The 72,089-nt window shown below is 39.9% G+C and overlaps 2 pseudogenes; one reads left to right on the top strand and one right to left on the bottom strand.

Annotated features, from left to right (window-relative positions):
* Positions 1–21,249: 21,249 nt before the first annotated feature.
* LOC122747471 lies at positions 21,250–36,866 on the bottom strand (annotated as a pseudogene).
* Positions 36,867–47,590: 10,724 nt separating this feature from the next.
* On the top strand, positions 47,591–48,200 carry LOC122749125 (annotated as a pseudogene).
* Positions 48,201–72,089: the final 23,889 nt, after the last annotated feature.

Raw genomic sequence — 72,089 nt, 5'->3', positions numbered from 1 at the left:
CAATGTTGCTATTAGTGTATACTATTCTGGTTCTGTTCATTTCACAGTTGATATAAGTGTTTCCAGGTTTTTCTGAAATCTGTCTGCTCATTATTTCTTAAAGCACACTAGTATTCATACTATACATTCATACACCACAACTTGTTCAGCCATTCCCCAATTGATGGGCATCCTCTCAGTTTCCAATTCTTTGCCACTACAAAAAGAGCTGATATAAATATTTTTGTACATGTGGGTCCTTTCCCCTTTTTATGATCTCTTTGGGATACAGACCTACTAGTGGTATTTCTGGGTCAAAAGGTATGCAGTTTTATGTAACCCTTTGCGCATAGTTCCAAATTGTTTTCCAGAATGGTTGGATCAGCTCGCAATTTTTCTCACACCTTCTCCAACATTTACCTTTTCCTTTTTTGTCATATTAGCCATTCTGATAGGTATGAAGTGGTACCTCAGAGTTGGTTTAATTTGCATTTCTTTAATCAATAGTGATTTACAACATTTTTTTATATGACTATAGATAGCTTTAGTTTCTCCATCTGAAAACTGCCTGTTCATATCCTTTGACCATTTCTAAATTTGGGAATGGCTTATATTCTTATAAATTTGATACTGTTCTCTATATAGTTGAGAAATGAGGTCTTTATCTGAAATACTGACTATAAAAATTGTTTCCAAGTTTTCTGCTTTCCTTCTAGTACTGGCTGCACTGATTTTGCTTGTAAAAAACCATTTTAATCTAATTTAATCAAAATTATCCACTTTGCATTTCATAATATTCTCTCTTATTTAGTCATAAATTCTTCTCTTCTCCATAAATCTGACAGGTAAACTCTTCCTTCCTCTCCTAATTTGTCTTTATGTCTAAATCATGTACCCATTTTGACCTTATTTTGGTATATGGTATGAGATGTTGGTCTCTGCCTAATTTCTGCCATATTATTTTCCAGTTTTCTCAGTAGTTTTTGTCAAACAGTTAGCTCTTATGCCATAAGCTGGAGTCTCTGGGTTTATGAAACAGTAAATGACTATAGTCATTTACTACTGTGTCTTGTGTAAAAGGCATCATTTTTAAGATATATTGGAAACTAATTCAAATTTGTAAAAATAAGAGCCATTCCCTAATTGGCAGATGGTCAAAGAATGTGAATAGGCAATTTTCAGAGAAAGAAATCTAAGTCATATGATGAAATGCTCTAAATCATTAAGAGGAGAAATGTAAATTTTTTGAGAAATGCACATTTAAACAGCTATGATCAGGCTCAGATTGGCAAAGTTGGGGGAAAAGAAAAATGACAAATGCTGGAGGGGTTGTAGAAAAATAGGCACATTAATATGCTGTTGATAGACCTGTGAATTGGTCTAGCCAATATGGAAAGCAACTTAGAACTATGCTCCAGAAAGCCATTAAACTGTGCATACCATCTGATACAGTAATACCACTACCAAGTATATACCCCAAATAGATCAAAGAAAGAGGAAAAGAATCCACATGTACACAAATATTTATAGGAGCTCTTTTGTGATTACAAAGAACTAGAAATTGAGGGAGTTCCCATCAACTGGGGGGAATGGATGAACAAACTATGGTATATGGATGTGATGTAATACTACTCTGCTATAAGAAATGATGAAGGGGATGGTTTTAGGAAAACCTGGGAAGACTTTAGTGATAAAGAGTAAAGTGAGCAGGGCAAGAGAATAATGTATATACCAACAACAACTCTGTACAGGAAAATAACTTTGAAAGACTTAGGAAAACTGCTTAACACAATGACCAACCACCATTCCAGAGATCTCATGATGATACATTTGCCAGCTGGGGCAGGTAGGCATAGTGGATAGGATGAGAGGTCTCTGACTAGGCTTGGAATCAGAAAGACCTGAATCGAAATCCAGCCCCAGATACCAGCTATGTAAAACTAGACAAGTCATTTAATGTCTCTCTCCCTCAGTTCCCTTAACTTAAAAATGGGGCTAATAAAAGCACCCAGGTACTCTTGAGAGGATTAAATGAGATAATAATTGTAAAGCACTTTGTAGTGTAACATGTTTGTAATGGTATTTTTCTTTCTTTCTAAACATGAGGGAAGAGGAAAAGGTAAGAAGGCAAGAAGACAGATTTTAAGTTTTTGACACATTTTTTTAAATTGTAATAAACAAAATGGAGAGAAAAGAACAGAAGGAATGACAGACAAGTAGAACAGCTTTTAAAGCTACAGGCAGATATTATTATATGCTTATAAAGAAAAGCAAGCTGTACATAATAGAGACCTGCAGTTTCACATACAAAACTCTTTTTCCATTCTATTATGTCTATGCAAATACCCATTCTGTTCACTGTTAAGTTCAGAATAAAAATAAAATTAATTTCTAAAGTATATACAATATATACAATAAAAGACAGTCATCTTTTATTGAATTTGTTTCTTTAGTGTTAAAACTAGATTGCATGAAGGAGTAAAAAGCATCCTGGGCTTGAAGTCAAGAGAAATCTTAGTTTAAATCCTGGCCCTATGGTTTACTAGAGTTAGTTAGTTAGTAGGTTTATTAACTTTGGGTAAAGCACTTACCTTTCCAGGGTTCCAATGTCCTCATCACAGGCCCATAGGACCCCTTTTAGATCTAAAATCTGTGAATCTATGATAAAAAGAACATTCCACAGTGTCACAGGAGAAAGGTAGTGGTCCTTAGGTATTCCTCAATAAAGAATTAAACTCTCACATAGTCCACTTAGAATTCATTCTTTTTTTAAAAAAATTTGGCGCTAGGGTAGGTTACTGTGAGGAAAGTAGAAGACTTCTCAAGGGGAGGAGAGCTTAGAAATAGTCTGCTCAGAGAACAGGAAGGCAAAAGCTCTTATAGAGGATAGATAGGGTGTTCACCTGAAAGTGAAAAGTTCATTTTGGGGTGGGGTGGGGAAAGCCCGGATGCTTGTCATATTCCTGAGAGTCCAGGGGGACTTTTTTGAAATGATGGTCCTGACCTTTGGGGTTATCTCTGTCTCCTAGTCTCCTAGTCATGTAGCAGCTGCACCTAATTGACTTTCCTGCTATAGAATTTTATCTTCCCCTTCCTTCTTAGGTGTGTCCATCCTGATATCAAGTTCTTCAGTCTAAACTTTAATAGTCCCTTTATTCCTCAATATGTCTGTTCTGTTATCCGGTCATCTTTGGTTTTGCTTCTCACAGGAGAAAATTTTTCTAATTTATCCTATGTCCCACAGGCTTGGGGAAAGGGATGAATGAAGAGGGGAAGGAATAACTGTTTTTACTTACTCGTAAGATTTTTGAACTGGAACAGTTTATTGACTGTCTAGTTCAACTCCTTCGTTTTTTCATATGAGGAGCCCAGAGTGGTGAAATAACATGTTCAGTGTCACACATAAGTAATTTTGTTGTTGTTGTTGTTCAGTCTTTTTTCAGTCATTTCTGACTCTTCATGACTCCATTTGGGGTTGGGTTTGCCATTTCCTCCTCCAGCTCATTTTTACAAATGAAGAAACTAACACAAACAGGGTGAAGTGACTTGCCCAGGGTCACATGGCTAGTAAATGTCTGAGGCCAGATTTGAACTCAGGATGATGTCTTCCTGACTCCAAGCCTAGTACTCTATGCACTACATAACCTAGCTATCCTTATATATGTAATATATCTATCAAATCCAGGTCATCTGATTCCAGGTACCATCCTCTTTCAAACTTCATTGCCTCATGCTGCTAATATTCCAGCAGATTCAGTCCATTAATTCCTTCTAATGATAATATATATGAATGTATAAGGAAACCTTCAATTTACATTGTAACAAGGAGAGATGTCCTCTTATTCTCATTCATTCTTTCTCTCTGTGTCTCTCTGTCTCTGTCTCTCAGTCTCTCTCTTTCCTTCTCTCTGGCACTAGGAATCCCCAGCTCCTCCCTTTTCTTTGGGAGATTTTTTTTTTTTTAGTGAGGCAATTGGGGTTAAGTGACTTGCCCAGGGTCACACAGCTAGTAAGTGTTAAGTATCTGAGGCCGGATTTGAACTCAGGTTACTCCTGACTCCAAGGCTGGTGCTCTATCCACTGCACCACCTAGCCGCCCCTGGGAGATTTGATAGATGAAAGGAATGGAGGTAGCTTCACCAAACCCAAACAAGTTCAATACAAGTGCTGATACATGCAGGAGGAAGACCATCCAGGCATTCTGGGTTAAGGAAAAAGGATGCTCCACCAGAAGTCAAGCAGGAGTGTAAAACAGAGACCTTTATGAGTCATCTAATGGTGGTGTTCCCACAACCAAATAAAGAGACCCTTTTTTGTGGAGGGTGGAGTCTTGAGGTTCAGGTCTATACCAACAAAAGGTTGTGAAAGGGCAAGTACACTCTGGCTCAAGATAATGTGGAAAAAGTTTGTACTTTCAGTCCTCACTCCAAGGTAATTATTCCACAGGTGAGTTGCTAGAGAGCAACCAGCTAGTAGCATTTTCTGGAGGAGAGCTGCTCACTAAAGAAGGAATAAACCGTGGCCTTCCTTCTTGATGGCTCTCCTCCAGGAAGGAAATAACTGTTTACTATGGCCTTACTGTGTGCCAGGCACTCTATTAAATGCTTTTACAAATATTATCTCATTTGATCGACACCACTTTCCTGTGAGGTAGGTGTTATTATTATCCCCATCTTACAGTTGGGAAAGCTGAGGCCAATAGTGTGAAGTGATTTGCCCAGGGTCACACAGCTAATAAGTGTTTGTGTTTGAACTCTTGTCTTCCTGACTTCCACTCCAGGGCTATATCCACTACCCCTCCTATCTGCCCCTCCAGAACTATACAGATCCTTAAGGTAAATTGAACTCTCTTGACTGTTGTCTAATGATAGTCTTTTCTCAGTCATTTACTCAGTCATAACTAAAACTATTCTAAGTTTTGAAGCCTTGTAAGTCTAGGTGATTGCACAGGAAGCAGGTGGCTGTCCCTGGAGAATGAAGGCAAGATACTTGTTTTACCTGGATAAGGGTAACAAGTCAGATAGGTGAGAGAAACCCAATGTGCTCATAGGCCCCTCATGTCAGGAATGAACATCTAATACAAGAGTTTTAATCAGAACCCAGATAATTGTATTATTTTTCCCCCATAGTCTCTCAGTGCTAGAAGCGGCAGTAGAGATCATCTAAGAAACTAAGAGGTAATGCAGTTTGCTCAGAGCTCTGACAGAAATTTAATGGCACAATGAAGATTAGAGGCCAGGTCTGAAGCCAAGATTAGAGTTCTTTCAACGATTTTTCAGAAAATCCTCCAGAATCTCCCCCTCTACTTAGCTTTTAGGAAGAACGGGGGAAACATAAAGAAATAAAGTTGGTATTCAGAATTTGGTATTTTAAAAAACCCTCCCAGGATGTGTTTTAAGGTCATTACATATGAGGACGATTCTTCTACACTTTCTATAGTTTCTCTCATATCTTTGTACAACAGGAACTCCTGTTCAGTCATCACACCCTAGGCCCTGCAAGGTCTTCAATCATCAAAGATGCTATTGTGTTAACTTAACCACATTTGCTCATTTAGGAAAGTTGGCTACATTTTTCTTTAGGTTTATGAAAATTTCAACAAATACACTTAAAGATAACTGTTTTTATATAATCTTCTTCTCTTTCTCCTCTTCCATTCCCATATCAACATCAGCAAGATATGTTCTATACCATAGATATTGTGGCCCGTGCTCCAAAGTCAAGATTGTTCACATCTAATGTCTTTTTAAGCTGTTTCACTTTATTTGTATATTATTAACTGTATTGTTATTATTTTATTATTAATTATCATGTATTCCTTTTATTATTGTAGTCCCTATGTACATTGTTTTTCTGGTCTTACTTCACTCTATATCAGTGCATATTAAGTCTTCCCTAGTTTCTCCAGAGTCTTCATAGTCATAATCTCTTACAGAGCAAGAATAGGATGAGTCCATTACAGAAAGACTTCCAACAATTATGATTAAAACAAAAATAGGTTTTCTGCTTACCAAAATTCCATAAACCAGAATAGTCCATGGCATTTCACAAAATCATTGAAATAGGCTCAGGGAAGATTTTCTAAACTCATCTTCTCAGTCTGACCGGTCTGGACTGTTGCTCATAATGTATTTCTCCCTGGTTTCCACTATCCAGATTCTTTCATATGTCCAAAACAAAGATCTTGCCTCAAATGTCTATTCCTCCTTCTGACTTTGCTGTTTCTGGGAATGTCCCTATAATTTGCCCTGTCTACTATAGTATGTGCAGCTACTACCTTGGATTCTTCCTCATTCCTCATTTCTCATTCCCAATATGTTATCAAGTCCTGTTGATTCCATGGTTTCAATGTGTCCCACATCTGTCCCTTCCTCTGTATCCCACTCTCATCAACTTATTACGGCCTCCCTGGACTATTTCAATTACCTCCCAAAATCTCTTCCCTCCTATATTTTGCCTCCCCTATCTATACAAATTCCACACCATTGCCAGACTCAGTTTCTTCATGTATACATCTATTCACGTCATCATTCTGGTCAAAGTTTTAGCAGCTCCTAAAAAAAATTTTAAAGGGATCACTCTTTCTTGCATATAAGGAAAGTTGAAAACCCTTTTTCAATTACTTAAGGGCCTCAGCTTCACAGGATCTGCATACTTTCCTAATTTAATTTCATACTACTCTAGCATAGAGTCACCACTGCTGGGAGTACATGCTTCTCCCTGTTCTGTACCCAGACGTTGTACTAGTTTCATTGCTAGAGGAGCCTGACCTTGATTAAGAGAACTGGATTCCCCCAGTGGGTAAAGCACTGGCCCTAGATTCAGGGTGACCTGAGTTCAAATCTGGCCTCAGACACTTGACACTTACTAGCTGTGTGGTCCTGGGCAAGTCACTTAATCCTCACTGCCCCAGAGAGAGAGGAGAGAGAGAGAGATTTGGGTTCCTTAGCGTCATATTCAATGGCTCACTGAACCCCCACCCAAACACCAGAGGGACATTGTCTCTTTTTGGCTCAACTCCAGGACCTCTTCCCCTCCCCCCCAAAAAAGAAAAAATGGTATTCTATTTGCAATATAAATTGGGTAGGGGATAGTCAGTTTATTTTTATAAAAAAATGAATTCTAAAAATAGCATCACAGAGCACATTAACAAAATGGTTTAAACAGAATTCAGTAACTTAATTTACAATGACTGGTACAATTATGTAGGACACTGATCATAGATCCTCATCAGAACGTGGGCCCTCTTCTCTCCTCTATACTATACTATTTCACTTAGTGATCTCATCAGCTCTTATGGATTCAATTATCATCTCTATACTGATGATGCTCAAATCTACTTATCCAGCCCTGACCTCTCTGCTGACCCCCAGTCTCACATTTCTCTAACTGTCTATTGGACATCTTGAATTAGATGGTAGAATAAGATGTCCTGTAGACATCTTAAATTCAAAGTGGCCAAAACTGAACTCATTATCTTCCCCCCTCATTGCTTCCCTCTTCCTAATTTCCCTATTGATTTTAAGGGTAGCACCAACCTCCCAGTCACCCAGGTTCACAAAGTAGGTGTCATCTTGACTCCTCTCTCTTTCTCTCACCTACCCTCATGTCTAATCTGTTGCCAAGACCTGATTCATTTTACTTTTACAGCATCTCTTGAATGTGTCCCCTTCTCTCCTTCAATACTTGCCACCACATCATCACTTCACACATGGACTACTGAAATAGCCTGCTGGTTGTTTTGCCTGCCACAAGTCTCTTCCAGACTTCCTGGGCGGAGCCAAGATGGCAGAGGACAGGCAGTGACTCCTCAGAGCTCCCTCCCACCCCAAATCCTTCCAAATCCCTTCAAATAATGCCATAAGACAATACCTGGAGCAGCAGAACCCACAAAAGGATGGGGTGAGATTATTTTCCAGCCAAAAACAGCTTAAAAGGTCAGTAGGAGGGGTCCACTGTGCAGGGGTGGGAGTGGAACCCAACCCTGAGGTCAAGCCACCACAAATCCAGCCCCAGGCAGGCTGCACCAGAGAAAGTGACCTCCAGAACCTCTGAATCAGCTGCAGTGCTGACTTCTTCTGGAACTAAGCTCAAGGTCTGATGAGAGGGCTGAGCAGTTGGCCAGGGGGAGACTACAGGGGTCTCTGCTGGGGCTGAGGTAGAGCTCAGTTGTTTTATCCCTGCTGGGAACCAGGAAGCAGTCTTCAGTGGGGCGGCCCAGGTGGGAGAGGGGCACAGGCTCGCTGGAGTTATCAGCCCAGCAAAACAAAATTTCTGTTTTCTGGTTGAACAGCAAGTAGGCCTTGGATTATTTATAGACCAGAGCACAGGCCAGGTGAGTGAACAACGTGCCTTTCCTTAAATCATACCACCTTGGACCCCCTGAAGCTTGGGACAGTGCATCCTGGAAGCAATGCCCCACTTTCAGAAGGAGTTAAAGTCAAGAAGTAGGTGAGTGAGCAAGATGAGCAAGCAGAGAAAGATGGGGACCATAGAAAGTTTCTTTAGTGACAAGGAAGAGTGAGGTGCACCCTCAGAAGAGGATAGCAAAAGCTTCCAACAAGTCTCTTCCAATCTATCCTCTACTCAACTGTCAAAGTGATCTTACTAAAGCACAGGTAAACTCCAGTGTCTCACTATCTAGGATCAAATATAAAATCCTCTATTTGGCATTCAAAACCTTTTTATAACACACACACAAGTACACATACATGCAGACACACATACACACACCACCACCCCACATGCACTTCCATCTTTCCATTCTTCTTGCATCTTACACTCCCTATATACATATTCTGCAATACACTGACACTGGTCTACTTGTCTCTCCAATAAGACACTCCATCTCCTGATTCCATGGATTTTCTCTGGTTTCCCTTGTGCGTGGAATGTTCTCCCTCCTGGCTTCCATCAAGTCCTAGCTAAAATCCCACCTTCTACAAAAAGCCTTTCCCAGACCCCTTAAATTGAGTCCATTCCCTCTGTTATTTCTTTTTCATCCTGTCTATGTCTTGTTTGTACATAGTCATTTGCATGTTGTCTCCCCTGTTAGATTGGAAGCTCCTTGAAAGCAAGAATTGTCTTGCCTTTCTTTGCCTTAGAACAGCACCTGGCATGCAGTATCCATCTGATATTTATTAACTATTAACTATAAAGCAGTTTTGCTATATTTCTAATTAGCTATTTTATATTTTATTTCAGCTAGGCATCATCTGATCAACTCTGTTGATAAAATGGGCTGGGATTAGCCCTTTTGCTGGTGGTGGCTGAAATCTTGGATACAGAAACCTCATCTGCCATCTGCCACATTCTTCTAAACAACAGCGTATTGATGGATACTGATGCTGGGGCAGCCACAGACCCCCAGACCTTTCAAAAGTTAAAAGGCTACATGAACACTGACATCTCAGCAGGGTCATGTTGATAAATGTTCAACAACCAACTCTGAAAAATTATACAAAGAATATATTTTTAAGTTTAATCTGAATTATTTACATTTTTCATCCCTTTCTTAAATCAAGATAATCAAAATAACATCAATTCCCAATTTGTAAATGCTCCCACTGAAAATGTGACAATTGTCACGTCCCTTATCAGGGATACTTAGCCACCTAAAGTTAGAAAAGCATAAACGCAAAAGGACAGGGCAGACATGTTCCCATAGCTACATGGTGGGCGGGTGGGAGATAGAACAACCAACCCCCTACCTGACTCTTACTCTCAGGACCAGCTTGCAATAAACATGCTTCACAGCTAGAAAGAAAGAAAAGGTTGAAGAGCCCAGGAGCTGGCTTTTGTTTATCCCGTGAATCATCTGCTCTTCTGGCTCAGCAGCCAATTAGGGGACTATTCATCATCACATAGGGCAAGTTCTTCTGAGTCATGCATGGCTAGAAGCACGAACTCCCAGCCCCCACCCTCAGCCATGTTTCCACAAGGTCAACTGGGCAGGGAATATCTGCATATGCTCCAAGGGATGGCTCTCCTATATATAGGACAGTTTACCCAGGGTACACTATTCTCTTCCACTGACTCTAAGCTCCAGCCAAGCTGAATGTGTTGCCAAACATGCCCCTTGTTTTCCTGTCTCTACACCTTTCCTCATTCTGCCCCTTATGCTTGGCCCAGTCACATTCCTATATATTCTTTAAAGCCTAGTTCAAATTTTCCCTCCTCTGTAAAGTTGTTCCTGATCACTGAATCTCAAACTTGGAAGAAACTTCCAAGACAACCTAGCTCCTATCTGAAGAGGGGATACTTACAGCAAACAACTTCACTGGGCGGTCACTCAGTCAGTACTTGCAGACCTCCCAGGCAGGGGAACCCATTATCTCCCCAAGTATCTCCTTCCACTTTGGGAGAACTCTAATTGCTCTTCAAGGGAAGTGTTTCCTCAACATTAAGTGTAAATTTACCTTTTGGTTATTTCCACCTATGACCTTTAATTCTGTTCTCACGGACCAAGCAGAACCAGTCTAATTACTCTTCCTAATGAAAGCCTTTCAAATACTTCAAAAAAGCTATTCCATTACCCCTATGTTTTCTCTTCCCCAGAAAAAAAAAACAATTACCAGTTCTTTCAGTGCTATCATACAGTTTACATTTCTTTCATCATACTGGTCACCCTTCTCTAGACAAACTCATTTGTCAGTATTTTCTAAAATTCAGTGCTCATAATATTCAGTGCATAATATTCATTATCAGCCAGCTGGTCAATAAACATTTATTAAGCAACTACTTCGCGAAGTTCTAGAGATACAAATAAGAAAGAAAGACAATCCCTGTCCTCAAAGAACTTAAAATCTAATGGGAAAGACAGTACACAAAAGGAAATTGAAAATGGGAAACAAGGAGGAAGGAACCCAATACACAGGAGCATGATGGAGTACAAACCAAAGGAATGCATCTGGGTGAAAAATGAAGAGATGGTTGGTTTGAGAGCCCTCTTTAAATGGGTGCTATGGGGAGGAGTTCTTTGTTCCAGCTCTCCAATCGCAGGAGCAGATGGTCCTAAAGGTACTGATGAGCTGTCAGCACCAAGCCTGATATAATCTTGCAGGATGATGAAGTTCCTGAGGGGCATGATGGAGTCTAGTCCTAAGGTATGCAGCCACCAGGAAAATGAAGAGATGACTGGTGAGGGAGCCCTCTTTAAATGAGGGCTATATGTGATCAGACTGGGCAGTGACTTCATCATTGTAGGGAACTGCCTGCTTTGGAAACTCCTTTTACCCATGGAGAGCAGCAACTCATCTGTAATTTAGAGTCTTAGAGAGGTACCTTGAGGCTCTAAGAAGTGAAGTGATTTGCCTAAGTGTCAGAGGCAGGATTTGAATCTCGGTGTTCCTGACTTAAAGGCCATCCTATAAACCACGATACCCCTCCATATTGACTGTACAGTCTAAAACAACTCACCGACGTGGATGGTGGTTGTTGTTTTCCCCTTATAAATTTTATGAGGCAGCTAGGTGGAGTTGTGGCTGGAATGCTCGACTTGGGAGTCAGGAAGACCTGGGTTTGAATCCTGCCTAAGACACCAGTGGTGTGACTCTGAGTAAGTCATTTTCTCCTCTGTTTCAGTTTTCTCATCTATAAAATGGAGATAATATCTAAACTACCTCAACACATTTGTTGTAAGAGCCAAATGAAATCATGTATTAAAGCACTTTATAAACCTTAAAGTGTTATATAAATGTTAATTATTATTTTTGTTGATGACTTTTGTTTTTACATCAGTGATTTTTTTTTATATTCCACTCTCTTACTACTCCCCCCACTCAGATGGGCTCTCTCTTGTAAGAAAGAAAAACAGTTATGTAAAACCAATCAATGTAGTAACTGGAAATAAAAGTGTATATAACATTTAATGCCTGGAGTTCCTCCCAAGTTCCCCAACACAGAGGTGTTTCACATGAGCTGTTATTTAACCCTGCCTCTTCCATCCGAGATTTGTAAAGCTAATGTTAAAAAAAAAAGTGTGGGGGGGGGAAGCTAAGTGGTGCAGTGGATGAAGCACTGGCCCTGGATTCAGGAGAACCTGAGTTTAAATCCATCCTTTGACACTTACTAGTTGTGTGACCCTGGGCAAGTCACTTAACCCCTCACTGCCCTGCAAAAAAAAACAAACAAAAAAACCCCAGAATTCACGGGCAGCTAGGTGGTGCAGCAGATAAAGCACTGGCCTTGGATTCAGGAGGAGCTGAGTTCAAGTCCAGCCTCAGACACTTGACACTTACTAGCTGTGTGACCTTAGGCAAGTGACTTAACCCTCATTGCCCTGCCCCCCCCCAAAAAAAATACAAGCGTGGGACTTGATATTTATCCCTATTCAATTTCACCTTAGTAGATCCTTCCATCATTCTTGTCTGTCAAGATCTTTTCTTAACCTGACTTTCATCCAAAGGGATTTCTATGCCCCCTAGCTTTATCTGTAAATTTAATCAGCATGCCATTTATACCTTCTTTTAGGTCATTGGCTGAAAATCTTCAGTAGCAAGGTGCCAAGTATTAATATCTAGGGCTACTAGAAACCTTATTAATACAGATCCATAAATAACTACTCTTTGGGTTTGGTCACTTCATCCATTCCAAACTTTCTTTACTTAATTTACCTATCATCCAGCCTGGAGGTATCAAACATGCAACCAGATTAAAATGTAATCATGAAATTAAATATTTAACAAAATAAATAAAATATGATAGAATATAGATAAAATTAATATGTTTTCCAAGTCAATAGATGGTCTGCCTGGTTTAGACTCCTGAGGAACCTGTATGCAGGCCAACAAGTAACAATAAGAACCAAAAATGTAACAACTGATTGTTTTAAGATTATAATAGGAGAATGACAAGGCTTTATATTGTCACCTTATGTATTTAACTTATATTCAGAGTACATCATGTGAAATGTCAGGCTGGATGAATAAAAAGCTAGAATTAAGGATGCTAGGAGAAATAAAAATGATCTCAGATATTCAGATGATACCACTCTGATGGCAGAAAATGAAGAGGAATCCAGAAGCCTCTTTTCTTTGTTTCTTTCTTTCTTTTTTTGCAGGGCAACGAGGGTTAAATGACTTGCCCAGGATCACACAGCTAGTAAGTGTCAAGTGTCTGAAGTCAGATTTGAACTCAGGTCCTCCTGAATCCAGGGCCAATGCATTATCCACTGCACCACCTAGCTGCCCCACCCCCCAAGAAGCCTCTTGATGAGGGTGAAAGAGTGTAAAAGCTTGCTTGAAGCTGAACATAAAAAAAAACCCTAAGATCTTGGCAACTGGTCTCATTGCTTCCTGACAAACTGAGGGAGAAGAAATGGAAGCAGTGTCAGATTTTATATTCCTGGGCTCAAAGATCACTACAAATGGCAACTGCAGCCATGAAATTAAAAGACGTTTGCTCCTTGGAAGGAAAACTATGGCAAATCTGGACAGCATACTAAAAAGCAGATATCACTTTGCTAACAAAAGTCCATATACTCAAAGCTATGGCTGTGAGATTTAGAATCTAAGGAAAACTGAGTGGCATAGAATTGGCACTTTTGAATTGTGGTGCCTGAGAAGACTTTTGAGAATACCCTGCACAGCAAGGAGATCAAATCAGACAATACTTGAAGAAATTAATTCATTCTATTCACTGGAAGGTCAAATACTGAAGGTAAAGCTTAAATACTTCGGTCACATAATGAGAAGATGACACTCATTGGAAAAGACCCTGATGTTGGGAAAGATTGAAGGCAAAAAGAGAAGGAGATGGCAGAGGATGAGATGGATAGATAGGGTCATGGAAGCAATGAACATGAGTTTGAGTAGACTTTGGAAAATAGTGGGGAATAGAAGGGTCTGGTATGCTGTGGTCCATAGGGTCAGGAAGAGTCAGACATTGACTAAACCAGCTCTCTAAAACCAGAAATGCTTGCATGACACACTTTTAAGAAAAGCTGCATTATTAACATTTTCTCCATCACTTTCTTAAGCCTAGACAATCAACAAAACATTAAGTCGTATTTCTCAATTTTGGAGGTGTAAATGTTGACAATGAAAACTTAACATCTGACTCCACCCAGTTGAGCTGTCTCCTGAATACCCCATTTTTAAAGATAAGGAAACAGAAGCCCAGAGATGTTAAATAACTTGGCCACAGTCACACAGTTAATGAATGTCAGAGGTATAATTTGAACCCAGGCTTCTTCTAACTCCCAAGTTTGGTGATTTTTGCCACTAAACCATGCTATTTCTCAACATAATGCAGGATGTATAAAATCGTATAAAATTGCTATAATACAAGGTAGTAGATATAGTAAATTTATAGTAAGTACTACAAATGGGACAAACAGTGACATGCAATCCCTGTTAAAATGATTATCATATCTCAGTTAGAAGTGATGCCACAGTCTGTGTAGTTCAATTAATGGGCAAATACAAGAAGGATTTTTATCTGACTTCATACAGGTCACATATCCTCTTTGGGCTCCAGTTTTCTTGACTGTAAAGTGAGGGGGTTAATCCAGGTGACTTTAAAGGTCTCAGTTTCTTATGCTTCTACATAGTTGATTCAATTAACCTCAGTGTGGGGAAACTCCCTGTATGGGAATTACCTAGATGTAGTCGCATTAGAAAGTCATCCCCAACATGTAACTAAGTTACATAGGTCAACCAACCTCGCCTTTTCAGCCTGCTACTTGACTCATTCTCATATTTAATCTGATTATTCCAAACTCTAAGGTAATCTAGGGGCATATTTATTTACTTCTTAGTTAATAAAATTTCTCAATCAAATAAGCTCAGAGTCCCTACCATTTCATCAAGTATTATTTATTTAATAAATTGAAGCAACTCCTGTTTGTAATAGTTCTTCACCTCGATATGTTAAATCCCTTAATCTTCTAGGATTTAATTAATATTATGTTACTCAATAAGTAATTTATTAACAATGAAATCAATGACAAATAATAATCTAGACAGATAATCTAGAATACTTAGGTTGTTAGAATACTCACAACATTCTTGACTCATCTCAAATTCAATGAGTCACTGCAAACCTCCATTGTAAACTTCTCAAGACTTCTGAGAACATGCTTGAATACTATTTTATTCTCTTCAGTCCCTTTGAAAGATAAAAGGCTAAAGCAGTTCCATCACAAAGGTCACTCTATCTTCTTTTTCTCTGTCTTCTCTAACTTTTCTCCAACCATGATAAGGCAACTGTTTAGTTTCTCTCAAACCATCACCTTCAACATTATCACTAAAGTAACACTTAAAACCCTTATTTCCACAATATTCCATTTGTCTCTTAAAGCAAGTTACAATAATTATAGCCTCTATAAGAGAGACTTTTAAAACAGGTGTTACATAGATAAATTTTAGAAAGTTACTTAAGATACGAGTGAGTTGTGCAGAGTCACACTGCAAGCATGGGTCAGAGGTGGGATGTGACCCCATATCTTCTGGACTACATTATTACATTGCTGCCTCCATGGTCCAACCTATACCTAAGAAAAATCCTCTCTACAACATAACTGACAAGTGGCAATCCAGTCCATTTAAAAACTTCTACTAAGGAAGAATCTATTACTTTCAGAGGCAATCTATTTCATTTTTTGATAGGTCTTATCATTAAGAAATATTTCTGATAAACCCAAAGACTCTACCCTCCAGGATAAGAACTCACTATTTGACAAAAACTGCTGAGAAAACTGGAAAATTATATAACAGAAATTGGCAGAGACCAACATCTTATACCAAAGTAAAGTCAAAATGGGTACATGATCTAGACATAAAGGGTGATACCATAGGCAAATTAGAAAAGGAAGGAATAGTTTACTTGTCAGATCTATGTAGAGGGGAAGAATTTATGACAAAAGATGAGATAGAGAGCACTATGAAATGCAGAGTGGATCATTTTGACTGCATTAAATTAAAAGGGTTTTACACAAACAAAACCAATGCAAATGATTAGAAGGAAAGCAGAAAGCTGGGAAACAGTTTTTACAGCCAGTGTTTCTGATAAAGTTCATATCTAAATATATAGAGAACTGAATCAAATATATTAGAATACAAGTCATTCCCCAATTGAGAAATGGTCAAAGGATATGAATAGGTAGTTTTCAGGTGAAGAAATTAAAGCTATCTACAGCCATATGAAAAAATGTTCTCAATCAATACTGACTAGAAAAGTGCAAATTAAAACTACTCTGAGGTATCACCTTATACCTATCCAATTGGTTAATATGACAAAAAAGGAAAATGATAAATATTGGAGAAGATATGGGAAATTGCAACACTAATGCACTGTTGATGGAGCTGTGAATTGATCCAACCATTCTGGAACCATGACCAAAAAGCTATAAAACTGTGCATACCCATTGACCCAGCAATGCCACTACTAGGTCTATATCCCAAAGAAATCATACAAAAGGGAAAAGGACCTACATGTACAAAAATACTTATAACTGCTCTTTTTGTGGTGGCAAAGAATTGAAGATTGAGGGGATGCCTAAACAAGTTGTGGTATATGAATGTAATGGAATACTATTGTTCTGTAAAAAATGATAGGCAGGGGCAGCTAGATGGCACAGTGGATAGAGCACTGGCCCTAGAGTCAGGAGTACCTGAGTTCAAATCCGGCCTCAGACCCTTAACACTTACTAGCTGTGTGACCCTGGGCAAGTCACTTAACCCCAATTGCCTCACTAAAAAAAAAAAATGATAGGCAGATGGTTTTCAGAAAAACCTGGACTTACATGAATTGATGCTGAGTGAAATGAGCAGGACCAAGAGAACATTCTACATAGTATCAACATCATTGTGTGATGATCAACTGTGATAGATTTCACTCTCTTCAGCAATACAATAATCCAAGACAATGCCAAAAGACTTATGGTAGAAAATGGTCTCCACATTCTGAAAAAGAACTATGGAATCTGAATGCAGATTGAAGCTTACTATTTTCACTTTTGTTGTTGCTTTGTTGTTGTTTATTCTTTCTTGAGGTTTTTTTTTCTTTTGTTCTAATTCTTCTCTTACAACGTGACTAATGTGGAAATATGTTTAACATGATTATAATGTATAATCTATATCAGATTGCTTGCTGGCTTTGGGAGGGGGAAAGGAAGGGAGGGTAGGAGAAAAATTTGGAACTAAAAATATTTTTACATGTAATTGGAAAAAATCTTTTTAATTAAATTAGAATTCTAAAAATATATATTATGCAAATAAATTTGGATAAATTATAAATTTTATACAAAGCCTAAATTTTCCTTTTTACAATTTCTATCTATAGTTCCTAGTTCTGCCCTCTGGAGTATGTGAGAACAAATCTAATCTCTCTTCTGAAAAACCTCTCTTTAAATACTTGAAGAACATTAAACATTTCCAGTTTGTTCAACTGATCCTTCTAGGACACGATCTCAAGAGGTTTCACCACCCTTGTTGCCCTGCTCTCCAGCTTCATCGATATTCATCCTAAATGTGACACCCAGAACTGAACACAGTCTTCCAGATGTGACTTAATAAGGGCAGAGTGCAGTGAAACTTTAACCTCCTTAGGTCTTTATAAGTCTCAGAATGTAGTCTTACATAAGACCAGTGATCCCAGGATGTTAGTTCTCAAACCTCTATTACACTAAGATTTAAATTAACATCTTGGGACTTCTATCTCATACTATAAACTCATGTTGAGATTGCAGTCCACTAAAACCCCCAGATCTTTTTCAAATGAACTGCTATCTAGTCATGCCTCCTCCATCTTATAATTATGAATCTGATTTTTTTTAACCCAAGTGTAAAATTTTGTACTTGCCCAAACAGAATTTCAACTTATTAGATTTGGTCCAATGTTCTACCATGTCAATTTTTCTTTTGGAATCCTCACTCTGTCCTCCAAAGTGTTAGCAATCCCTCCTAGCTTTTTGTCCTCTGAAAATCAGATAAGCATGCCTTTACCCAAGGCATAAATAGAACTATTAAAAACTATAGTCAGGGCAGCTAGGTGACGCAACGGATAAAGCACCGGCCCTGGATTCAGGAGGACCTGAGTTCAAATCCAGCCTCAGACACTTGACACTTACTAGCTGTGTGACCCTGGGCAAGTCACTTAACCCTCACTGCCCCACAAAACAAACAAACAAACAAACAAAAAAACCCACAAAACTATAGAATCTAGTACAAATCTCCAGGACACACCACTAGAGATTGTCTTCTAAGTTAACAGTGTTTTGTTTTTAATCTAGCCATTCAACTAGTTCCAAATCTACCTAAAGGTACTTTAATCTAGCCCATAGCTCTCATTCTTATCCACAAGGCTAACAAGATGAACTTGGCCAAATGCCTTGCTAAAATCTAATTCAACTAAATCTATAATATTCATTTGATCTAATAATCTAGTCACCCTGTGGGAAAAAAAATAAAATGAGGTTAGACTGGCATGATCTGCTCTTGATGAAGTCATGTAGGCACTTGGTGACCAGTGCTTTTTTTTCTAAATTTCTGTAACCATCATCTTAATAACACTATCCAACAAAAAAGGAAGTTTTTTAATCACACTCCAAATAAGGTAGAATTAATATTTTGTCCTGATTTTAAATATTATTTCATATTTTACTTATAAGTCTCTATTTTATGGAATTACAATTTTCTATTATTTTACTAAACAAAATTTTCCTTTGTATTTATTCAACTCACCCAAAATGTGGCTATTGATGGCTTCTTGAATTGCACTTGTGAAATATATCCTTCCTTATAATCTAAAAGTAGGACTGTTCAACCAGCATCTTACATTATACTTGCCCTGGTATCACTTTTCCATTCTGGATTTTTCTTGATGGAAGTAGTTCTCATGTTCATCACTTGATAACACCTATGTTTTTCAGGAAGAAGTCTAAATGTGAATTCAAGAAATAGATCTTGAATGACATGATACATCCTATAACTTCATAGACATTGAAAAGATTAATGAATATTTCTGCATAATTTTCTAGCTTGCTGTTTCCCCAAAAGTGATTGGTCACTTTAAAAATTATTTCCATCTAAACACTTTAAATTAATTCAGCTATTCTTCAAGAATTTTTGTCTTTCATCATCTTGCTTTCTTGAGGACCCACAAACATCTCTTTGATTTTGGTTTTTTGCCTTACTGATTCTAAGAAATTTATTTTTCAGATAAAGAAAGTATGCACCATTTTGATCCATAACCTTGACAGAATTTTTCATTAAATCAAACTTAATGTGCAATGGTGGCAAGAAGATTTTCTCAGAAATAACCTAATAGTTAAACATACCACATTTTTCTTCTCCAAAGGAAGTTCTTTCCTTTGAAGCCAATGGGTTGTTGGTTTTTTGGTTTGGGGACTTTTTTTTTTTACAGTACATTGTGCTCCCATTGTCAAAAAAAGTAACAGTATTTGGTAAATACAACATAGAGTAAAACAGCAATCACTTTCAGATCTTTATAGATATGCCAAGAACTTTATACTTAAGCTTCTCAAGAGAAATTTCATTTTTTGAATGTATTTGGTATCTCCTTATAGGATAATCCATGTTTTTAGTCTAGAAGTTTAAAAAAGTCAGCTTGATTTGGGGATAAGTTAAGATGAACAAGGTAATTTAATTTCCTTGACTTATGAAATTTTAATTTAATGGAGGAAAGTTTGCTTCAAATGGGCATCACCACCTAACTTGTCTCCTACCTTGTCATTGTAATGTCTCATCATTACAATTTGAATAGTCAGGTTCATCTTCATCAAAATTCCAAATTTTTCATAGTCTGGGTACAGGTATGCACTCACTATGTTAAAAAAAAAGCCTTAGAGCTGATGGTAGATATGGAAGTTATCTCTAATATATTTGTTAAGCAAAAATAGTAAGCTCATGAATGATCTTTTTTATTCTCTCCAAATCATAAAAACTACAAATGGCATGTGATGAGATCCACTTAATCCAATCTAACACAAGTAATACAGCACAAATGAAGGAGCCCAAGTCTTAACTGATCACCTATTTTATGACCAAAATAGAGTTCATGTACTTTATTGACAAGAGGAGTAAAATTTCATCTCTGAAGTTTGAAAGATAACTTACTGCATGCATAGCAAAAACTATTCTGATGATTGACACATGCTGCATACTAAGAATTAAAGTAATACACACCAGCATATACAAAGTATAAAACAATTTGGAATACAGGATTAAATAACACTCAGACACGATTGTCTACTACATATTGAGTTTCACTGCATAATTGAACATTTATAAAGCCTCCCAGACTCCCCTGCCATAAAGCGCATAAGCATCACACAGCATGTAAGAATGAATCAACTAGTGACTTCTCACTACCTCACCACCACCTCTAACCAAACCAGACTTTATTACTGCTTTCCATTGCATAATTTTTACATCAAATTCATATTACTCTATTGTAGTGGGTGATACCATTTACATTTTTAATACAGTCTCAAAAATACATTTAAAACCCTAAAATATAGCCATGTGACAAAATGCGTGTTGAGCAGATTACATTCTAAAATTTTCCTGGGGATCAAAATTAAACTCACCGGCCTATAATTTGTAGACTCCATTCTCTTCCCTTTTTGGAAAACTGGGTCAATATCTGACCTCTAACCCATCAGCATTTCTCTTCCTTTCTCCACAATTTTTCATAGATCTCTGAGAAGGGCTCAGCAATCACACCTGCCAGTTGTTTGTGTGTTTTTAAGTCCTCTGGCCATCTATCTAGGCCTAGTGGCTTAAACTTAGTAAGGGCAGTGAGATCATATTTTACTATTGCCTTACTTATCTATGTTATCAACTCTCTAATGGTCATTTCTGTTCTGACCTTTCCAGTCCAAAGACTATTCTCCTTGACAGAGAAACAGACACAAAATAAAGAGCTGAGTCATTCTTCCTTCTCTCCAGTATTCCTTATAATACCCCAACCAGAATGAGCAAAAGTCCTTTCTAGGTTTTCCTTCCCCAAATATATGTTATTTGTTTGTTTGTTTTTTGGGGGTTTTTTTTTTGTTCTTAAAATTTTTCATGAATCTCAGCTCATTTTTAGCTTCAGAACTATCTTCCATTGTTGTTTTTCAGCCATTTTTCACTTTATGTCCAAATCTTTGTTATCCCATTTGGGGTTTTCTTGGCAAAGATACTGCGGTAGTTTGCCATTTCCTTCTCCAGCTCATTTTATGGACAAAAAAATTGAGGCAAACAAGAGTGTCACACAGCTGGTAAGTGTCTGAGGCTGGATTTAAAGATGAGTCTTCCTGAATCCAGATCTAGAACTCTATCCACTGAGCCATCTAGCTGCTCCATTACCAGCCCTTGTTTCCATTTTCTATCTATATCTTTTTAAAATTCAAGTTGGTTGATATATCCATACCATTCTCTTTAGACAACTCCATCTATTCTTTCCCACTGGAATTGTTTCCCTTCACAATTTCATTCTTGAGAGCTTCCTTTCTCTTGATTATAGAATCTTGGACTCTGGCATCTCCTTCCTCTACTCTCTTTTAAATCAGCTCCACTAACAACTAGGGTGTACCTGAGACTATGCCTGGTTTTCCCCTCCTTTATCATAATTTGTGAAAACGAAGTAGCCATTTCTTCCTAAGGTTCTGATCATTTTCACTCTAAAAAACCAGTTCTTCTTCAGTGCTGCAAATCAGACCCAGAAAGGAAGCTTCTTTTATTGATTCCTCCACTTTTTGATGGCTGAAAACCATTAAAGCCATGTGAAGAAAGCTACTCTGCTTTTAGCAAAAGGTAAGTTCAATTTAAATCCTCCATCACTATTATATCATGCCTCTATTCCAGCCTTGTGACCTGTTTCCTGAACTCATCTGTTTCCTCTTTCTGTCTCAGGGATTTGCAGTATTTGTGAATATGCAAAGATTCTCCCTTTCATGGGTTCTCCATTCCAGTCAAACTGGCCTGCTGGCTGTTGCCCACACAGAGCATTCTATTCCCTGACTCTGCCTTTCTACAAGCAGTCCTCCTTTCCTGTAATGCATGCCCTACTGATTTCTACCTCAAAGAACCCCTCATTTCCTTCCAAAAAGCAACTCAGCTATCATCTCCTACACAAGTCTTTTCCTGAGCTCCCAGCTTCCTGACCTTCCATCTTGAAATTACTTTTGCATAAAAAAAGAAAATTACTTTTGCATTTATTTTAGGATTTAGTATTTTATTTTTAGTACTTATTAATGTACCCATTGTAATCCCCTGCTCCCCAGTGAATGGAAGTTCCTTGAGGGTAGCAATGGTTTTGTTTTTGGCTCTGTATCCCTGACACACAAAAAGTACCTCATATACAACAGGCATATAATAAATGTTTGTTGAATTGAGATGAGATGAACTGAGTTGAAATGAGATGGATTCTTGGTGGGAGAACTCTGCTATGTTCTGTGGCATATTCTGATGAAAACAGCCCTTCTGTTTGGATTTTGGTTGATTTTTTATCAAATTCTCTTCACTGTATTTTCCCCCTGTGGTTCCTGGATTTCCTTATGAGTTTATATTCTTTTTTTTTTTCAATTAGGAAATTTATTTCAACAAGTGAATGTAACATAGACCTCCTCATCTTTGCACTTAGAAGAAGGTGTTGGGCCTCTTGGAAGGGAAGCGTGGCTTGTGCGGTGCCACAGGGCTCTGCGGGGCAGCAGGGACTTGATTTTGGAGTTGTGGAACTGCTGGCCTGCAGGTCGGCGGCACTTGCTGGCAGGAATTTCTTCCACTTTCATAATCTGGATGGAGTGGGCTCAGGCACAGTGATGGGTCCCCATATCTTGGTAGCACTGGGTGACAGCACCAGCAGTGTTCAGGTCCCTGTACTCTCTGTACATGTTGTGGGTCCCACTCCTGGAATCATAGTGCAGCCATAGTGATGCCAAAGTTTTTCACCCGAAGAGGGGTCTTTTCAAAGACGTGTCTGTAGTACACAATTTCTCTAGAAGACTTCTTCATCTCTTTGAGTTGAGAAACAAAGTACCAGAATCGAGACTTTGCTACAACATGATTAGGAGAAAAGATCCCCATTCGATAAAGAGGTGGCAGTGGACTCTTGGGAGTAAGCAAGCATCACCCAAGTACCTTATACTCTCTCAGGCTGCCTGAGGCCTTCACGATGTTGCCAACCTGCAAAAGGAAACAAACATGAGTTTATATTCTAATATAACATGCTCATCTATCCCACCTAAACTCTTTTAGCCTTGCTCCTTTAGAGTAAAGTATATGCTCTTCCAGAACTATAGAGGAACATAGCTATATTTAAGGAAGACATACATCTTCCCAAAGTCTCATTCCACCAGGTCTCAATGATAGTCATGAGGTCAATATTACCTTCTTCTGTTAGAATCACTGTCTTACCGTCCTTTTATCTATACTTTGTACACTTGTGTATAGGCATCTGAGACTTTGGTTCTTATTACTGACTCTTTTCTTAGATTTGTCTCCCATTAATTTCTGGGAATCTCTGCTGCTCTTCTTCTTTCCAGATCCTAAGTTCTCTTTATAAGTAATCTATCTTAGTAATAAAATGAAGACACTTTTCTTCCTTCCATTAGAATGAATGAATAAAAAGGTATTTATTAGGGGCAGCTAGGTGGCGCAGTGGATAGAGCACCGGCCCTGGAGTCAGGAGTACCTGAGTTCAAATCTGGCCTCAGACACTTAACGCTTACTAGCTGTGTGACCCTGGGCAAGTCACTTAACCCCAGTTGCCTCACTTTAAAAAAAAAGTATTTATTAAGTACTTACTATGTGTAAACAATACAGTTCTGAGAACAAAAATATTAATATTTATATAGCACTTTAAGGATAACAAACCACTTAACAAATATTGTCTCATTTTAACATAACAATGGGAGGTAGATATTATTACATATCTTCATTTTATAGATGAAGAAACTGAAGTACACAAAGGTCAAGTGACTTGCCCAGGGTCACACAGCTAGTAAGTGTCAAGGGTCTGAGGCCAGATTTGAACTCAGGTCTTCCTGAATCCAGAGCTGGTGCCTTATCCACTGCGCCACCTAGTCACCCCAAGAGCCTTACATTCTAATGTAAGAAATAACAGGCTTAGAAGAATGGTGGCCAAGGAGAGACACTTTGATCCAGAAATTACAGAGCTGGTGAAGAGGAGATCTACACCATGGATTCCATTCAGGAGTAGTAACAATTGAGTTGATCATGATTTATAATTTCATACCTAGAAGTGTGGAAGGTCAATAAGTTAGTAAGGCTGTGGTGGTAGTTGTAGAATATAGAAGTGTCTAGAGGAAATAGAGTGAAAAAGGCCAAAACTTTCCTGAAACTCTTCCAAGAGAGGCAGTCACCAATCAAGGAATGGAGATCCCAAGGCCTCCACTCCTCTAGGGAATGAATGGTAACTGGCATGGGTGGAAATAGAAATTGTTGCAGAAAGGGATATAGAAGATGTGGACCTTTTGCTTAGAAATGTATGACTCCAGGAATACATTTTTATTAGTTCTTAGTAGGGTTGCCCAGGAGCTTAGTATTCCTTTCCCTTCAATCACGGTCCAGCAATCCCAATCCCATTCTCAGACACCACCTTCTCAACCAGCTGTTCACTTCCTAAATCTGCCTTTCTTCAGAAGTCCTTGCTCTCAATCCATATCAGTGATGAAAATAGTACATATTACTAGTTTCTGTCCAAGACTTTGTTAACCTTTTGCAATGGTTCCTGTTGTTGTTTGTCCTTCATTCTCAAAGAGGACCATGACATTGGGGAGGTAATGTCATGACATGCAGTGAATTGGATTTAAGTGAGGAAGGTATGTGCAAAGTCACCAGTCTCATTTTCTCCTTCTGGAAGCATCATTGTTAACCACATGAATCACCAGAAATGAGTAACAGTCATCCAAGTGTGGAAAGGTTCTCATGTCACTCCTGAATACATACCACATTGGAAATACAGTAGACCTCTCTATTGTTATCAAAATTGTGACACAGAAGTGAACAGAACCAGGAGAATATTATACACAGTAACAGCAATGCTGTGTGATGATCAACTATAACTGACTTAGCTCTTCTTAGTAATACAATGAACCAAGACAATTCCAAAAGACTCATGATGCTCTCCACATCCAGAAGAAGAATTTATGGAGTCTGAATGTAGGTCGAAGCATACTATTTTCTATTTTTACGGCTTTTCTTCCTTTTGTTCTTTTTCTTCTTTTATAACATGACTAATGGGGGGGGTGGCTAGGTGGCACAGTGGATAAAGCACCGGCCCTGGATTCAGGAGTTCCTGAGTTCAAATCTGGCCTCGGACACTTGACACTTACTGGCTGTGTGACCCTGGGCAAGTCACTTAACCCCCATTGCCCCGCAAAAAAAATAAATAAATAACATGACTAATGGGGAAACAAGTTTTACATGTTTGCACATGTATAACCTATATCAGATTGCTTGTTGTCTTGGGGAGGAGAGAGGGGAAGGAGAGAGGAAAAAAGTGGAACTCAAAATCTTTCAAAAAAAGAATGTTGAAAATTGTCTTTACAGGTAATGGACAAAAAGAAGATACTATTAAATTAAATTTTTTTTCACATAGCTGCCTCAGCACCCCCAAGCAAGGATTCACTCCAACCAATCGCCCTTATTCTCTCTTTGCTTGACCTTTACCTAACAGACTATGGAACCACATTGTCCTTCCTCTCCTGCCTTAGAAATTTAGTCCCTTAAACTCAAAGCATACCCTCTGCCTCTGTAGATATTTTTCTTCTTTTTCACACTGAAGTCATTCTTCCATTTTAAAAAAAAAAAAAAAAGAACACTTCCTGATAACCATCTGGAAACTAGAGATGTGTTTACTGGGATTCCTTTACTTTCTCTTTTAGGAGGGAAAAAAGCCAGTCATTTGAGCATAGATAGTCATTTGGTCACATCAAAAATTCAAATAGCCGGCATCCTATGCAAAACCCTACAAAACTCCCTCCCCCAACACTTGATGCAAGTGAGACTTTCAATTCTTTGTCATTCTTGCTCTAAGTTCCCCTAGAAAATTATTACAATGAAGGAAAACTCCATAGATGAAATGGTATTTCAGTTGGGTTTTAAAGGAAAGACAAGGGACAGCTAAGTGGCACAGTGGATAGAGCACCAGCCCTGGAGTCAGGAGTACCTGGGTTCAAATCTGACCTCAAACACTTAACACTAACTAGCTGTGTGACCCTGGGCAAGTCACTTAACCCCAATTGCCTCACTAAAAACAAACAAAAAACAAACAAAAAACAACAAAAAAAAGGATAGACAATATTGGGGGGGGGATAAGCTGTCCAAAGTAATGGCATAGGCACAAATGTAGAGATGGGAAAATATTTTTTATATTCAGGAAAAGTTTTTTTAGTCCAGCTTAGTTGAAGACTAGGGTACTCAATGGGAAATAAGCCTGGAAAGGTAGGCTGGGGAGAGATTACTGAGTACCTTAAATGCCAACCTAAGGAGTTTGGACTTTGTTAAGCAATGATTTTCAAAATCAGTGTTATCATAATCTGACTGCGGTGTGGAAGTGGTAGGAAAGAAGAGCAAGGCTAAAAGCAGACTAATTGGGAGTCTTATATAATAGTTTGAGCAATGGGCATTTGAACTGGGGTGGTGGTAGCAAGGAATTCCACTTTATCAAACCACCCTGGGCAATACTCTCCTGCAACTATCTACTGGTAAAACTTCTCTTTCCTGAGTTTGATGGCAAGGTCTTTGAGGCAGAAATGATGTTATTTTTAGCTTTGTACATCCACTGCACCACCAGCACAGTGAGATGTATTTAATAAAGTCTGTCAAATTGGAGTGAACTAATTGAATAAAAGACATTTTGTCTCTGTCTTGACCTGTAATATATTATTAAATGGTTCTGTTCCACCAAAGATGCTTCCTAAGGAATAAGAGATCTCATCTAAAGAGTGTTGGCTTTGCAATCAGAGGATCTGGGTTCAAATTCTACCTTTGCTATTCTCTTGCTGCCTCTGTGACTTGGGCAAGTCGGTTTCCTCATCTCTAACTGCTGCCAGACCCCCAGAGGCTGGCATATAGCATTCTTGTTCTATGTCAGGCAGGTAATATGCTATTTCCTTCTCAACTAAGATAGACTGACATCTCTGTTGCATGTTGTTTTGTACCCAGGCATGGGATTTGGACTCAGTTCAGTCCTAATGAGTGTAACCTTTTAATAAGAGAGGAGCTAGACTTCCAATTCTTATATGCAACAGCTTAGTTTTTTAAAAAATCAACCCAACCCCCCCCCCAAAAAAAAAACTTGCTCTGATCCTGGGAATCATTTATTTATATAGATTAGAACCTTGAAAAAAGGGAGTGGGGGAATAGATTTTTTTTTTAAGTACTGAGTATATTGGGGGCAGCTAGGTGGCGCAGTGAATAAACACTGACCCTGGATTCAGGAGGACCTGAGTTCAAATCCAGCCTCAGACACTTGACACTTACTAGCTGTGTGACCAGGGGCAAGTCACTTAAACCTCATTGCCCTGCAAAAATAAAAAAATTAAAAATTATAAAAATTAAAGTACTATTAATACAGTATGCGATGAGGAATTTGTTCCTATACACAAAAAGCAGACTAAATAAAGAACACTCACAAGTTCATATTTGACAGAAAACTAATTTAAAAGAGGATTTAGAAACTTAAATTATAACTAAAGTTATAATTAGCCAAGAAGATAACATCATCAAAATATAAAGCACTTCTTTCTGCAGGACCACTAATCAAGCATTTTGCATTTTACTTTGGCTCAGCACCATCCAATCAAATGGCCCAAATTGGACCATTCTTCTTTCTGGTGACCACTCTCTCCAGTGTAGAAGCTTCTTCTGTCACCAGGGTGACTGCTGCTCAAAATAAAGTGACCACAACACAGCCATATGCATGGACCTCTTGACCTTTTGAACTCACAGGATTACCTATTTAGGAAAAGAAACAAGAAGCAGAAAAGGCAGGCAGGGGCCTAGGCACAACTCATCTGGCTAAATCTATGCTCCAGCTGGGATTGGTGAGGTGGAGAATAAGTGTCATTCATTCCCAGTCTGTCCCTCACCTCCCCAGAGACAGAGAACACAGGGGAAAGTAGCAGTCAAGACACTGAGCTGGAAGGTGTTTTCTTTTCTATTAACAGATATAGGATCACACCCCTATTAATGCTGTAATAGGTTGGGGAGAGACCAAGAGACCACTCAGGATTGGACAGATCATCTTCAAAAGCCAAGTGTTTTCAGCAATGGGCAATTAAATGACCAGAAGTATTCAGTAAATTCATAATCTCCAAAGGGCCCAAACAATGAGTCACCACCATGTCCTTGGAGTCCCCTGAAAGTTCCCAGGAGACTCCTAAGCACAGGCTGCCCAACATAGTCCCAAAAGGATCATTCAGCCTCACTACATTTATATGGCCCCTAAGGTACCTTCTGGCTCTAAATCTATGATTCCTTTTATTTTAAGAGGGGTGTCCCACAGCACTCAACTCCATATGGGAACCTCTAAGGAACTACCGAGGAACCATGTAGGAACAACCAAATAGGAAGCTCTATGTCCTGATAATATTTTATCAACAAGGAATCCCTCTGAGTTACAGAATCAATCCACCAAAAATGTAAACTAGCTGTAAACAAGACCTAGACACTCCTATTGAATCAATCTCTCAAAGGCACAACCAAGATTTAGACAAGTCCTTAAGCCATTTAAGGGGATTGAGGGGGAATCTTTAGATGAAATCAGAAATGTTATGGAATTGGTCAAAAGAATCAGACATACCTCTGGGCCTCTGCATTTCACAGAAGGAGTTCAAGCAAAACAAGGAAAGTGAGTTACAGAAGCAATGTTTTATACCAATTATTCTTATTATATTTTTGTAAATACCCCTTTCTACAAAGCTAATTAACTCTGACTAGCTAATTCATAATCAATGGGGAGTACATCAGATAGGAAGTTTCTGATTGATGATGCCAGACATACTACAACCCCTCAAGGTTTCCCCTAAAATCCAGAGGGAAGAAATTGCCACTCTCTGGGGACACATCCTATCAGTGTGAGGAGAGATTGAAAGAATAAAACTAGCGGGGGTGATATACAATGAACCTATAATCTCAAGTCAGAAAAAAAAGTGGGACATGGATATAGGCATAGTTATGCTGGAGCCAGCTCAAACCAGTTTACAAGAACTGATCATTAAATTTTTAATGTGGGGGGAAGCTAGGTGGCACAATGAATAGAGCACCAGCCCTGGATTCAGGAGAACCTGAGTTCAAATCTGGCCTCAGACACTTGACACTTACTAGCTGTGTGACCCTGGGCAAGTCGCTTAACCCTCACTGCCCCGCAAAAACAAAAACAAAAAAATTTAATATGAGCATTTATACCTCAGGAATTGGCCAATGCTACAAATCAGAGTTTGATTTACTGTTTTGCTGACTGTCTAAACTTTAAAAAGTGATGGATATGGTATTCATAATCCAAATTTAAAGTGTGTCTTGCATATTTGTTTCCAGAGAGCTGGTGGTCAAATATTTACCAGCATACAATGAGGTATAGGTCAAGGGACATCAGAAATATGCCACAGTCTGCAACAAGCCCAAACACAAAAGAATATGTGGGCTGGGGTAAGAGTAACAGGGTAGACTTTTCCAGCCCTGCTTTTATCTGGACTCTGATTTCTTCACTCTCATACCAGTGTACTCAACTTAAACTTTTATTTTTCAATGCTAAGAACCTGAGATGTGTGTATTATGAACCGGAATCATGAAGAAGAGAGTTCCTTGTGAACTCAGAGCCTCCCAACAGATGGGAAACTTAGTGTCTTATGCAATTCTCCATAGATTGAGTTGAATCACTATCCCTCGAGTTCACAAATGTTTGCAAATGGTAGCATTTTAGGGAAGAAGAACATCCCAATTTTCAAACAGCTGCTGTCCTCTCAGGTGACACAGAGCTGAATAACAGTAAAGCCACTGCCCAATGGAACAGTCTTCTGGGATTTTTGTTTTGTTTAATCTTGAGATAGAAAATACCTTAGATTCAGCATCTATGAGTGATTAAGCCAAAGAAAGTGAACCTCAAAGGAGCTCTTCTGTAATGAAAATGAAAGGCATAAGAAAGGAAGCAAAAAGAAAAAAAAAAAGAAAAGAAAATGAAGCATTTATTTCAAAGGTGACTTGGCTCATGGATAAAATGTGAGTTTTCCATGACTTCCTGTCAAGGAACATTTGTAAACATGGTCCTAATGGGGGGTTATCAGCAGACCCTTCCAGGATAATCTCCGCACCACTGAGGATACACTTTCCCCTTTAGTGAGTTCTAATTAGCTTATGCCAACAGCAGTGTGTGAGCAAGAAGGGAGAGAAAGATGCCTTATAGAAAAAGGGAAAGGACAACACATCTACCGAAAGTAAAATGTACCTCCTGAATTTCAACAACTAGCAATGTCGCCTAGGCAATTAACCCTCTGTTCAGCATCCCTTCACCTCAGAGACAGCTTAGAAAGCTGCTCACTGCAAGCCCACGCAGTGTGACTTTGGCATACATCATGGACAGAAAATAAAGGCTGAGACCCTGCTGCACAAACTGTTCCCTGGCCAAGGAAGAGGGAGTAAGCGGAAACCACAGGCTAACTTTGTTTTAAAACCGTGTATGTTGTGGTTTGCTCAAATGTGTCTTTAAAACACTTGGGGGCAGGGGCAGCGGGGAGGGATACCCCTTTTAAGAATTGCAAACGGATCTTCTGGAGGCCTGAAGCAGGCTGCACAATGCTGGGAATGCTGGGCTAGTTAAAGCATGATCTTTAGCTGGTCTGTGCCAAATAACTTTTATATCTAAGACCCAGAGATAAGCTGGGAACAAGGGACTGACTGAAATGACAGCCTGGCTGCCAAAATTGGAGCTTCTTGCCTAAGCAGGACATGCAGATTTGTGCAAGTGTCTTCCGAACATGTAGAGGTGCTGTGAGTGACTTCTGGGGTCTGTTCTGGCCAGGAAATGAAAGTAGAAGTGGAGTGAAGGGAAAAAATCAGCAGGAGCAGTGATGAGCAGTCCAGGAGTGGAGGAACCGGACATGTAAGGAAAGTCATGATCCATATATAAAACAGCAGTGCTATGGAGACATCCATTCTCTAGAAATGGGTTGGCAGGCTCCCCATCAAGCCTGTGAGAGCAGTTTGGGATTGACCTATGGTTTCCTGCAGATGGGCTGGGTGAGCATTTCCCAAACCATCTCCCAGAGAGCCCTGCAGTTCCAATATGAATGGAGTATATAGCATGAGAAATTGATGATTCTGCAGAGTTTTTCCTTTAAAATATTAAGCATTAAATTGTGCGTCAAAATTCTCCCTATACTTGTCAATTTTTCTACATGAAAATAGGCTTCATTTCTTCTATTTTTCTATAAAGTACTATCTTCTTTCTTTCTTTTTTTTTTTTTAGTCCATCCAGACTTGATTTCATTAGGGCAGGGCACTGGAGGTGAAAAAATCCCCGCTAAGGGATTAGTCTTAGCTAATTGCCCAGGGCACTAAGAGGTTAAGTGACTTAACCAGGGTCACATAGCCAGTACTGGAAGCATGCCTTGAACCCAGCTCTTCTTGACTCTAAGGCCAGACCCTCTATCCATTAGGCTACACTGCCTCTCATTATCATCCTCTCTTTTACCTTTAGAAAATCATTGATGAAAAAAAAAAAGAAAATCATTGATGGATTCTGTCAACATATTTGATTTTTTTTAAGTTTTACTGATAACTTAATTTTTTCACATCATTATAACCTCTCAAAACTCTCCTTTATTAAAATAGAATACTCCTTATGCCCAAAGACTCTTAAACAAAACAAACCAACTCATCTATCAATGTTCCTGAATGCTACCTCAATACCCATCCTTAAGCACCCCTTCTCTCAGAAGGAGGCATTGAGCTCAGTTGCTGAGAGTCAAATGAGTCAACTCCAGGTTGACTCTCAGCTCGGAAGCAATATAGAACCCAACTCTAAATCCATACATAGACAGCAAGAAACTGACACACTGGCTTTGATAGCCAGATGCAACACACAAGATGATACAGAAGGAAATGAGAAGGCATACTAGGCAACTGCAACTGAATTGCTGTCCCCTTCACATTTTATCTAGCCATTTGCTCCCATGTTCTCTCACATACTCCAGTCTGACATCTGTACACTAGCCCTATCCCCCAACCCTAACTCCCCCAAATTCTCTCCCTCTAACACAGGTCCTACAGGAAATGATCATTTTTCATCTCTCACATACAGCCTTCTTTTCAGTATCCATTGGTAATCTTCAACCCCAATAGTGTTCTGTGGCCAAGTTTAGTTTGGGAAGAACTGAACTACACTGAGAAATGGAGCAGGTGGCTAAATGGTTCAGTAGGGAGAAACCCTGGGGAAATTTGCAAGCAACAAAAATAAGGAAATTTCATAGCAGCAGCAAGGTGAGCATGGACACAGAGGTGACTCCAGAACAGCATTTGACAAGTCCAGGGTAATCTTGTGTAGTGTGAGCAGCCAAAACTTCTAGATTCTGGCTCCCCAAGAGAAGGGGCTTAAAAGGCAACTAAGAGGCCAGGTTTTGTAATGGAAAGAGAACTGGATTTGGAATCAAATAACCTGGTTTAAATTTTGGCTGTGCTACTAACTACCTGTGTGACTTTGGGAAGTCACTTATTAGGGACTTGGGTTTCTCATCTGTTAAATGAGAAGATTTGATTATATGTCAGATTCCTTTCAGCTCTGCATCTTGTGATTGGAGGAAGAACCCTGAAGGAATAGGAAAACTTGAAGAAAGGTATGCCCAGACACCAGAAGCAGAGACAAAATCCTAGATAGTGAAAGAGTAGGGAGAAAGAAAAATAGATTTGACTGACCCTAGGTAAGAACTGGGAAGTAGGCAAACCATATCCTGTGTACCCTTTCACTTCTCCTTTCAGCAGTTCTTGTCACTGTCAGGCAAAGAATATGGAGCAATTAGACCTTGGCATTATTACCACTGTTTCACTTTTTAAAATGAGAAGAATGAAATAATAATAATTCAAAAGGTGAAGCAAAAAGGCTATGGGCTAGCAGAAGTCAAAGCAACACAAAGAATGACACAAAGAATTTTACATTAATTGAAAACTTTACTATATCAGCTTGAGAAGTAAAGAAATTAGAGGAGAGAACCACCACCACCCTCCTCCACCTCAAAGAAAGAAGATGTGGAAAATTCCCATTCCTCTTTAATGGTACTAAGTCCAACACAACAGAAGCACAAGTTTCATCAAACAAGGAACAGAAAGCTTATATGCTGTTAATATAATGAATGACAGAACAATCATGTCAAAGCAGGTGACTAAAATAAATTTCTTTGCAAAACTAGAAAGTAAGGGGACCCGGTAAGATTCAAAATTATTGGCTCGGGTGGCTAGGTGGCGCAGTGAATAAAGCACCGGCTCTGGAGTCAGGAGTACCTGAGTTCAAATCCAGCCTCAGACACTTGACACTTAACTAGCTGTGTGACCCTGGGCAAGTCACTTAACCCCCATTGCCCCGCAAAAAACAAAAACAAAAAACAAACAAACAAACAAAATTATTGACTCAAATGCTTAAGAGTGGAGAATGACGTTTCTCACCTCTTTTGATATTTTAGCTCTTCCCTTACTTCAAGACTATGGAAGAGGAGGGACTGTCTTTCCCCAGAGTACTCACAGCCCCATTGGTTCTTGGACCAGAATACATTGATGATTTCTCTCCTGTCCTACTGACATGTATATCAGCTATAATCTAACTTCCTGCATAAATAGTACTATACCAGCAAAATACTTTACCAGTTTCTTCTGATTCCATTTTTCTTAATAGAAGGGATCACATATCTCTTACAAAAACCTGATTCCATCTATCTCTTACAAAAAGATAACACAAATGATCCCTCTAATGTTAGGTCAAGAAAATGTCTGTGGAATTTATACAAAGCATTCTCAGGTTATACCAAAAAGAAAAATTTATAAACATAAGAAAACAATATATTGACTGAGTAGCAAAAAGAATGTGCCAAAAAAAAAATCCCAGGGGTATAAAGATTAAGTTGTTATGGGGCAAGTAATTGTTGAACTCGTCTCTCAAAAGTGTACTTACAATGCCTTTAAAAATTATGGCAAAACCTTTGATACTGTTCCTCACTCATGGCTTGTTCATGTACTATCAATATATAAAACTGATCCAAGTTTAGTGAGATCACTAGAATATTTGTTGCCCACATAAAAAAGTATTCTTTATTTAAAGCGTGCCATCAACATGATATCAAGAAAAATATTATGAAATAAGATTTTTCATAGAGACAGTTTATGCCTGTCATGATTCTTCCTGTCCTTGAATCCATTACTGTTTCTGTTAAATGGAACTAAACATGGCTTCCAGTTTAAAGAGAAAGGCAAACCAAAACATTTTATTAGTCACTGGACATTTAGGGATGACATCATGCTTTATGGCTCCACCAAAATCATATTAAATAGCTCCATTATCACCTAAAGTCATTCTCTAATAATATCAAAATGTTAACTGGAATTGGTGAATGTAAAATTCTTAACAGACTCCAAGGAAAGATAGAGACTTTAGAATAGATAGAAAGAAAAGACAGAAAAGTTTGAGGTTAAACACAGAGGCTAAACTGAACCAATGGAATAAAGTGACATTTACAAACACCTTAGTCTACTCCAGGCAAGACACATTGAACTCTCAAGGAGAGAGATGGGACTGAAAATGTTAAGACACTGGCATCTTAAAATCAGAGTTTAATGAGAATGGAATATTTAAAACAATCAACTCTCATATAATACCATTTTCAATGTACACTTTGGTAATGGCAAAATGAACCATAAAAAGTTTGGAAAACATCCTAACCAAAGCCTGTACAATAATAATAAAACATGGGGCCTTAAATCAGGCATAGAAAGAATAATCCTTTCTCGCTAAAATGAAGGAAGAGAATGAGCATTCTCAGAGTATGTGGTGAACAAGTAAAAAATCTTATAGAAATATTTTGGGACAGGCAGATGTCACTTCATCAAGCAATAGTAAAGGCAAAATAATCAAACATCAAGTAAAGTAAAGTAATAGTAATGTAATGTAATGTAAGTGAAAATTGTTTACCTCCCTCTGAAGGCTAGGAAAAAAATAAGATTCAGGAGTGTAAACATTCACATGAGCTCAGATAAATATGTGTCAACAATGAAGCACCAAACACATGGCTAAATCATAAGTTTATAGAAACAGACGTTTATAGTGGCAATTCAGAACTGGATCATTGCCACCTGTAATTACAGATGTGTTATTTAAAACAAAAACAAACTTGGATTTGGTGATCAATAAAGATCGTGAAAGGAAATGGCAAAAAAACTTGGCAACATATCACCACAAGCTACAAAAATTTAGCACCTACTGTATCCTTAGCAAGCTATAACCAGGTAGCTAGATCTATACATGAGAAGTTCACTGTCTCATGGATGGACAGATGACATCCCCAAACTATAAATGGAAATCAACATATCCTGAAGAATTCAACCAATGAATTCCTCTTAAACCAAAGTATTCTTGTACATAGATGACAACTGGTGTAATCTAATACCAACCCACAAAAACTTAAGGGCAATACTTTAAAAGACATCAACATAACAAATAGCCATAATCTCCAAAATACATGGACCAAAATGTTTTGGAAATGTGGAGACTTGCAAAAATCATGTGGGAACAGAATATATCATCCTCATTCTGTCTGCTACTGGAATTCAACTGAAAATGTTTTCAGCAAGCTTACAGAGAATGAACCTATGTCCTAATAATACTTTTATTAAACTACACAAAGTAGTTATTATATCTACTTCTGCAATAGTCCATAAAACATTAAATAGAAAAGAATAATAGCAGGATAGCAACTTGTCCAGAGGCAGCTAGGTGGCTCAATGGATAGAGCACTGGGCCTGGAGTCAGAAAGACCTGAGTTCAAACAGCCTCAGTCACTCACTTAGCTGTGTGACCCTGTGCAAATCACTTAACTCTGTTTGCCTCAGATCTGTAGGATCTGTAAATGATCTGGAGAAGGAAATAGCAAACTACTACAGTATCTTTGCCAAAAAAAATGTGGACACAAAGAGTCAGACATGACTACAAATGACTGAACAGCAACAACAAAATATGTATACACTAGTTTTAGAGAAATATGAGTGTGAGGATACTTGTATAAATACAGGTAAATTGAACAGAGGCAAAAGACACAATGACCACAATAATGTAAAGCAAAACAACACAGAAACACATCAGAACTTTGATCAAAGCAGTGACTAACCTCAACCTCAGAAGACTAATGGTGAAATATGAAACATCCCTTCCTCCCTGTGGAATGAGGCATCCATTGTCAGACACAATCAACACGTGGGTTTGTTTTGCTGAATTATACTTCTTTATTACAATGCAGGGGGTGCTGTAGTCAGGGCAGGGATGTCAAAAGGGCAGGGAAGTAACAGAAATATTTTTTTTTATTTCAATTAAAATGGAAGGAAGGCACTGCCTGGCACATTGTAGGTGCTTACTAAATGCGATTTCTTTCATTTGCAAAGGAAGGAAGGAAGGAAACTTAGGGAGCAGCCAAGGAGAGAAAAGAAAGAATAAACCTAGGCTCCAAAAATATATGGCCATTGGTAATTAAAATAAATCAGCAACAATCTATAACAGCATTATTTTAAAAAACAGAACAGTTTAAGCATGAGGGACAAAGGGAGGTGATTTCCATCATAGTCAGCTGATGTCGTTATGGTCATCTCAGAGTGTCTTGGCTTTCCATTTTCTTTTGTGAGTTACCTGTGACTCTCCAAGGAGCCAGTCACTTTGATCAGGATCATGTTCCCTAGGGAAAGGGGACTCTAAAGTGTCACTGTCTCTTTTGACAGGCTTCAGGTGCAGACAATGCCAAGATTGGGCAGCTCAGTCACCCAGGACAGGCTAGTGATGAGACAGATGACTAGCCCTGAGGCTCAGCTACATTCCTGACACTTTGGTTGAAACCTTCCCTCTCCCACAAGGAAGTGGCTGCAACTGAAGCCCCACACCCATTGTCCCTCTGTCCTTCTCTCAGACAACCTGGTGTTCCTCTCACTCACCCCTAGCCCTCCTACCCCACCCCTTCCTGAGGTCTCACCATACTCTGAGTGATGCTGGACTCAGTATACACACCCAGTTAGCTTTAGCCTACTGCAGATCATAACTCCTAAGGTCAAGTGATCCATGAGCCTCAGTCTCCCTGGTAGTGAGGATTACAGGCATGTACCACTATTCTCAGCCTACCTGGTGCTTTAAAGCCATCTCCTCTCTCAAAATCTGCTTTCATATAAAAGTGTGTCCAAGTACTTATAGTCTAATAGGGGACAATAATTTAATCCAAAGGAGTGAAGCTCTAATAGTAGGATGATAGAAGAAAGAAGTAAGTATTTTTTAGGGGAAGTGATCCTGACACTCTCATCTAAGGTGACCACATTCAAAAGTCTGGCCCTGAGAAAGTATCACATAAACAGACAAGGGGTTGGGGGAGGGGAGCATATAATGCTAAAAATCTGGTTGGGTAGGTAGTGGGGCAGGAAGATGGGTCTTCAGCCCCAACCAATTGAAAATCATTTAAAAGCATGCAAATAAGCTTAAAGCAATATGGATAGAGTTTCTACTAGTAAATACTTTCAATTTCCAGGATGGGAAATGTGTTATATGCAATCCGACACAGCTATTGGCACAGTATGTCCTGTCCTTGAGAAGGAATAGACCAAGAGGAAGTTGCCTTATATAAGCAGTCAGAGAGAAAGTAGGTAGAAACTACCAAAATGGGTAGCAGGGAATTTGGTAGATGATATTCGAACCACAGCTAATCTAGAAACCTATTATCTAAGATAACCATATTCCAGGAGGAGTGGGAGAAATTAGTAATAGCTCACAGTCATATGACACTTCACAGCTTTAAAATAAAGTGCTTTCCTCACAACTCTGTAAGACAGGGTATACAACAAAGATTATTTACCCATTTAACAGATGGGAAAACTGAAGGTCAGAGAGACATTCACATAGATACTAAGTACAGGAGGCAGGAATTAAAACCAAGTCTTCCAATGTGGCATTCTTTCCATGAGACAATGTTGCTTCTCCAAGTTCATTTCTTCTTAGAAAGACCTGAAAAAATAAAAACACTTGGTGGGGTGCCAGCAAAAGCAATGTGGCATATGTACTTTTCTGTAGATCACGAGGTATCTTTTTATTTGGGCAGATGTTGTCCCAACCTTTATTCCTAGGGACAGATCTTTCAACCAAGTGGGTGTTAATCGAGTTAGGAGAGAGAACCATCAGGGAGGGATACACAAGAGGAATGTTTCCAATGGTGTTCACAGTGCACATTCAAAGTATCAAATAAACCTAAATCTGAATCTTTATCTAATGGTGGTTGAAGGTTGGAGTTGTTTGGTGTAGCAGGTTTAGCTCTTCCCTTCTTCCTCTTAGATAGTCCCCACATTTGTCTGGGTGGGGTCATTCTGTCCAAGAAGCCTTACCTTTAGGTGTTCCTGTCAGTACTCTCAATCAGTCCTCCAAGGTGGAGGGTCCTCTGAATATGCCAATAGATAAAACAATAAAGCGGGGAGGGGAAGAAATACCTTGAAGGGACATAGAGTGAAATCTTCTTACAAATCCTCCTACCCACAAATGCTACTGCTTAGTTCATCCTTTGCCCAGGGGAGTCCATAACAGTCCAGATTCACATGGTATTTTCTTAAAATAAGACAACAATGAAGGGCAGCTAGGTGGCACAGTGGATAAAACATTAGCCCTGGATTCAGGAGGACCTGAATTCAAATCCTGCCTCAGACACTTGACACTAACTAGCTGTGTGACCCTGGACAAGTCACTTAACCCCCATTGCCTCACTTAAAAAAAAAAAAAGGAAAAAAAATAAGACAACAATGAAATCTGCCACATTGATTGACTCTTCCTTTAACTTCAACACTTAGAGGCCATTGTAGGGTTATTAATTGGCCTGATTTCAATATTGTCTCATCTCAGGGAATATAGGGAAGCCTGAGGAAAGGGAGAGAGGGGGGAACAGTAGGTCATAGAACAGTCAGAGCATCAATATCAGAGCAAGGGGCAGCTAGGTGGCACAGTGGATAAAGCACGGGCCCTGGATTCAGGAGGGCCTGAGTCCAAATCTGGCTTCAGAAACTTGACACTTACTAGGTGTGTGACCCTGGGCAAGTCACTTAACCCTCATTGCCCCATCCCACCCTCAAAAAATCAGGGCAAATTCTCCACTAGTGAAAAGATGACAAGTTGCTGAAGATTCAGATAATGGTTACCATTTTTGCAACAATTTTTTAATTGAGGTAATATACTACAATGTAGTATACACATAACTTTTATATGCATTGGGAAACCAAAAAATTCATTTGATGCCCTTTATTGCAATATTTGCTTTTTTGTAGTGTTTTGGAACCCAATCTGCAATATCTCTGAGGTATGCCTGTACAAATACTGACTGATGAATGAATGCTCCAGATATTCACAAAGAGCCAGGTCATGCCAGGAGAAGCTTCTCCCAGGACATACAGAGAACAGAAGGCATTCCCAGGATACCATGGCCCCTTCTTACCATACCAACAGCCAATGTACTTACAGTATCAGAGAAAAGAAACACATGATCTTTCCAGACAGATAAACAGTGGGAGGCAGCTCATCCCCTTTCTGGCTTGCTATAAAGATCATCTAGTTCAAACCTCACACCTCACAGATGGGAAAACTGAGGCTCAGCAAGGTAAATAATTCACTTAAGGGGCAGCTAAGTGGTGCAGTGGATAGAGCATCAGCCCTGGAGTCAGGAGGACCTGAGTTCAAATCTGACCTCAGACACTTAACACTTACTAGCTATGTGACCCTGGGCAAGTCACTTAACCCCAATTGCCTCACCAAAAGAAAAAAAAATACACTTAAGGTCACACAAGGTATAATAGAGCCAGGATGTGAAGTGGGGTTCTGTGACTTCCAAACTCAATACTCTTCCCACTATAACTACAGCACAGATCCCACAAAACTCTAGAACTCTTTACTAACCTAGATTTACTGAGGAGTGTTTCTGCTCATCGTAATTATGCAATTATGGCCTAAGCCTCCATTGAGTACATTCTCTACCAACAGAGGAACAAAAAACAAATAAATAGAAATGCATTTGATTGAGACAGAACATCCAAGTAGGAACCAAGAAAACCAATTCTCAGAACATAGAGAAGTATAATCTGCTATAGCCTCTCCTATGATGGTGAGGAAGGAGGGAGGGGGAGGAAGAGAACACTCTCTAAACAATTCATGGTCTGAGAGAATGGTGTCATAGCTAGAATACCTCACAACTCTACCTCTCAACAACCTGCTATGCCTCATTACTTCTTTGGTCCATCTCTCACCCTTGGCATGGTCTAAGGATTTCTATTGCTGGTATTGATCCATTCAGCCTTGATAGCTATAGACACCTATAGGCAGCTAAAGCTCCACCCTCTCTCATTGCCTCTCATCCTCCTCCCCTCCCCCTTCCCCCTCCTCTTTCTTGCCCCTTCTCCTCCTTCTCCTTCTTCACTGGAATTACCTGCTGCTCCTCCAGAGGAAAGAGTGAGGTTGGTGACTTTGCACACCCTTCCCTTACTTAGATCAATTCATTGCAAGTGATGACATCACCCCATATCATGGACCTCTTCGAGATCTAACAAACAGGAACAACCTGGTGCTCTACCAAACACTCATGTACACACACTTGCTGCCCTTACTTTGTCTTCTGCTATGGCTAAATCCTCCTTTAGCTAAAAATGTCGCTCTTTTTTTAAGATTAGCTAGAGCCAGCACGTCCTAGAATCTCTAATCAACACTTCTCAGCTCTCTCCTTAAACCGGCTTCACCACAACTGGCTGACACATAAAATGGTTACTGAATTAGCTATAAAGAATTTCTCAGCTCTCATCCCTCAGATGGAAGTCTCTCAGCCCTCACTCTCAGCTGGGTTAAGATGAACGAATTTCATTTGATTTTCATCATTTCCTTGTCAACTTGAACCACATAAATTACCTTGAAACTTGTAGTAAGCCTCAAGGAAGCACTGAGTGATACCAGAGTGAAAGGAGTAGACTCCCCCCTACTCCATGGTAAAGGTCTCCATCAACCTCTACTACTGGTAACATCTGTCCTTCATTCCCACCACTAAGCACAAAGTTCCCTGTCTCATCTATACACCAAACTGTGTGCCTGTACTCTATGCCATGTTGGACACAGATAAACTATTCATTGAACTGCCTTCTTCCTTTCTTACTATGGGCCAAATGGCTTTCTCAAAGGTTGCATTGGCAAGGGGCAGGGGAGGTATTTTGCCCCATATCCAATCATTAGTCCATAATGGGGCTTATTTTTGTTAAGAGGACTGAAGTTCAACTACACTGAGAGTGATAATAAGCCTTTGTGGGATAGCCTAGGAACCTATTTGTAACATTTTTGAATCCAGATATTTTGAGAAACAAACCTATTTACAAATGCACTTTTTAGAACACAACCTATTTGTAAACTAGAATAAAGGCCCTGAAACACCAGGTACTACTGGGTCCCACTGTTTTTATATCGATAAATCGTGTTTCCTCACATCATGTAAGATCCCAACACACTCATATTTGAATCCCTCAAAATATACAATGCCAGAAAACAGTTGAGCAAAACAGCCTCCTCCCCCCACCCAAAAAAAGTAATTATGTATGTACTTGTAACCTTCCACTTGAGTAGTTTTCTGTTTGTTACCAGAGATACCAGGTCCATACTTTATCAGTTAGTATCAATACTGTTTGGTGTCTTTACCCTGAGTTTAAAGTGATTTTCATTTGTACGCTTGTGATAATCACACATACCCTTCTTTTGATCCTGCTTTGTTCACTCAGCATCACTTCATACAGGTTTCCCATATTTCTTTGAAGTTTTCATCTTCAGCATTCCTTGTGGCTATCACAGAGTATCATGCTGAGAATCAGTGAAATATAATAGCGAGGCAAAACCAAAGAAGTTAAGACATTTAAAGAGAAATAATTTCTAAAACTTCTTGGCTATGGTGCATGCTTCCATAGGTGGGTACAGGCCAGTACAGAGCTAGGGTTTCTAACAACCCCTATCATGATCAAAGCTTGTCTCTAATAACCAGGTTCTCATCTCTGTCAGATCTGTGTATAGTAGGGTTAAAGCTAGCTAGGGCATGAAACTTGAACTGATTGGGTTAAAAAGTGAAATAACCCACATTATCTGCTTGTAGACACACCCCTTTGTGGTGGGATCTGTTATAGTCTGTCAAAAATAATGTGTTTTTAAAAGAACCAGGTGGAGGTTCTGAGAAGCTTCACCAGTAAATCCTTCCCCCTTCCCCCAACCCCCCCCCCAGAAATGAGGGTTAAGTGACTTGCCCAGGGTCACACAACTAGTAAGTGTCAAGTGTCTGAGGCTGGATTTGAACTCAGGTCCTCCTGACTCCAGGGCTAGTGCTTTATCCACTGCGCCACCTAGCTGTCCCCACCAGTAAATCCTAATCTTGGTTACAGAGTAATAACTGGAGGGAATTTATATGGGTGTGTCAGTCAATCAATCCACATGCATTTATTAAGCACTTACTGTGTGTGTGACCAACTAATTTATGTGCTGGCAAAGATAAAACTGAAATAGGCCTTCCCTTCCAAGAGCTTACATTCTGTCAGGGAAGACAACACAGACATATATAATCTCATACAAAATAAATCCAAGATAACTTGTAGTGGAAGAACACTAGCAGCTGAAGGAATCATAGAGGAAATGCATATGGAAAGTGGAACTGGACCAAAGTTTTGGAGGAAACATGGGATTTTAAAAGGAAGAGGTGAGGAAGGAGTGCATTCCAGACATGGAAGACAGTCTGTCCAAAGGCTTAAAGGTAAGAGAGATAGTGTCACATGGTAAGAACAGCAAGAAAGCCAGTTTAGGGGGGCAGCTAGGTGCTGCAGTGGATAGAGCACCAGTCCTGGATTCAGGAAGATACGAGTTCAAATCCGACCTCAGTCACTTGACATACTTACTAGCTGTGTGACCCTAGGCAAGTCACTTAATCCCAATCGCCTCACAAAAAAAAAAAAAAACCAGTTTAGTTGGACCATAAAAAGCAGGAAGCAAAGCAATAATGTGCGATAAGACTGGGAGGTAGGCAAGGCAAGGCAACTAAGCATTTGTTCAGGGCTTACTAAGCACTAGGCACTCTGCTAAGTGCTGGAGATACAAATAAAAGCAAAAAGAAATGCAGTCCCTGGCCTCTATTCTACTGGGGTAAGACAGCACACAAAAGGAAGCTGAAAATTAAGGAAGGGTAAGGAAGAGGGGGAGGACAAGATGCCCTAAGGGGACCCAGTAGTGGAAGTTCTGAGAGTGAGGAGCAAAGGTGGAAGGTGAATGAAGCATGGCTATCCTGGGGCCTTCCCAACATGGAGGTCCCAGGAGGAACTCAGCAATGGGAACATGGGGAGGTAGAGGTGGAGGATGTGAGAAGGCACTGAGGGCTCTCACTCAGGAGTGAGACCACATCTGAAGCATGGTGGTGAAGTCCTGACAGTCAGGAGTAAAGCCAGGACAGAAAAGGTGGTTTGAGAGTTTTTGCTTGATCCTAGAGGCCATAGGGAGCCAGTGGAGCTTTCTGAGCAAGGGAATGGCGTGGTTTACCAGCGGTCTCTTGCTTGCCAGAGTAGTCTCTGCTCTATGTGGTATTGTTTATCGCCTTCTCTTCCTTGATATATTCTTCTCTCTGGGTTTTCATAAGATGACTCTAGCCTGAAATTCAGGAAAACCACACTAAAAAAGATAAATTGGAGAGGAGAAAAATTTGGGGTAGATCAATTAGGAGGCTACTGAAAAAATCCAGGCAAGTGAAGCAAGCCTAAATTACCATAGTGGCCTTGTGGGTGGAGAGAAAAGGGACAGGGGCAGCTAGGTGGTGCAGTGGATAAAGCACCGTTCCTGGATTCAGGAGTACCTGAGTTCAAATTTGGCCTCAGACACTTGACACTTACTAGTTGTATAACCCTGGGCAAGTCACTTAACCCTCATTGCCCCGCAAAAAAACAAAAACAGAGAGAGAGAGAGAGAGAGAGAGAGAGAGAGAAAAGGGACAGATGAAAGAAACAATTCAGATGTGAAAACAAGCAAACTTAATACTTGATTCATAAGTGGGATGAAGAAGAATGAGGAGGTAAGTATATCCTTTTAGATTAGAAGGATAGTGGTGCCCCTCATGTAGGGAAAGTAGGGGAAAGAGTGGGTTAGGAGAAAAAAATTAGTTGCCTTTTTTAACATGGCGAATTTGAGATGAGTTTATAGGACATCTAGTTTAAGGTGTCCAATAGACAGTTGGTGATGCAGTAGTGGAGCCTAAGAAAAAGAATAATTTGTAATATATAAACCTAGAAGTCATTTGCAGAGAGATAAAAATTAAAGGCATGGGAGCTTAAGAGATCACCAAATGAGAGAGTACAGAGAAGAGGCCCTAGGATAGAGCTTTGGGGTATGCCTACAGTTGAGGAGTGAGATATTCAGTATTAGCAAAGGAAACTGAGGAAGAGTCAGATATGTAGGAGATACAATAAGGCAGCATCACAAGCCTGATAAAGGTCAGCTTCCTCTCCTCTCACTCACTCTTTAACCCTTTGCAGTCTCACTTTCAAACTCAACACTCAAATGAAACCACTCTCCAAATTTACCAGCGATTTCGTAATTGTCAAATCTAAAGGTCTTTCCTTAGTCCTCTTCCTCCTTGAGCTCTCTGCTCCATGTAATACAACTGACCACCTCTCTGGCTTTTCATAATATGACTCCCTCAGGCTTTTGCTCAGATAAGCAAACAAAAGCAGAAGATGGCCAGTAACTGGCAGTGAAATAACTACCTTCTCAGGCTCACTTGGGTAAAACATTGACCAGCTGATGTGTGCCTCTCTGGCAAATCACCATTTTCTATTCAGGTTTGGTGGAGAAAAGTGTCTCTTCCACCTCCCAATTTGTCACACCTGGGTCTGGAAGTCTAAGGGAAAGAAAATGCACAACAAGAAAAAGATGAGTTATTTCACAGCTCATGCTTACTGACCATAGAGGTGATGGCTCCTCCAACAAATGTTCATTCTCCTGTACCTTAGATGACCAATCAACAAGAGGCAGCTCCAGCCACTGAAAACCAATGAGAGGAGTTCCCTGTAACTAGGGCCTATGTCAAGCTCTCTTCTGATGAGATGTTTCTTCTGACATCTCATCAAGTTGATTGGGGACTCAGAATTGATCAGGAGCTCCCTTGGTCATGTCCATTGCAAAAATAATGACAATTTCTCAACCAGACCCCAAACCTTCCTAACTATATGCAGAACCAAGGTGGTCAAGCATTCCAGTAAAAAGAAACAGGAGGTTATCAATTTGCTAGTGTAGGTAGCTAGGAGAGAACTCCTCTGATCTTTAGCTAACAGAGGGATGTTATGACCTAAGTTTGAGGATGACAGAGTTAGAGCAAGCCTGCTCAGAGGCAAGTTCTTTTAAGAAACTTGCCTGGAGTAAAACCACCTGTGGTTAATCTGGGAGGAGAGGCTAGCAAGTATAAAGAATTACTTCAGGGGGCCCTGAAGTTGGATGAATTGAGGGTTGGGGAGGGAGCTTCTCTTAATCTCTGAGTAACTTATTTGTTAAAAGTGAGAAGACAGGACTGGGCAAAGCGATAGGAAACCAGGTAGGAACTCTGCCATCACCATCACACTCCCAACTTTATGAAGATGAACATTAGAAGATGGCACCCAAAATGCCTTCCCTGAGGAAAGTGTGGGATCGTTCTCATGGCATGAGTTTTTGCTGCTGTTGTTATGAAAGTAATGGACAAGAGGGGGGAAAAAGAAAAAGATGATGGTTGAAAAGATAACTAATCCTGTGAAACCTGGGATAGATACTATTAGTTAACTTCATTTTGGTAGAGTGACAACCAAAGGCATCCCAAGAACATCAAGTGAACTTTCAACTCTTGGTGGAATTTTCACTTTCCTCTTCCCCCCCTTCCTCTTTTCTCTTGTGACTCTCATTTGTACACCCACTATAACTTACTTGACAAAGGCAAAATTACCTCACTGAATTCTCCATTGGAAAGAGAAAACCAAACTTGAGTAAGCAATGCTGCTGCCTTGTCCTCTTGTGTTTCTAACTTTTCTTCTGGGCATGGAGTCATAATTATTCAGGAAGAGAGAGACTGGAAAAGGGGGGTTTTGTGATTCCGAAATACCAAAAAAAAAATAGGCTGATTGCCCTTCCCACCTCCACCCCCCAGGAGTCTTAGGAACTTGAGTTTGTGACAGGTAGGAAGCCACAATATAGGAAAAAGAGAAAGATATGTCCATAGACATAAAGAATTGTCTTGTCCTCTTCCTTTGTCTGGCCTTGAGATTTGGACTTCCTGATTACCAAGGTTTTCATAGCAACTAGCAACTGGCAGCTGCCTTTGTATTGCTACTATCAGGTTTCCGTGAGGTAGTCCAGGACTATAGCCCCTGCTATTGCTAATGCAATAATGGAGCCTTTGGCTCCATTGACCTGAGACAGAAACTACTAGAGATCAGAGCTGCAGGGGAGATGCTGATCCTGGTGTGGAGTCAATATAAGAAGAGAACCCGAGTGCTGAAACTGCCAGCTATTGGTAATCCAGTTGGAATGATGAAATGAGGAGAGACTGAGTTCCAATATTCTTCCCCTTTATTTTCCCTCCTTTTGACCTCTGGTCCATGATCCTGAGACAGAATCTTTGTACACTTGCAAACTGCCCCCTTTACACCTCTCCATAAGGTGTAGGTCTTTGGACAGTTAACTCTCTCACCCCACCCACCCACCTCCCATCCACTGAAGATCTTTGAGGGCAGCACTTAAGCCACATGCACTGACTTCGACTGCTTGCAATATCACAAATATCACAGCTATCACACTTGGAAAATATCTTTACTACTTAGATTCCAATGCTGCCAAAATCTATGATTTTGTCAAAACAGTATGCCTATATGCATCACAACTCCTTTAGTAGACTGAAATTAAATGAGTAGGGAGAACCAAAATAATTCATTTCCTGGTGACCAAGCCTTTGGTCATTTGCTTCTTAAATAATCTTTGTTAATTCACACAGGGGTGGCTAGGTGGCACAGTAGATAAAGCACAGGGCCTGGAGACAGGAAAGCTCCTCTTCCTGAGTTCAAATCCAGCCTCAGACACTTACTAGCTGTGTAACCCTGGACAAGTCACTTAACCCTATTTGCCTCAGTTTCCTCACCTGTAAAATGAGCAGGAGAAGGAAATGGCAAACCACTCCAGTATTTTTGCCAAGAAAACCCCAAATGGGGTCAAGAAGACTCAAATACAACTGAAATGACTGAACAACAACAACAAATTCACAGGATCATAGATTTAAAACTGGAAGGAATCTTGAAAGCCATCCAGTCCAATCTGCTCATTTTATTGATAAGAAAACTGAGGCAAGCTCTTTGGCCCTTTCACTGCCAGCATGAAGACCATTCTAAACAATCAGACTGTCAACATCCCAGAAAATGTTGACATCTCTCTTAAGGGTCGTAAAGTTATTGTGAAAGGGCCCAGAGGAATCCTCTGTAGGGATTTCAACAGTATCAATGTTGAGCTCAGTCTCCTTGGAAAAAAGAAAAAAAGACTCGGGGTGGACAAATGGTTGGGAAATTGAAAAGAACTTGCAACTGTTCGCACAATCTGTAGTCATATACAAAACATGATTTTTAAAAAGGTTTTTTAATTTTAAAAAAATGATCAAAGGTGTTGTTCTTGGTTTTTGTTACAAGATGAGGTCTGTGTATGCTCACTTTCCCAACAATGTTGTTATTCAAGAAAATGGCTCACTTGTCGAAATCAGAAATTTCTTGGGTGAAAAATATATCCGGAGCATGCATAAGACCAGGTGTAGCTTGTGCTGTTTCTCAAGCCCAAAAAGATGAGTTAACTCTTGAAGGAAACGGTATTGAACTTGTATCAAACTCAGCTGCCCTGATCCAACAGGCCACCATGTAGAAAACAAGGATATCAGAAAAATTTTGGATGGCATCCATGTTTCTGAGAAAGGCACAGTGCAACAATCTGATGAATAAGTCGAAAAAGATGCCAAAGGCAGGGTCCTGAGGAGTCAACACTTATTCAGACATCAAAATAAAAATACTTTTTGTCAAAAAGAAAAAAGAAAACCGAGGCAAACAGAGGTTAAGTAACTCACCCAAGGTCACATCAAAAAGGACAGTAAGAAACAGAGTTAGAATTCAAAACCGAGTCCTCTGATGATAAACCCTAGACCATTTCCACTCTCCAATTATCAAGCAGGAGGAACATTTGTTGGTTAAGTTTTCTGTCTGTCCTGGAGGGAGGGAGGAAAGGAATGAAGAGGAGAGACATATTTATTGTCTATTTAATCTAAGCTCCCTACCTACCCACAATAGCTGGAAGGGTTATTACCTACAAAAAAAGCCCTCCATTCCCAAACTAAATCTTCAGAATTTAAAGAAAATTGGCTTGGGTAGGGGCCATTCCTTGGGTATGTGCAGATAGATATTCTCTACTTGTTTCCAATCAACCATTTGGAAACTTACGGGGAGCCTATTTCTGGCCAAATGGTGACCCACTGCTGAAAGAACCTGATATTGTGATATATGAGAGATCCTCAGTGGTTTGTTTTGCCAGCATTGGGGATGGAGAGAGAAGGGCATAGGGTGTGTTACATCTGTTAAGAGAAGATACCATTTCTCACTAGTCTTCTCTAGGCTTTAACTATCTAGGTGGCAAGCTGTAACTCAAATAAGGGAGGTGGGAAGACAGGTCATGGTGATCCTACTCATGTGGCAATGAGTGCCAGAGAGAGCCTGCCCCAGGATCCCTGGCAGCCCCTACCTCCAGTGCTTTTCCTTTTCTTGACCTTATGAGTTTTAAAGTCCTGGAGGTCTAGGGGTGGTAGCAACAGCATCTAGTGGAATGGTTGTGCTGGAGGTAGCTCCAAGAAGGAGTCCACACTCAGCATTTGATTAATCAAGGCTATTTGTTGTCAAGGATATTCAACAAAAGCACATACTTCATCCCACTGTCAGCTCTGGCCCCAGAACTCCTGAATACTAGAAAATGGCAGAGTATTTAGAAAGACAACTGGAAGATGCTATGTTACAGCTCTCAAACATGGACAACTAGAAGACAGTATATTTCAACTCTCAGAGATGTTACAGATCTCAACAGTGTTAAAATTCAGCTGAGGTCCAACCCTATCAAGGTATCCTTTTCCAGTCTGGACATGACTAAATCCCTGTTGTTCACAGCAAAGCGAGTTTAAAAGTGATTGAAAATCCAGTCTTGTATATAATTTTCAGCATGAGTTAGCAAAAGTCAGTCTTCAATTTAGAAGCATTTATCAGGTGCTTCTCAGGTTCCAAGCATTGTACGGTTATCCCTTCTACATCAAAGGAGTTAGGGGCAAGGTGCCCCTATGATCTGGAAAATCCAAGTAAAAAATTTTGGCCCTCCCTTCATACCAGAGAATGAGTGTGAATTTTTTCTTTTTCTCTTATGGAGTCTTTATAGTACCTTATAAAATTGGAGTTGAAATTATATATTATACATATATTTTATATATTTCTGAGTTTCTAAATTTTTTCTGTTATGTACTGGCCTTCAAATGTCATCTGTGGCTTCCATAAAACCCCCCAAATGCCATTTTATTTCTTATGCTAACCCTCTATATATGAAAACCTCAATGGGGAAAGTCATGATGCGGAAGGGGGTAACTGTAGTAGTCAACTGGGATATAAATGTAGCGAGGCTGAAGAAGCCTACAGAGGCCATCCAAAGAGCTCAGAGCTCTACTGGAAACATTCAGGGATTCCATAGGAGCATATTGTCTAGACTGACCTTTTTGGTCTTCATATATGATCGGATTCCTGGCTGCTCCTGGCCATGGGGTAGCCCAGTGCTGAGGATACTTTGGGGCACTTTAGGATCACATGATAAAACCTGAGTGAGTCCTGGGTCATCTCTCTGACCTATGACAGCAGATAATGGGGTGGACTTAAGCATCTGGTAAAAGAAATGACTTCTAGATGGTGGCTTTCTTTGGCTATCATTTCCCAGATGACAACATCTGGTTGCCAGTGAGGAATATGGAGAGATAGGGTTCTTCCCTACCCCTAGGACATGATGATTTTGCCAACATTTCATCTAAGGCTGAGACAACCAGGAGAACCAGCATTGATTCTTTTATGGCTAGCCATCCTTTTCCTTGTGAAAATAAGCCACACAGAAGATATTTGCTGAGGCTGTGATAGCAGAATGGCAATGTTTTGTACCACAACAAAGTTCAATCAGAGAACAAAGGATGAGAGGTAAAGGGGTCAGAACAAAATCTGTGGCTGTGTGGCACTCCACTAAGCCTGAGGGAAAGTGTTCAACATCTAGCCAGGGCCAGTCTGTACCCCAGAAGTCATTTGGGGGCAGAGACTGTGGCTGATGAACCATGAATTACCCAGCAGGGAGAGGCTCTTTGAAATACAAACCTCAGGGAACCACCATAGAAAGGAAGGGAGTCAGAAAGTGAGAAACTGGAGAAAATAAGGGAGGAAACGCTAAAATTACCAAAGATCTTAGGAGGAAGAAAACTCAGTTAGAGACCTTGAGCATAAGCTAAATAAAAAAAAACCACAAGAGGGAAAATATTAATAGCAGAAGGGAATATGGCCTCCAGATCAGGTAAAAGAGTTCAAGAAGTTTTGAATAAATATTTTAAGACAAAAGAAAATGAATCAATACCCTATGCAGCAGTAGATCCTATGGATTTCCAAGAGATCATGGAACTACAGCAAGATATTCCTAAATGGCTTAAAAGAACAATACAAATTGCAAAAGCAAAATTTCTGTTCTACCCAACAGAAATGATTGACAGAATAAGAAGACTTGAATAAACAGTGGCAAATTTCACCAAAGAAACAAAAGAGAATAACTGGTTGGAAATGCAAATACACAGAAGTGAAGGACAATCTGGAAGAAAAGCAAAAAGCAATGTTAAAAGAAAACATATGGGGGGTGGCTAGGTGGTGCAATGGATAAAGCATTGGCCCTGGATTCAGGAGGACCTAAGTTCAAATCTGGCCTCAAACACTTGACATTTACTAGCTGTGTGACCCTGGGCAATTCATTTAACCCTCATTGCCCCACCAAAAAAAGAAAAAGAAAAAAACATAATTTCCATATAAGCAAAACATATTGATCTTGAAGACAGGATTCATAGAGACAACTTAAAGATTACAAGGATTGCAGAAGAACAATATGAGCCAAAAAAAACCTAAACACCTTAATGTAAGAAATCATACAAGAAAAACACCCAGAACCTCAAACACAGAAAACAAAGTACCAATTGAAAAAATTCAAAGATCACTACCAGGAAAAAAAAACAAACAACAACAACAATAACCCTATGCTGCAAACTCCAATATGCATAGTGGTTAAATTGATCATTTCCAATAACAAACAACCTGGAGAAAGACCATCAAAAATAAAAGGAAGCAAATTTAAATAACACAAGATTATTCTGAAACCACAAGAGGAAATGGAATAATATAACTGATCCCATTTGGTGCAAATAATGAATACCATGAAGGGGTCATATATGTTCACATTCACACTATTTGAAGATATAATTATGTAAAAGATAGTAATTGATTCCCACTCAATAGAAATACGCAGCGTGAATTCAAATAATGTGACTTCCACATGGAGATTTATTATTTGCATTAATTGGAAACTTCAAGAAAATAATTATTAATAATGGATTTCTTGGGGAACTCAGAGATCAGTCATTTCTCTCTCTGCCCCCCTGCCCCTCTGGTCCTCAAGGAGCTCACAATCTAATAGGGGAGATGTGAAAACAATTATGTACAAATAAACTATACACAGGAGAAACTGAGGATTATTCAACATAAGGAAGGCATCAGGATTAAGGAGGAACAGGAGAGGTTTCTTATAGAAAATAGAATTGTAGCTGGAACTTGAAGGAAGTCAGGAGATGGGGGGTTATCTAGTCCAAAGTCCAACTTGAAGAGATATTTCCCCAAAATTATTAGATCCACTAGATGATCTTGTTTGAAGAGGTCAATATGCTTACTGCAAATAAATTCATAACCACTCAGAAGAATTCAACTGAGCAATCCACACAGGAAAGACTCGGTAGATAAAAATGCCTACTATGCATTGATGGATGGTGTGCTATGGCTGTACAATACCAAGCACTTGGATATGCACCCATAGAGCTCAGCCATCAGTACATATATCATGGACAGACACTGCAGATGGAAAATGAGCTGAGCCTAGAATTAAACCAGAAGAAAAGTGGGCTAAGCTGCATTTGGGAATCGACCCAGCACTTTGAATTTCTAAATTAGGTAGACAAAACAGGTTTGTGATACTCAGTGTTTATCACACACATTCTGCTGTTACTGTAGTCCTAACATTCAAATATTCGATTTGGCCAATGGAGGAATCCCACTTAGGTATTTTCCCCCTGAAAATGCTCTAGGGAGCCAACACACATGCGGCGGGGGAGAGGGGGGGGATGGACACTGCCTATCACTGAGGATTCAATCAAATGACTCATTGGCATTGTCCTAATAATGATAGTTCACAAACTTGGCATGGACTGTGTCAACAAATCAGTAAAACACAATGTTTGAAATGATGAGTTTTCCCATAGCCTTCAGAAGGAATATAACAACTTAGTTCCACAAAGACACAGTAAAAACCATTTCAGCAGTGCTCATTAGCCTTTGTGGGGCTTGGTTATGAGAACCAAGCCATCTGAAGAGTCTTCTGCTGTACAGGATTCCCGTACAGCCGAGGTCCATCTCAGAAGCCAGATACATCTGCTCCTACCTTATAATTTCATGTGAGTTTTTCAGTGACGCATGAAAAGTTTATGATTTTTAAATGAAATATGGTTGGTATTGTTGTTTTATTAATGCCTTTTCAACACCATATGAATAGTATAAATATGTAACCAGTGTGTGTGCCTATATATATTTTTTTCAAGTCCCTAATAAATACTTCAAGGATTCAAAAGTGAGTCTTCTTATTTTTTTTCTATCAGAAACCTGAATAAGAGTTAATGAACCAAGACAATGACCCCATGCTTCTCCCTGAAGCAAAAGCCCATATTTTAACTCTGATATTCTTTTTAATTAAGAGAACTCTATTTTCAATGCCTCCTATCTCCCCTTCCCCACCAGAGGAGGAAAAGAAAAACAAAAACAAAAACAAAAACAAAACCTGTGTAACAAATTTGCATAATAAAGCAAAACAAATCGCCCTCATTGGCTAAGTCCAAAAAAATGTTCATTTTATTCTGCATATTTAATCCATCACCTTTGACAGGAGGAGAGTATGCTTCATAATTAGTTCTCTGGAATCATGGTTGCTTGTTGCATTGATTAAAATTCTCAAGCCTTTCAAAGTTGTCTTTAAAATGTTGATGTCATGATAAAAAAAAAACTTCTGCTTCTGCTCACTTCATTCTGCATCAGTTTCTGTAAGTCTTCCTAGGTGTCTCTAAAAACCATCCCTTTCACCATTTCTTATGGCACAACAATGTCTATATTCATATACCAAAATTTGTTCAGCCATTCCCCAACTGATCAATGCCCCCTTAATTTACAGTTTAACACCAGTATTCTTCCAGTGGTGTTATACAGTTATGAATCACAGAATCTCCGAGGAATCAAAATCATGGGTCACCCAAAAAGGAATGAACAGACATGCAGTAGTTACCAAATGGCTTGAACATATTACCAAGGGTGAATTGTGAGCAAGAAGAATAAACGATATCACTGGAGCAGCTAGGTGGTGCTGTGGATAGAGCACCGGCCCTGGAGTCAGGAGGACCTGAGTTCAAATCCAGCCTCAGACACTTGACACTTACTAGCTGTGTGACCCTGGGCAAGTCACTTAACCCCAATTGCCTAATCCCCCCAAAAAAAAAAACAAACCCCAATATCACTAAAGAAATGTATCACTAGAAAAGATGGGTCATTTATAGAACAAGAAACACATAGTGCTAGTGCCTAGGTAAGATACCTAGAAGGCCCTCAGCATTGAGGTGGATCTCCTGTGAAGGATTTGGGAGAAGAAACCTGGGCAAGAATGGCAGATTGAAATCTTATAAAAACAAATGTTGAAAACTGTCTCTACATGTAACTGGAAAATAATAAAATACTTTTATGAAAAAAAAAAGAATGGAAGATTGAGATGAGACAGCAGTTAGGCCTGTGATGTGTAGAGGACCCACACAAAGGAGTTCACAGCCAGACTACCTACTTGACCAGGCTATTTTGAGGATCAATTAAGCTAATTGATACAAAACTCTTTGTAACAGAGTTTTATCTTTGTAACAATTCACTGACCTAAATTGTTATTTTGTTTCTTGCTAAGACCCTTTATTTTTTTTTTGCTTTTTTTTTTTTTTTTGCTTTTGATTTGCTGAAGTTTGCTTTACCTTATCTTATCTGGGCTTATGGTATTGCGCATTTAGAGTACAGTATGTTTGCATTCATGTTTATGGAATCATCACAAAGCCCAAGACTAGCTCTGTCCCAAAACACTGAGATGTTCTTTCAACATGAGATAGAATATCCCATCAGAATCAGAGCACCACACCAAGGAACTGCCATTAGAATTTCATCTGTCTCCCTGAGACATATGGGCAGTGTAGAGATGACATTTTCCAGGGTGCTTTAAAAAATGTCTGTTGGTAGCCAAGGCCACTGGATAGCAGGCATTCACCAGTAGTTCACACCCACATGGGAGACCTGAAACACAGCATTTAATTTTTCACATAGATACAAATAGGTAAGATGATTTGGGTTCTGTAGTGAGGTGGAAATAAATGACCTTTGCAGGAGTGTGGGATTCCAGACCAGAGAGAGTGCTTAGCTACAAACCCTTTAACCTTGGCCTGGAGATAAAGCAACTGGTCTGTTTTGCCTGGGTGACATAAACAAGTTCCAGTGTGATAAAGAAACTAGGAAATTGTGAAGGAAACCTTCGGCAGGCTATTTTTTGCCTCACTATCCACGCAAAGCTCTCTCCTTTTTCCCTTACTATTTATGTCTGACTTGCCATGTCTCCTAATCCAGCCCAGGACAGAGCTGGACGGCAGAAGGCAGCCCATGTTCAGCAGGGTGAAAACCCCCTGTGGAATCCATGACATCACTGAAATCCAAGAGGAGGGCTATAAATAGGATACTGTAGGCTTACCAGCCGATGGAGTTCTCCACCCTTCTTTTCTCATTCTCTCTCTCTCTCTCTCTCTCTCTCTCTCTCTCTCTCTCTCTCTCTCTCTCTCTCTCTCCCCTTCCTTCCTTCCCCCTCTCCACATATCCCATCCCTTGGATGGTGAACTTCTGAGATTCCTGATCAAGGTTCTGAGGTTTGGCTACAAAAATATATGTTCTGCTAATGGCACTGAAAGCCCTTGATTCACGTGGAATCAGGCCTTCCAATTCCCTCCTGATGTGTAAGAATAAGTGACTAACAGGAAGCCTTTGGAATAAACACTGGAACAAAAACTTCTCCAAAGTTATTCTCTCTGCCCCCATTTCTCCTTAAAGAGTTTCTATTTCCCTATCCTCCATCACCCCCGCCCCCCCAAGACAATAACAAAAGTACAACAAAATGTTGACTGTGTCATGTTAACAGTGTATTACTTAAATGTTTGGCCAAGGTTTAGTAATATTCCTTGGCACTTTTCACTGAATAGCTCAGAACTCACCAAGAAGAAAACAGTTTTTGAGAAATCAGAAGTCACAGGTCTCTGATTCCTGTGTGGCCCTGGAGAAGTCTTTTATTGGGAAAGAGAGAAATAACTAGGGTGGGACAACCAAGGCTTTTGCTCCAGAACAGCAAATGTTAGAAGGCAGTGACATCACTTACATTCCAACAGCAGCCTAGAAACAATTGACCTTAGTACAATGTTTACAAGAATAGTTGAAATAGGAAGGTAGCAGAGAGCATTCTTCCCTTCCCTACAGCTATGGTAGCTCAAGTGAGGTCTTCCTGCACCCAATCCCAACTTGCTATCCTATGCCCAGTTCCACTAGAACTACTAAAGAGGTAAGAGCAGCAGATTTTTGGTGTCCTGAAGCTTTGGGCCATGGAAACCAATGCTTATATCTCTCTCAATTGGATTTACCTTAAAGAGTTGATTTGAGGTAGTACTTGGCTGAGGAATGTAAAGCTTGCCCTGGGTACCCAAAGGACAAGATATGTGTATTGGGAATTTTTCTTCACCTCAATTTCTCCATTTATACACTGAGGTAATATTGATCATTCCTTCTTTGTGCCTTTGGGACTATGGTGAGAGAATGACATTTGACAGGCACTGTTGGGGGGCAGCTAGGTGGTGCAGTGGATAGAGCACTGGCCCTGGATTCAGGAGGACCTGAGTTCAAATTCGGCCTCGGACACTTGACACTAGTTGTGTGACCCTGGGCAAGTCACTTAACCCTCATTGCCCCATATAATAATAAATTAAATAAATACATGATAGACACTGTTAGGAATGTCAGCGTAGCCATACTCTGTGCCTGCCTGAGGAGGAGAAAGAATAAAGCTGCAGAAGTGGCCTCACTAACAGCTAGCCACATGAGAAGTTGAAGGCACTTTCTAGTCTCCTGCTCTCACCACTAGATCAAGTTTAATTCAACTACACCAACATTTATTAAGGACATGCTATGTACACAATCTTGTTAGCCCTAGAACAAATTCAGATTTCAGATAAAACACTGGTCCTGCTCTCAGGAGCTTACAGCTCTGGGTGCGGGATCTGCTTCACTTGCACAGACAAAGATTTCAAGTGATTGGTGCTTGAAGCACAGAGGTGAAGTGACTTGTCTATGGTCACACATCCATTTAGTGTCAGAAGCCGTGATGTGTAACTCTGTAGAGGACCCACACAAAGGAGTTTTAAATGAAGGTCTTATTGACTCTAAGTATAACACTCCATCCACTATGCCAAGCTGCCTCTTCTAATAAGAAAAAAAAAATATATATATATATGTGTGTGTATGTGTCTACTTATTTGCGTCTAATGGTAATCATCTCTAAAGGCAAGTGGGGGAGGGGAAGGGAAGAAAAAATGAAAAAATGAAATTTGCACAATAACTTTATTATATATTTTAAGGGAATAGCAAGTATATGATATATTTTCAGTTTCATGTATAATCATCTTTTAATATACTGTATTATGGAAAAGCTTGTTTTAGTCCATAGATTAAAAATAATTTTTTAAAAGGGAAAAGTCCACATTGAAGATTGATCAAGGGAGTTTCCTGATCAATGTGATGAGCTTATCAGTAGGTGAACCTTTGTGGGGGACTTTTGCTTGTATCTTCTGATAAATGGGATGGACATGCATCCCATCTCCCACAGGATGGACCTCAATGATGACAGCTGCCTGCAAGATAAATTCACTGGTTGGACTTCTTTGTACGGGAGATAACCTGGCTGGCTCCCTTGTTGTAAGATATTGTTTGAAAGAGTTACCCTTTGTGCTGGGTTATAAAAGGAAGTGATACCATATATCCCACATGCCCTTTTTTTCAGAGAACTCTTTGGAGTGCAACAGATCCAAGGGGAATGGGTGTCCTCCTCCACCAAGAATCATTAATGGCTACCTTTTGGAAGAGGCATATACATGCTTACTCACATGGACCAGGGAGGGAGCTCCTGAACAATGCAATTCCTGAATACCAACTTCCTAGTTGAAGGGAGATGGGGGGAAGTTGGGAATGGGGATAGTATTGGACTTCCTGAGTGATACTGATTTCCAGAGTTGCCTGACCAGTAATTCCAAGTTGAAGAGTTCAAGAATTTGGCCTTCTCTTAAGTGGAGAATTTCTTGACTAAATTGATGGCCTAAAAGTCATGATAAGGAGTAGTAAGGGACCTGGACCCTGTACTCATTATTATGCATGCACTATTTGGAACACGTGGGTCACTGGGAAGCCCCATTTGGGTTCCCTTTCCAATTAGGCATAATGGGGAGAGACTAGTACCAGAAGGCCGAATGGGGCTCTGTGGGATTACAGACCAGCTCACCTGAGTGTGTGGACATTGTCCATTTTGAAGCTTTAAATGCTTTCCTTTTCTGAAGAGAGTACAATCCAAGGGGTGATACTATGTATGGAAAACCTTAGGACCATGGAGAGGGGAGGAACTGAATCAGATGTTGATAAGTCCTTTTTGTTTTCTTTTGTCTGATTTTTTTCTGCTGTGCTATATCCATTAAACTGTGAGCTCCTTAAGAACTCAGACCATCTCCCTCCTTCTTTATATTTCCAATGCTTAGCACAATGCCTGGCACAATAGTGGAAACTTAATAAATGCCAGAAGAATGAATGAGTGCTTCTCAGAGGAGTCCTTTGTGTCTTTTGCATTGACTGTGCACAGACTCTCATATACCCAAGATTTGCATTGTTGTCTTAAGTGCCTGCATGAGATCTAGGAGAAAAGACTTTTTACCCACGTCTTTGGCCATGAGAACATGAATTCTCTTCAGAGATTTCCCAGAGTAAGCCCTGGATAGGAACAATATGAGCCAGAGAGAATGATTTTATTTTCTTAGTGGATATGAGATCAAAACAGTCAGTGTGAGGTGATGAGTTAAAATAATAGTAATGGAGGGACAGCTAGGTAGATCAGTGGATAAAACACCAGCCCTGGATTCAGGAGAACCTGAGTTCAAATCTGGCTTCAAATACTTGATACTTACTAGCTGTGTGACCCTGGGCAAGTCACTTAACCCTCATTGCCCCACAGAAAGAAAAAAAAAAAGAAAACCACCATAATAGTAATGGCCAATGACTAAAGACTGGGCAGCTAGGTGGCTGAGTGGTTAGAGTGCTGGGTCTGGAGTCGGGAAGAGTCCTCTTCCTGAGTTCAAATCCAATCTCAGACGTTAATTGTGTGACCCTGGGCAAGTCACTTAATCCTGTTTGCCTCAGTTTCTTCATCTGTAAAATGAGCTGGAGAAAGAAATGGCAAACCACTCCAGTATCTTTGCAAAGAAAAACCCAAATGGGATCACAAAGAGTCAGACACAACCAAAACAACTCAACAACCACCACCTAAGGACCATTGTTTGGTTGACAAAGTGCTATATATTCATTATCACATTTGGTCCTCACCCTGTGAGATAGTCATGTAAGCAATATCCTTTTATAGGAGAAAACAGAAATATGTTAATGGAATGCAATTTTAATATCATTTTCTTTAGCACTTTAAGATTTAAAAGTAATTTCCTTACAACATCCCTGAGAGATAAGTAACACAAATACTGTAACCTCCATTTCATATATTAGGAAACAAGCTCTGAGGCCTAGTGATTTGTGCCAGGTCAAACAGAGGTTTGGAACTAGAGGCAATGTCTTCTATCTCCAAACCTTTCCACTAAACCAAGGGGGTAAAAGGAGAAGAAAGAAAAGGGAAAGAAATAAGCATTTTTTTTTTGAAAAAAAGAAATAAGCATTTAAATGGTACCTACAATGTACCAGGCTCTGTGTTAAGCACTTTAAAAAATATATAATCTCATTTGATCATCTAAACCCCTTTCAACAACAACAATAATAACAAAAATGTGTTGGGAAGTCCTAGGATAATCTAATAAAGTACTTGTTTTATTCTTTAAAGTTATTTATTACATAAATTGCTTAAAGTTATACTTAATAAATTTTTTTGTGCAAACCCACACAAAGTGTTTAACAAACCACCAAATAGGAACACTACACCATAGCATAGTTCCTAACTTCTCAAAGTATGAGGTAAGGGCCACTAATCCCATCCACCCACTAGCTCTGACCCCAAAGGGCCTAGGAACAACAGAGTAAAAACTTCAAAGAGGTAGGTTTATACTTAATGTGAGGGAAACTTCCTAACAATTACAGTTGCCCAAGAGAGGAATAGATGGGACATCTCAGGAGATGGTAGGTTTCTCCTCCCTGGAAAATCATTCTGGAGATTTGCAGATAAAACTGGTATGATGGTCAATTGGGTTCATAGGATCACAGATCTAGACCTGAAGGGGATCTCTGATTCTATCTAGTTCAACTGCTTCATTTTACAGTTGACACCTGAGGGTCATGGAAGTCAAGTAACTTGCACATAAAAAAAAAATAACAGTAAGGTTCTCTGAGGAAGACCTCATTTCTCAAACGTATGGGGAACTGCGTCACATTTATAAAAAATAAAAGCCATTTCCCAATTGATAAATGGTTAAAGGAGACAAATAAGTAGTTTTCAGAAGAAGAAATCAATGTTATCAATAGTCATATGAAAAATGCTCTAAATCACTACTGATTAGAGAAATGCAAATTAAAACAACTCTGAGGTATCACCTTGCACCTTTTTTTTTCATTTTTCATTTTTGTTTTGTTTTATTTTTGGAGGGTTTTTTGCAGGGCAATGGGGGTTAAGTGACTTGCCCAGGGTCACACAGCTAGCAAGTGTTAAATGTCTGAGGCCGGATTTGAACTCAGGTCCTCCTGAATCCAGGGCCGGTGCTCTATCCACTGCGCCACCTAGCTGCCCCCACCTTGCACCTTTTTTTTTTTTTTTTTGCGGGGCAATGGGGGTTAAGTGACTTGCCCAGGGTCACACAGCTGGTAAGTGTCAAGTGTCTGAGGCCGGATTTGAACTCAGGTACCCCTGAATCCAGGGCAGGTGTTTTATCCACTGCGCCACCTAGCCGCCCCCAACCTTGCACCTTTTAAATAGGCTAATAGGACAGAAAAGGAAAATGACAAATGCTGGAGGGAATATGGAAAAATAGGGATAGTAATGCACTATTGGTGGAGTTGTGAATTGGTCCAGCCATTCTGAGGAATAATTTGGAAATATGCCCAAAGGGTTATAAAACTGTGCATACCCTTTGACCTAGTAATACCAGTAGTAGGTCTGTATCCCAAAGAAATCAAAGAAAAGGAAAAGGACATATATATATATATATATATATACAAAAATATTTACAGGAGCTTTTTTGTGATGGCTAGGAACTGGAAATTAAGGGGATGCCCATCAACTGGGGAATAGCTGAATAAAGTACATTACATGATTGTAATGGAATACTATTGCGCTACAAGAAATGACAATGGGGGGTAGTTTCAGAAAACCCTGGGAAGACTTATGTGAACTGATGCAAAGTGAAGTGAACAAACCCAAGAGAACAATGTACATAGTAATAGCAATATTGTTACACTGATCAACTGTGACTTAGCCACTCTGATCAATACAGTGACCCAAGACAATTCCAAAGCATCCATAATGAAAAACACTATCCACCTCCAGAGAAAGAAGAGATAAACTCCAATTGTATATTGAAGCATATTGTTTTCCACTTTTTTGCAACATGACTAATATAGAAATATGTTTTGCATGACTTCACATGTATAATGAATATCATATTACTTGCCTTATCAGTGAGTGGGGAAAGGGCTGGAGGGAGGGAGGGAATTTAGAACCCAAAGTTTTTTTAATGAATATTTTTTAAAAATTAAATTCTTATTGGAAAAAAAGTAACTTTCCCAGGGTCACACAAGTAGTAAGCATCATCCTAACCCATTCCTTCCTGGTATGAGCTAAATTGCATTGTTGCCCTAAGAGCTTCTCTGAGATCTAGAAGGAAAGACTTTTTATCCACATCTTTGAAGACTCAGACATGAACTCTATTGAGGAATTTCCCAGAGTAAGTCCTAGGTAGAAACAAGATGAGTCAAAATGAATGATTTTGCGGGGGAGGGGGGATTAACTCTCAAGACTAAATCTGGCTGATATGAGACCAAAGCAGTCAGTGCTAAACAATGGATTACAATAATGATAATGGCTGGCACCTAAAGATCTACGTGAGCTTGAATGCACTGTCCTAGAGAGTAAGAAAAATTTTTAAAGTGATATCTATAGGGGCAGCTAGCTAGGTGGCGCAGTGGATAGAGTACCGGCCCTGGATTCAGGAGGACCTGAGTTCAAATCCGGCATCAGACACTTGACACTTACTAGCTGTGTGACCCTGGGCAACTCACTTAACCCCAATTACCTCACCCCCCCAAAAAAAAGTGATATCTATAGCTCCTTCCAATGATGTGCAGATAATACTTAACAATTGGTAAGAGTTGATAATGTAATCAGGACACACTTTTAAGTTTTCTCTAACACTTTCTTAAGTCTAAACAACAAAACCATAAACCAAGTCCCAGTTTGTAGCACTGGCTGATTTCCAAGGTATAAATGCTCACAATAAAAATTTAACAATCAGCTCTCCAGGTTCCAGCTGGCTCCAACACCACCCCTTGTTCCTCCCCAGAAGAAGCGTATGGTTTGAGGAAAGAGACCATCAGAAGTAAAACAATGAAAAAAAACAAGTGGTGTGGTTGTTAACCATGGTTGCAGGAGGAATTAAGAGAAGGGAGAAATCTACGTGGGCTAGAATAGTCAGAAGAAACTTCTGAGAGAAGGAAGACCTTGAAAGATGGATAAGATTTGGAAAAGAAGGGCAAAACAACCAAAGTAAAGGTTCAGAGGAATGCATGTGGCAGAGAGGCTGCATCGGAGGAGACCTGCCCCTGGAGCAAGGGACACAGAATGCCTTAGGGGAAAAAATAGTGTTTTGTTTGTTTAGAGATTCCAATCAACATTTAACATTTTAAAAATTGAAAAGTCAGCATTTCTCAGTATATAGCCACGACAGGGATTACCTTTCTGAGCAGAAGCAGCTTCATGAAGTAGTAGAAAGAGCACTGGCCCTGGAGTCTGGACATCTGGGTGCTAGCTCAGGCTTCCACACTTAGAATCATGAGATTATAGAGCTGGAAACCAAAAGGAGTCATCTAGTCCAAGCTCTTCATTTTATAAGTGGCAATACCAAAACTGAGAGAGGTTGAAGGACTTGCCTAAGGTCATTCTGGTAGGGAAATAGCAAAGGTGGGATTTCAATCTGGGTCTTATGACTCCAAGTTCAGTTCTCTTTCCACCACAATGCCTCTCACCCAGCAATGTGACCTTGTGTGAGTCACTTCATCTCTGGGCCTCATTTTCTTCATCCAGATGTAACATGTGTCACAGCACCCCAAGCTCTGAACTTTTCCAGGCTGGATAAGGGGCTCTGATCTTGAGGCAGGACAATGGAATGTCATTCAGAAATATTTTGAGATTTTTTTTTCCTTTGGCTCATTTTATCCCCAACCAGAAAAGGGCAAAATCCCACCATTTTCTCTGGGAAACAGAACATAGGTGGGGTCTAGGTCTCCACCAACGTGTGCTGAAGGACCTTGGCTCCCATGGAAGCACCACCTGCCACCTGTCAGGGCTAATAGGAGGAAAAGGCTCTGCAACCCTCAAAGCATTAAGCAAACAGGCACTGTTATTCCTACAAAATAATCCACTGATGGAAAACTCTAAAAGTCACTAATGTAGGACCATACCTCTTCTGCCTATTTAAGCAAATTTTACCCTTTGGAGGCAAAACAAACCCGTTTCTGTGTTTACCCTTTTCTTTGAAAATATTTTTGGCCTCCCATTTCCAAAAGCTTGGCTAAGTGACTTTACGTGGCATCTCACAGCACGGCCAAGCAATAACAAATGGCACCTTGCGGTTCACCTGCTGGTGGCTTTAAAAAAAATAAAAATAAAAAAAGATTACTTTTAATCAGCTGAATGAGCATGGGATGAATGACTGTGCAACTCGAATATGGCCCTGGACCTCCCATTCTTCTATTGGCAAAGCAGAGCAATGTGCCCTTCAGAAGCGGCATGGAAGGAGCCTACCCAGTGTCCCCAGCTGCTCTGCAGCCTCCCACATACCAGAAAACTGCTCTTGACCATTCTGGGGAGGTGGGAGAAAGCCTGTAAACAGCAACAATGACAAAATGAGGGAAATTAAATAAACTCAGATATTATTTAATGTCCCTTAACACAAACCATAATAATAAAGCATTTTGCAAGCACTCAGAAAAAGGGTCCATTTTCTATGTTGGGGAGAAAGGGAAAGCAAAGAGAAAATAACCACTGACTAGAGCTAAGACACTAAGCGAGACCTTTCTACCACCATCTTAATACCCCATTATCTGCTTCACAGATCACAGAGCTTGAGCTGAAAGAGATTTCAGAAGCCATCTATTCCACCTTCCTTATTTTACAGGTGAAGAAACTGAGGCCCAGGGAGGTTAAGCGATTTGCCCAAGGTCACAGAGGTAATAAACCCAAGTCCTCTGGGTTCAGACTGAAGCTCTTTTCATCATCATACCTTCTCTGGAACTGAAATAAAATATCTTTTTCTCTTAGTTACTTTTGCTTCCAAATTATCCTTTTCCCTTGTAATCTCATGGATTAACTCAGGAATAAATTCAGGGATAAAAGACAGCACAGCATGGAGGACAGAGGGCTAGCCTTGAAGGAAGCCTGTGTTTATTCCAGTGTGTCTCTAGCACATACTAGCTGTGTGAGTATAGGCAGAGCACTTAACCTCTCAAGGCCCCCCACCAAGCAACTCTCGAAGACTGTAAATTATCTGTCATCTCATCTGTGGTGCAGGTGAGCAAAGATCATTTCTGCCATCATAATCATAAATCCCAAAAGAATAAAAAAATTCAAAGATGTCATTAATATGAAATATCTTGTGTCAAGTAGGTTCAATAATGAGAGAAATCTATATTATATATGTTATATATTGTACACATATACCTATATCTATACACATATCTACATACATATATGTACACATGTACATACATATACACGTATATGAAAATAACCCCCAGGTACCACATGACACCTATCAGGAGAGTAAAGATGCTAAATGAATGGAAAACTCATCATTTGAGAAACTATGAGAAGATATTTACACTAATTCATGGCAGGTATTGCTATGAATTGGTTTAACCATTTGGGGAAACAATTTGGAATTGGCAAGAAAAGTTCTCATTCACACTCTGACCTCAGTACTATTGGGACTATATCCCAAAGAGGTTACCAACAAAAAGGAGAGACTTAGATGTAAAAATATGTCCATAGCAGCATTATTTGTAATAACAAAAACCTGGGAATCAAATGTGTTCCCAACAATTGGAGAATGACTAAATAAATGATACCATATGAATATTATGGAAAATGACTGTAAGGAAAAAATAAATATGAAGACTTCAGAGACTTGTTTGAAAAGATGCAGAACATGGAAATCAGAAGCCAAAAGACATGCCAAGATAACAATAGAAAGTCATGATGATGGGCAATAAAACTCAAATCAATTACAGCAGTTACCACCAAAATGAAAGGATGCTTCCCTCCTTTCTATTAATAATCAAAAAGTTGTTTTGGGGGCAACATATACTTTATAAAGTGGCTTGTTTGGGAGTATCTGTGGTATCGTGGGGGCGACAGACACAAAAAGCTGGCCTGAGAGTGAGGAAGGCCAGAGTCCAGGTCTCACTTCTGATACATCCTGGCTAAATACATCCCTGGATAAATCTCTTAATCTTTCAGTGCCCAAAGTAATTGTCTAAAGACTAGAAAAGTGCACAGTAGGTGCTGGTCTGCATTGCTAAAGGAATTTTCCTCACAGGAGATCCTTATCCAATAAAATCACAAGTCTAGTGAGAAAAAGAAAAATCTGTTTCAAAACAGAAATGTATTAATAAATTTATTTTAATCATAAAAATAAAGTAGATTCAAGTCCTGTCCTGATCTGTACCATATCCTAGATTCATAGAATATCCACTTTTTTATCCACAGTGCCATTATTATTATCTTGTCCCCCATGATACCCTGATTCTGGATCAGTCCTTGAGGTAGAAAGTCAAATTAATAAGCATCTATTAAATACCTATGTGTCAGGCACTGCCCTAGGTGCTGAAGATACAAAGATAAAAATTAGAGTCCCTGCCCTCAAGGAGTTTACATTTCATCAAGGTGGAGGAGGGGAGAACTCTTTACATGTCTAGATACATATAAAATAGTTAACATTCAGTAATTTGAGGGTAGAGGCACTAAAAATTAGGGAGAATACTGAAAGACTTCATGTAGGTGATGCTTAAATCCACTCTTGAAAGAAACAGGGGTTTATAAGAGTTGGAGGTGAAAGAAGGGATCCATACACTGAGTCCCTTATAATATAGCCTTAAATACCCTTGGGTGGGCTCTGAAATTTCCACTACATTCTGCTACGCTTTATTACAGTCCACAAGAGTTCCTTGTATCCTTTCATTTACTCCTCATTTTAACCATCTATATCTATGTGTAAAAAATATCTGGGCTCAAGGCTACTAGGTGGTGCAGTGGATAGCACACCAGCTCTGGAGTCAGGAGAACTTGAGTTCAATTCTGTCCTCAGATATTTGCTAGCTGTGTGACCCTGGACAAGACACTTAACCCCAACTACCTCCAAAAAATAAAATAAGACTTTTTTTCCAAGTGTATGGGCTCTAGAAGTAGATGAGTCTTTGTGCTTCCAGCATCTACAGATTTCACTTTGGTGGGGGCCTTTTCTTGTCTTTTTGCTGTCCCCTCAAAACATAACCTAGAAATGGCCAGCCCCCTCTCCCTGCTGACCAGCCTTCTCACTTTACAACAATCTCTTGGTCTTTATTGCATGCTCTGAGATAGTAAAGTTATGATTCCGCCATACTAGGACACGAACAAGAGCCAGGAAAGGTGCTCTGGCCTCAAGGATTCCCTCTCTGTAAGCAACGTGGAATACCTAAGTGGTCTGTGATTGGAGACAGTCAGGCAGCAGAGCTTAGAGGTCTGTGGCCAACCTGGCAGCTGCTTCTGAATGCCTGGCCTAGGGCCAAAAAAGCAGCCCCCATTCCCTCTCTTTCACTTCAAGCTCTGGGCCTGCAAGCCCACCTCCTAGATGAGAGGGCCAAGTACATTTAAATGTCGACTCGGTCAGGAACAGGAAAGCAGAACATTGTGGCAAATGGAGCTATATAACCATTCTTCTGAGGGAAATTACCAGTGATCCCACAGCTCTTCCTCCATGCTGTTTCATAGGGACGGCCAACTAGCGATCTGTGTGCCAGCCAGGCTCAAACATAGCTCTGCTGTTCCTGAAACAGATGGCCAGATCAACACCCTCTGGCTGCCGATCCCTCCCTAGGAAGTGAGGAGCTGAAACAGAGATTTGCGTCATGCCTGCTTCCCATTCCTCGTGGGCTTTGGGGACAGGGGTTACACAAACCGGATACAACGAAAATTTCTGCCGAAGTCCCAAATGATGGCCTGTATATTCTAAGGAGTCATCAATAAATGAAATTTCCATACAGTTAAAGCAGGCACACTGCCCCTTGATGTTCCCCAAATCTGGATTTGTCCTCTACCTCCTGCTTCCTGTGAAGGCAGCCAGGTAGGACAGCAAGCAGATAGTTGCTGGGCCTAGAGTCAGGAAGACCTGGTTCAAATTTGGCCTCAGACAACGACAAGCTTTGTAACCCTAGACAAGTCACTCTGTTTTCCTCTAAACAGCACCTACCTGGGGTCTTTGTGAAGATCAAGTGAGGGCAGCAAGGTCCTATTAGCCTATTTAAAAGGTGCAAGGTGGGGGCAGCTAGGTGGCGCAGTGGATAGAGCACCGGCCCTGGATTCAGGAGGACCTCAGTTCAAATCCGACCTCAGATACTTGACACTTACTAGTTGTGTGACCCTGGGCAAGTCACTTAACCCTCACTGCCCCACAAAAACAAAAAAACAAAGATCAAATGAGATCGTATTTATAAAGTTCTTAGCATAGTACCTGGTGCATAGTAGGTGCTATATAAATGCCTATGGTCTTCCTCCTAACTTTGAACCCTAATTCCATTCCTCTTCAAGTTAATTCAACATTTATTAAACACCTTCTGCATGCCAAGTTCTGTGCTAGGCACTGGGCATAGAAAGACAGAAATGAAACAGTCCCCATCCCCCAAGAAACTTGCATTTTACTGAGGGAAACCCACACAAGTATACATGGGTATAATATTTGTAATAATCATTTATGATAATATAGAAGTATGATATTTATAATAACTAATTGTAATAATATAGAGGTATAATATCTGTGAAGTGCTCAGCACAGTGCCTGACACATAGTAGATGCTATATAAATGCTTATTATCATTATCATCATTACTATTATCATTACATAAATTCTATTTAGGGAAATCAGTCATTCAGATAAGCTGATACAAAATATATACAAGGTAATTTGGGGAAGTGGAAGACTAATGTTGTGGGGTAAATGGGGTAGGGGTTTGGGGTCCTTAGGAATGCCTCTTTAAAGAATTACACCCTCTTGCACAGAAATCCAATGGAATAAGATAGTAGTTTATTTAGGGGCTGGGAAGAGAAACCAAGATAGAAATCCTTAGACTTCTTCTCATGGGGAGAAGGCATGGCACAGAGCATGGCTCTGAGATAACAATCTCCTTGAGCAGGAAACAGGCAGACACTTTTTATAGAGGAGTGATGGGGTGACCATCTGACTGTGGAAAGTTCCCTTAGTGAAGGAGGACCATCCCCCACTGGCAGTAGCTGGGGGAATTGGGTGAGGGTTGGCTGCAGATCTCTCAAGCCATCTCTCTGCTTCTCAGGCCACAAAGGCAGCAGCCACACTTAATCTTATCTCCCCGAGTGGTGAGGGAGACTGGAATGAAGGGTGGGGGTCACGAAGCTAGCTCAGTCAAGGTTCCACTTATCTCTTTAGGTGTGTCTGTCCTTTGGTTTAGTTTCTCAAGGAAAAGGTTCTTTGATGTACCCCCAGAGAACTTCTGGGGTGCTCTAGGTTCATAACACTAAGAAGCATCAAAAAGGTCTCAGAGCAGACCAGAACTAGCTTTGAAGGTGTCTAGAAGGCAGAGATGAAGAGAGTTCATGAACATACTGATGTAGCAGACTGCCCACAAAATGGGATGAAACTGGACGAAGGGATTTTGTATATGGATAAATAGCATAGAGACCAGTTAGGCTGCAACATAGCATATACAAAGGAGAGTAAATACAAAATCAGTCTGCACACCGGGGCCAGACTGTGTTCTCAATCTATAATAGAAGTGTGGGTTTGGGGGTAGGGGAGAAGAGTATAAAGAGGGAGATACGCTTTGTAGCAGGTATCAGTATCAGCTTCCATAGATATCCCTGATGTTGCTGTTCAGTAACATTTCAGGCAAGCCCAACTCCTCCTGACTGCATTTGGGGTTTTCTTGAAGAAGATACTGAAGTGGTTTGGCATTTCCTTCTCCAGCTCATTCTACTGATGAGGAAATTGAAGCAAACAGGGTCAAGTGACTTGCCCAAAATCACACAGCTAGTAAGTGTCTGAGACCAGATTTGAACTCAGGTCCTCCTGAATCCAGGGCCAGTGCTTTATCCACTGTGCCTTCTTATGGAAGTCTCCTATTACATATATAAAACACACTTGGGAAGCTACTCAGAGCTTCCCACCCCATCCCTCAACTTGCACTTACATTCTTGGGTTCAGGTCCCAAAGGGTGACTGCTCCTTTTGGGTTTCAGACCCTATGGATCTGAGCTCCTGCGGCTCATGAGCTTCCACCCCTGAGCTTCCTTTTAACATTCAGCCAGTGGCTTATTAGCTCATAATGGCATATGGTGGCATAGTGGATAGAGCAGTGGGATTGGAATCAGGGTGACTCATCGTCATGAATTCAAATCTGGCCTCAGACACTTCCTAGCTGTGTGACTGGTCAGGTCACTCAACTCTTGCTTCAGTTTCATTTGTAGAATGAGCTGGAGAAGGAAATGTCAAACCTCTCCAGTATCTTTGCCAAGAAAACCCCAAATGGGGTCACAGAGAGACTGAAACAACTGAAGAACAAGATGGAACATTAAGAACAGTAATTACAAAATATTCATTCCCCCATAAACCTGGGGCACATGCTCCCACAAATACACACAATACCTGTGGGAAGAGTGGGCACAAAATACAATGGTGTGGCCCAGGCAGTTCACCAAGGTGATTCAACAGGGATTTCAATGTCATTTCTATTATCTACACACTGCTTCCATCAGAGAATAAAGTCTCTACTGGGCAGATTGGTCTGTTGGGCTGACAAGGTCTGTTCCTACAAGACACAGCAAATCTCATCCATCCATAGCCAGACCTCTTCTTCTTGCCTGGGCTCATGTCTCATTGCTGTTTCTGGCCTCAGGCGACTGACTCTGAATCCACATCTATCTGAAGTGTGTCTTTACTCCCTTTTCTGTGCCTCAAATTCCCTCAAACTGCTTCTCCAACTGCTAGATGAGATGTTTTCTTCTGAATAAGGAGCTTTGCTCCTAAATGCTATGGTGTATCTGGAGGGGATGGAGAGAAAGAAAGCTACTCTCCAACCCTTACGGGGCCACATATTCCACAAAGCACTCCCAGCCTCAAATGTGAGGGCCTGGTGCTTGATCTCAAGAACGGCCTCTTCACTTAGCTATTTAAAAGCCTCCATAGTGTGGCTAGTTTTCAGCCCAGCCAAATCTGTTACCCCTTCATTCAATCAGAGAAAAGTGTTCCTAATCCAAAGAGGGATAACAGAGAGTGAACACATTTACCCATTAACACCTCATCATCTATGATTACAACATGCGACTACATCCATTAAGCTGGGGCAGAGGGAATACTAAAACACTCCTCTATTTCTATGAGGATGGTCTCACTGGCCCACCATCGATGTGATATATTGTTTACTGAATGAGGAGGACTGGTTTGCTGACATTCATAAAGCCCATTCCACAGATGGACAGCTCTAAGTGTTAGGAAATTCTCTTATGTTAAACTAAAATCTGCTTCCCTATACCTTCCACCCACTGATCATAATTTTCCCTCTGGAGCTCTAAAGAACAAAAAAAAAATCTATCTCATCTTCCCTATAAAAGCCCTTCAAATTATCTAAAGATATCTATTGTTGCTGTCCTTCATTTTCTCTACTAAAGGATTTGCATCCTCATTTCTTACAGGCAATGCTTTGAAAATTTATGTTCCATTTGCTCACCCTCTTCTGGTGACCCACCTAGAACTGACCCCCATGCTCCAGATGTGGTCAGACCAGTGCAGAGTACAAGGTAACCATTCTCTTGTTTTGGAAACAGAACACTGTTCTTCCAGAAGCTACATCGCACTATTGTTTCATATGAAGCTTACAACTAAAGGCAGACCCTTGTAAGACTATTGTCCAGTTAGGACTATGTTCTGGTACAAAAGGATGAAGATCTTCCTCAATGGGAAGTCTGACCAGCCCATACCAGCTATATCTTTGTATCCTTTAGCATCGGGACCTTACCAATTAATGATAGCCCACCAAACTAGTCTATGAAAATTGGCTAAATGGCTAATGTGGTGTGAAGAAAACATCTTCAGGGTGTAAAAAATGAAAATATTTCAGAGATGCATTCTTTTCAGAATTGAAATGAAGACTGAAGCATGTTTTCTTACACTTTATTTTTATTGCTGGGATTTTTTTTGGCAATATGGCTAATGTGGAAATGTTTTGCATGACTTCATGTGTATAAATGGCTATTGTATTACTTGCTTTCTCAATGGGTAGATGAGGGACTGGAGGCAAGGAGAAAATTCAGAACTAGACATTAATTTTTTAAATAAAAATAAGTGTGAGAGAATTCCAAATTATTTTGCATAAAGAAGGGCATTCAAACATTCAATTCAATTTGACAAGGCATTCATTGAGACTGCTTGGTACAAGGCACTGTGATATGTGTTGGGAATAAAAAACAAAGAATGGAATAGTCTCTACCTTTAAGGAGCTTACAATCTAGTGGTGGGATACAACGCAGGTAAAGAAGCACAGAGTATATGCAAAACAATACAAAGTCATTTTAAAAGGGCAGCAGTGAAAGGAAGTGAGGACAGAGCTCCTGTAGGAAGTGGAACATGAACTGGGCTCTGAAGGATGCTCCAGATTATAAGAGGTGGAGGTGAGGAGG

The sequence above is a fragment of the Dromiciops gliroides genome, chromosome 3 (genome assembly GCF_019393635.1).
Source record: "Dromiciops gliroides isolate mDroGli1 chromosome 3, mDroGli1.pri, whole genome shotgun sequence".
Lineage (NCBI taxonomy): Eukaryota > Metazoa > Chordata > Mammalia > Microbiotheria > Microbiotheriidae > Dromiciops > Dromiciops gliroides.
Note: the sequence above shows the minus strand (reverse complement) of the source record. Positions and strands in the feature narration are given on the sequence as shown.